This window comes from Chelonoidis abingdonii, chromosome 1 (assembly GCF_003597395.2).
Source record: "Chelonoidis abingdonii isolate Lonesome George chromosome 1, CheloAbing_2.0, whole genome shotgun sequence".
Classification (NCBI taxonomy): Eukaryota; Metazoa; Chordata; order Testudines; family Testudinidae; genus Chelonoidis; species Chelonoidis abingdonii.
In genome coordinates, this window is record NC_133769.1 from 2,415,816 (window position 1) to 2,486,974 (window position 71,159).

A 71,159-nucleotide genomic window follows, 5' to 3' on the forward strand; every position below is an offset into this window, starting at 1 on the left:
ATAAAAAGGGACAGGGTAGGCTTGTTGATCCTTTTTACAATTGTGAGTGTGGGAGTCATGAAGGTGTGGTGGGTGCGTATCCGTGGTTTAGCGAGCAACGGTGCCGTAAAAGAGCGTTTTGATCCTCGTGTGGTGTGAAAGCAGGTGGTTTTAATAAGTCTTTTAATCTTATCATCTTGATAATTTGAGAGAGGCGACTTTTGGATTATTATGCTCCTCCTTCATCACTTTGTGCTTGCCACCACTGTTGAAACAATTAACTCTGTGTATCATTTAGTTTAGTGTTGGCGGTTTTGTCCTTTAAGGATGTCCACTCACGTCTTGTTCAGACTTTTAACAGTAGGCAGCTGACGTTTTTGGAATCGTCCCTGGTAGTTAGACAGGTTTTTCCAGAAATTTACGGGAGTCAGTGGATTACAGGAGTAGCGACCATCCTAATAAGAAAATAGCCGGCATGGTGAGGCCTGGTATGTTCGTTTAGTGGAAATTTGTCCCACGTTAGACGTTGTACCCATACAGGAGACTTCACACACCAGTCACACAGAAGGGAATCCGGTCGTTCCGTCAGTAGCAGATGCCCAGTGCAACACGCAAAAGGAGCCTACAGGCTAATGCTCAATCGCCCCCTTGCTTTCACAAGGGTTTTACAAGTGTGGGCGGCTGCGATTGTGGCAGTATTTTCACATGACTCGGACGCGGGGACAGGAACCGTTGTTTGGCTCGTGTCCCCGACGGAGACGGCACAGGATTCGAAACTATTCAGAGGACGGATAGATACGAGGACAGGACAGTTCCGTTTCAGTGCGGACAAACACAGAAATATTGACTGACAGATTTCTGATGTAGTGATTGTGGATGCGCTACCAGACGAGTGTTGGGACCAAACGGTTGATGGCGTAGACGTTCACTGTGGTTGTGCACTTGCCGTTCTATGGTGGAGGACCGTCGGCAAATGCCAGGGGGTTCGCCGGTGCGCACTGTTCTACAAAATGGTCAGGAATACATCAGCCCAGCTGAGACTGTTGCATATCGGTGAGTGGACCTTCAAATTATCAAAGTAGGAAATGAGGACTCACAATTTGTCGACACTTGTTTTATTAGGTAGCGTCCGTCCAATAACAATGTCAGAATTGTGAGTAAGCCGAGCAAGGTGCACTAAACGCAGTTTTTTGTATACAGATAAAGATGTAGCGCGGAATTAGATATAAGTGGACAAAAGAAAGCCAACAGTGACTCACTGGGTGACAGAATGGTGTTATCCATTCCTTATGTTATTGATATAGCTAATCCTCCTTCCAATTGCCCTTAACGGGAGGTGATTGGTTCTATTTTTGTCCTGTATGTCGATCACGCTGGGCTCTGCATACGTCAAATTTTGCTTTAAAGGTTACAGACTACATCTGGCTTTAATCCTTTTCATTTCTCTACCTATATTTCATTTATTCTACTCGGCTTCTATAAAGAGCTCACCAGTGCCCTTTAAAGGTCCAAAACCAACATCACGTCATCCTTAGGCCGGCTTCAGCCTGTAAGTTGAACGGTCCTTGACTCCTGTCGAAGCTTCCATGTATACGTTTCATGAGCCAGGTGCCGATAACGTGGTCAGTGGCTTGTCTCCTAGGATCACAAGGGATTCAACGTCCCCTACTTATCTTCTCGATTCTCGGTGGTGAACAAGTACCGTGCCTTGCGCTTCCTGACAGCACTTGTCTGGAGAGATGTGTGCTATGACTTTCCAGGCCATGACTGTCTTCATCGTTCTAATGAACCTCACGCCCACAGTGATCTCAAGTTTTGTCCTGGCTTTGAAGACGAATTCAGAGAAGATTGGCGCCCTCATTATGTACCTCGGTGCTAGGTGCAGTGTGCAGTCAAATATCGCAATATTGAGTCCCTATTCGTCTCTTCCGCAGTTCATGGGAGCACATTTGTTTCTCAAAGCACCAAATGTCATGCGATCGTTCCAGAGTCATGGTTCATCTTGGCGGGATCAGGATGCGATTAATGGCCCTGCAAACTTGCATCAATACGATTCCAACGGTCGACTTTCCCACTCCAAACTGGTTCCTGACCGATCGGTAGCTGTCTGGAGTTGCCAGCTTCCAGATTGCAATAGCCACCCACTTCTCCACCGTCAGGGAAACTCTCAATCTCGTGTCCTTGCGCTGCAGGGTGGGGGCGAGCTCAGCACACAGTCCCATGAAAGTGGCTTTTCTCATCCGAAAGTTCTGCAGCCACTGCTTGTCATCCCAGACTTCCATGAGATGTGATCCCACCACTCAATGCTTGTTTCCCGAGCCCAAAAGCGGCATTCCATGGTGCTGAGCATTTCCGTGAATGCCAGAAGCACTTTAGTGTCATATGCGTCAGACGACTCGCTATCATCATCAGACTCCTCATCACTTTGAATCTTAAGGAATAGCTCAACTGCCAAATGTGATGTGCTGGTGAGACTCGTCAGCATACTCCTCAGCAGTTCGGGCTCCATTTCCCACAGAAATCGCGCTGCACAGAAACCATTGAGAGAGTCAAGATGGCACCAAACGTGGACGGAAAAACAGAGATTGCTCAGATGTGAAGCAATACATCACAGGGCGTTGGGACAGGAAGCAGAATGACCCGCATCCTCTGCCCCCTTCCCACAACCCACGGCGCCAAAATGGCACCAAAATGGAACGAGGTGCTCTGTGGGATAGCTTCCCATAATGCACCACTCCCAACACTGCTGCAAATGCTGCAAATGTGGCCACACTGCAGTGCTGGTAGCTGTCAGTGTGGCCACACTCCAGCGCTTTCCCTACACAGCTGTACAAAGACAGCTTTAACTCCCAGCGCTGCACACCTGCAAGTGTAGCCAAACCCTCAGTCTCTAAGGTGCCACAAGTACTCCTATTCCTGTCAGAGTGGTTAAGCACTGGAATAAATTGCCTAGGAAGGTTGTGGAATCTCTGTCATTGGAGGTTTTTAAGAACAGGTTGGAGAAACACCTATCAGGAATGGTTTAGTTATTATATAGTCCTGCCATGTGTGCAGGGGACTGGACTAGATGACCTCTTGGGATCCATTCCAGGCTTATGATTCTGTGATTTTTAAGACTCCACCACAGTTTAGCCAGTGAGTACAGACGAGCCTGAAGAAGGGGAAGACACCTCAGGTGAGAGTATTCGTGCATTTTTCCTTACAATGTTTAAATGTAAACTTGGTACCCAGCCCAGCCCCAAGTTAACAAGACACAGATATCGCCTTTCAGTTGTTTTACTCATATGAGAAGTAGCATTGGCACAACAAACAGCGGTAGAGTTGACATCTGCTGTACATTCTCCTGAGGGTCAGGCTGTGGGGCTGGGGGACATGCAGAGCAGCATGTTTATGTTACTCCTGAGGGCATTCTGTGCCCCCCACCCCAAAAATAAAAATTCTGAGCACAATATTTTAAAATTCTGCAAAATTCTGTGGATTTTACTTGTCAAATAAACGTGGAGGCTCCATGGCAGTGGGCAGCAGAGGCCACTGGCTGCACAGAGGTGGGAGATCACTATGCAGCTCTCCCCCCCCCACAGCCCCCGGACACGGACTCAGCAGTGTGGCTGCACCCAACCCTGACACAGTGCAAGGACTGGACCTGCCCCAGAAACACCCCAGGGCCCTGCCCCTGTGTGCCAGGTGCACCAGGTGTGGACAGGCAGGCTCAGCCAGCAGGATCCAGGTGCAGGGGAGCAGGGGAAAATCTGGATGCACAGGAGCTTGTTGTGGGGGGGGGGCGGTTCTGGGTGCAATGGTAATGGGATTCTGCAGGGGGATCCAGGTGAAAGTGGTTGGGGCTCAGTGTGTGTGGGGGTCTGGATGTGGAAGCGATAGAGCTCGGCAGGGGGGTATGGATGTGGGGGCTCAGCTGGAGGTCCAGATGCAGCTGGTTGGGGCATGGTGGGGTGGGGAGCTGAGTGCGAGTGTCTCATTGGGGTGGTCCAGCTGTAGGGCGACTGGGGCTCATCGGATGAAGAGGTTCTGAGTGTGTGTGGGGATGAGGCTCAATGTGAGGTCTGGGTATGAGGGGGTCTGGATGTCCAGAGCTTGGACAGATGGGGGAGAAGCTCCCTGTACAGGAGTTTGCGGAGCTTCATTCAGCCGGGGGAGAAATCTGGGGGTGGGTCTGATCTGACCCACCCCCAGATGAGAGAAGAGGAAGTCCCGTCCTCCCTAGATCAGCTGGGACTAGCAGCTGAGCCTGGCACAGGATAGGAGCCATCAGCTGGGTCTTCCTCAGTCCCACCTCCTGCCCCACAGTGATTTATTTCTCTGCCGGCTGCCCTGGGCCCCCTGAAACATACTGCTGGGGAGGGTCGCATGACCGCTCTTGTAGGTTGCCTTTGCTTCCCCATCAGAAGGTCATTTTTCTGCGGAGAAGCAAAGAAATCTGCTGGGGACACACATTCTGCACATGTGCAGTGGTGCAGAATTCCCCCAGGAGTAATATTATGTGCATAGGGATGTCTCTTATATCCTGAGAGATCTCAGTGAAACTTTCATGGTGATACTCTGCAATCCTCTCCTGAACGCTTCTAGGGATGGCTGCATTATTTCTTCCTCTGCAGAAGGACACATTCCCATGCCACTCCACGATGACTTTGGCTGGCACCATTGCAGTCAACAGGCTAGTGGCATATGGGCCTTTGCGGCTTCAGGACGCCAGCAGCAGCTATGCTCTCTGAGCCTTTGTTACCCTCATGAGTGAAATATCCTACAGTAACCCCCACCAGCCGAGAATTGTGCCAGTATTCTGTGACATAGCCCTATACTCACACTCCTGGAAATAGGGGCTGAAATCTTATTGTTTCATGCAGCTGAGAATCTTAATGTCTTCCTCTTTCTCCCCTCACTCACTCCTGGTGGGCCACATTCATCCTGGCTGGGACACAGTGGTGCTGTGCAGAGGCACTCCAAAGCTGAAGTGTTGATAAGCATGTCTTACTAAAACATTTTCGGGAATAGGGGAAGGGACTTATCTTTCCCTTTCCATCGTGGTGGCAAGGGACTTATCTTTCCCTTTCCATCGTGGTGGCAAATCCAATAATACATCTGCTTGTTTTATCTGTAGCTGCTGGCGTTGTGGCCTTGAGGGCCCCTACACAGCCCCAGAATGCCTGGCCCTGATAAGGAGGAGAAAGAAGAGAACCAGGGAGGATACGTTCACTGAGATCTTGCAAGTCAGTGTTGCCTCAGACCGTGAACAAAAGGCTGGTTAGCCAACATGGCAGAAATGGAGAAGGACAGAAGAGAACAGGAGAAAATGGAGAAAAACTCAGGAATCCCAGTAGGACAAAGAGAGGGAGTGAGAGATGCACCAGGACATAATGGGGCTCCTCAGGCAGCAAACGCAAATGCTGCAGACTCTGGTTGATCTATAGGTCCAACATTCAATGGCCTTGCTTCCCTATGTTGTCTCTGGAGAACTCCACTGTAGTAGCCAACATTCCACGTTGCATCACGGGTTGTGTCCCTTCCCTACCACTCCGTGTTGGGGGACAGCAAGGACAACCACAGCTTCACATACACTGACCCATGATTGCTACGGTCCGTGTATGTGCAGCCAAAATGGGCTGCATTTGTGCACTGAAATGGACAGAAATGTTTGCTGCCTTTCTAATTTTAAAGCTCTGTTAACTTATGTTAGAAGTTTGTACTGTACTGTCTTTTTCATTTGCACAGTTTCTTTGCATTGTTTTTGCCACTCAATAAAATTCTTTTTTTTTTTAAATAAATTCATCTTTATTAGTTTTCAACACATATTGCCGGATGCATATCAGTTACTCAAAGCACCAAGTACTGGTAAGTGTCCAGCACCACAAAACTCATGGGTTCAAGAAAACACTCAGGCATATGTGTACCCGTACAGCCAGCATTGCAGAATCCATAGGTTCAGTGCAACTCACAGCGTAACATTTATGAATGTACAATGAGCACGACACATATCTGAACACCCAAACACCTTCAGGGCCAGTGTGCAGTCAAACGCAGCGCAGTAATGTGACTGACCGTTAAAGAGCTTTGTCAAAGACTGCTGCAACTGCATAGCTCCACGATGAACTCTTGCTCCTATGCCTTGCTGCTCAAATGTAGCAGACAGCGGCTCCACCTCCACTCTGGCAGCAACTTTTCCCTCTTTGCCTCACAGATATTACAAAGCAAGCAGCTATAACCGTTGGGATATTTTTCTGACTTCAGTCTAGTCTTGTGAGTAACCATCACCAGCGACCCTTCAATCTACCAAAAGCACATTCAACTGTCATCCTGCACCTGCTGGGTTGGTTGCTGAATCTTTCCCTGGTGCTGTCGAGGTGGCCAGTGTATGGCTTCATGAGCTAGGAGTCCCATAATCACTATTGGCATTTCAAGGCCACCAGTGGTAATCCACCGGTCAGGACACAGTGTCTCTGCTTGCAGCGTTTGGAACAGTCCTGTGTTCTTAAAGACATGAGCATAATGCACTTTCCCTAACCAGCTCATGTTCATGTCAGTGAAGTGTTCCCAGTCATCCACCAATGCTTGTGTAACCCTAGAAAAGCAGCCCTTTCTGTTGATGTACTCTGCAGCAAGGTGTGCTGGTGTCACCCCACTGCATTCGGGAACCCCATTGCTGAAAATCCAGCCACTAAGTCCTGCACATTGCTAACAATCACAATTCGGCATAACAGGAGACAATTAAAGGCCCTGCGTACTTGCATGGCCCCCACTGTAGATTTTCCAACTTCAGAATGATTCCTATTGACTGGTAGCAATTTAGCGTTGCCAGCTTGCAGAGAGCAATCACCACTAGCTTCTCCACTGTCAATGCAGTTCTCATGCTGGTGTCCCTCCACTGGAGGGCTGAGCTCAGCACACAGATCCAGCAATGTCACCTTTTGCATCCAAAAGTTATATATCCACTGCTCATCATCCAAAACCTGCATCGCAATGTGATCTTACCAGTCAGCGCTTGTTTCTTCAGCCCACAAGTCTCTCATCACCATCTGCAGCTGCTCCATGAACGCCACCAATAACTGTGAATTGTTTTTCACAATGTCCCTCTTCATGAAGAAATCAACGTGTCCTCCATTGTTGTGGTACTTTCTGTGGGTCTGCAAATACCAGAAGATTGTGCGTGCTGAACTCTGTGAGCTCTAGGCTTCAGTCCGAGATGGCAGACAGCGAAACGTGTCTAGTGGGTTTGCACTGCATGAAAATTATGGGATATGGATGGGATAGAGAAAATTCAACAATGGGAACTTGACCCCCTCGCTCCTAGAGATCCTTGCATAACTCATTTCTACCTCACAACATATTGTGAACATTTCCCAAAAGGCATTGCGCCAGTTGGTGGCGCGTTGCACTTGTGGTACACCTCACTTTGCACTGATGCAAGCACTCCAAGTAAGTAAGCGCCATGCCAGTGCAAGCAGCTAAGGATACATGTGCACAAGTGATATAATCTTTGGCAGCTGTACGCTGACATAACTTGAGTGAACCAATGTTTGTAGTGTAGACGTGGCCAGAGATGGAAGAACCCTTCTGTCAGCGTAGGTTGTGCCTATGGTATCAGGTTATGTTGGCATACCTACGGTGACATTGCTATGCCAGCATAGTCCCCTAAAACAAAAAACAACAGATGATACAGGCAGATGGGCGAGCACAAATTTTGTACGTCTCCTCCCCCTTTTCCTCTGCACTGTATGAACATAAAGCTTTTGTGTTGTTTTTTTTTTAAAAGGTTCTGTCTGCTCTTTTTTTAAATTATAAATCCAGGTTCTGTCTCACCTGGGAGACTCTGTGAGTCTTCATACACTCCAGCTGGGAAGTGTGATTCCTAGCCCGGGTAGACAGATGATCTAGTTTGCATGCTAAAAATTGCAGGCTGGATGTTGTGGCCCAGGTGCTGACTCCATGAATGCTCTGGGGTTGGAGCACTCATGGAGAAAAATGATGGGTGCTGAGCATCCACCAGCAGCCCCCCTATCAACACCTCCCCCTACCATCTGTGCCTCCTGCCCACCAGCGGGCCCTGCCAATCAGCGTCTCCTCCTCCTTCCCCTGTACCTCCCACCCACTGGAATCAGCTGTTTTGCAGCATGCAGGAGGCTGGGGGAGGGAGTGAGGAAGCGGCGTGCACTTGTGGCCAGAAGGGGGTGGGAAGAGGCAGGGCAGGGGCATGGCCTTCAGGGAAGGGGTGGAGTGGGGGCAGGGCCTGGGGCAAAGCTGGGGCTCCAGCACCCTCCGGCACAATGGAAAGCTGGCGCCTGTGCGTTGTGGCTTGAGCCTGAGCCCACCTGACCCATGGGGTACCTGCTCAGGTGGCGAGCTGAGCTACCACAACCTCCACCCCCCTGGATTGAACAGCGCTAGTGTGACCCTGTCTACCCATGCTGGGGCCATGTCTGCTCCACAAAATTGTATTGACTTAGTTTACGTCGGCATGCAGACCCTGCAGTTATTAAATCGCTTGTCTGTGTGCACACTTGGATCCTCACGTCGGCGGTGCATATCTTTGCTGGGAGCACTTGTCTCGGTTGCATTGTCCATGTGGGGCATTGTGGGATGGCTTCTGAAATCCAGTAACTGTCGATGTAAGTAACACAGTGTCGACACTGACGCTGCGTCGACCCCGCCACGTCAACCATGACTCTGCGCCACTCAGGGAGATGGTGTTATTAAGTCAGCACAGAGAGGCACTTATGCCAGCAGGATTCAAATTTAAGTGAAGACACTTCCACAACTCGGTGGACGCAGCATAGACACACTCTCTGAGTATTCCAGGAGTGAAAGTGGAGCAATTTAGAGAGGAAGGAATTTTTAGTCAGCCTGTTTGAAACTTTGTCTTTTGTTTGTTTGACTCATATTTAGCTTTATTAAAGGGAGAAAGGAAGCCTTTGATAACCATTCATCTTCCTCCCTCCTTCAGTAAAGGTAAGAGAACGAACAAGGAGCAGCCTCTGAGTCATCCACAGATCCTTCTGCAATAGCCGGGACAACTAGTTCTTTCCAAGTTACAAGAACAAACAGAGGAAACCACACCTCTTTCAGGCCCTCTTTGCACAATCCTAATGAGGCAAGAAAGTACAGAGGTTCTCAAATGGTGGGTTGGGACCCTAAAGTGGGTTGTGACCAATGTTCTCTCTAATTTTTCCCATGCCTGTGCAGAATGAATTTTGCTATATGCACCAATATGGAGGTGATGTGTGGTGGGGGTGGGACCCAGAGGTTCGGAATGTGGAAGGGGGCTCAGGGCTGGGGCAGAGGGTTGGGGGGTGAGGGCTCCGGCTGGGGATGTGGGCTCTGGGGTGGGGCAGGGCTGGGGGAGAGGGTTGGGGGGTGAGCGCTCCCGGCTCCGGCTGGGGATGCGGACTCTGGGGTGGGGCCGGGGATGGGGATGAGGGGTTTGAGGTGTGAGCTCTGGGGTGGGGCCAGGGCTCGGGGAGAGGCGTCTCTCCCTATGACAGCAGCTGTGGGACTGGGGGAGTCCTCCTCTCTCCCCATGATAGCCCCGGAGCCGGGAAGGAGAGGTATCTCTCTCCGTCTCAGCCCCGGGGCTGGGAGAGTTAAGTCTATGGCCTTTGAAGTTTGATCATCTGCTTCCAGGCCCTCTCAGAGGTCCAGAGAGGCCTGGGCCACTTCCAGCTTTTGAGATCCCCTTGCCATAATTAAAATAAAAATGACAACACATAAAAACAAAATAAGGCATCAAAATAAGGCACTAAATTGTAACAATTCTCTACCTCGCAACACGCACTTGATCCAGCACCAGCCACTAGCAGTGGTTTGTTTATATAATCAGCTGATCTGAGAGGACACGTTCATCACAATCTAATTTTGTGCCATCAGAACCGATATATTTTTATTAACATTTATGAACATTTTTAATGCTTTAATATGACAAAAATCTGTGTTTTTTACCAAAGCACCTCTCTTATTTGCTTCAATTTGCAGCTCTGAGCTGAGAGAGTGTGTCAAACTTTGGTCTGATAGGGATGCACATAAAAACAAGTTGCGACACTTACCAAATGCCAGAAAATTAACAAGTGTCTAAATTTGAGGCTTCCTTTGAGCTTGAGGCCCAGGCCAAATGGACCTCCTGCTCCGCCCACTCCGGCCTTGTCTGCTTCCTAATCCATGTGGGGTGGTGGTGGGGAGGTCTTTAGAGGCTGCAGAGCCTCACAAAGAAGTGGGAGGATTGGAAAAGACTGAGAGGCAGCTGCAGGTAAGAGGCAGCGGCCGGGAGAGAAAGGTAGATAGGAGTTGTGACACCCTGTTATAGCTGGAAAGGAGCTGCAGGGAACCTATCACATTTTATTTCTCAAAGGGCTCCATGAAGCCTAGGGCCAGCCCTATCTAGAGTGTTTCTATAGCATCCATCACTGAAGCTTGTGAACTTTGCCCCGAAATACTTCTCAGGCAGGGAGGAGTCTTCCGTATTGACTTGACCTGTGCAGTTTGGTTCAGCACAGTGCTAGGTTTCGAGCAGAGATGGGAGTGACTCAATCAAATCCCCAAATCCGGCCTTCCAGCACCAGATCTAGGTTTCCAGGCTAAACCTCTCTCTATAATCTCAGATCCAAACACTGAATGAACCAAAACACCTTCTCAGGTGGGGAAGTTCAGATTTGCATTTATAAAGCCTCCTGGTCAGGCCTGTTTGGATCTGGGGTTTTAGTTCAGGCTCCATCTCTAATTTTTTTTTTTAAAGCAAAATAATATCGAGCTCATTTGCATTCCTCATTCAGTCACTGACCACTGGTCCTGTTCCCTCAGTGCTTCAGATGAGGTGTAGATTCCTGAGGTTCTTTATAGGTGTCACTCCGAGAACCAACCATTGGCGTGTGTGGAGCTTCTGGGCATCAGAGAAGGATTGGGAGCTTGTCGCTAACTCAGAACTGCCGGCTACAGTTGCTGGTGATCATTTTGTGGGTAGCGACCTACGGGCTGGGATGTTCTGGTTTAGTATAACAGACAGAACTGTATATGCAGAGGGACATTCCCACTCACCTCTGCATTATTGTTATGTGCATAGGGAAAGAAATAAGTCCTCTACCGAAGAAGTGGGGAAAGACACACAATGAAAAGCAGAGGGCTTAGTCTGTCTATCATATGCCCTTCCTCAAAGATCCACTATCTCTCTAGCTGACAGGAAGTACCAACCGGCCACTGCTACCTCTCCCCACTTTCTCCATCAAACCATCCAATTCGCCTGTATGATTCTGATCCTGCAGGCCTTAGAATTCACTTGGAATTTTGCCAGACTACAGTCTGCATTTGGCCCAAGTAAGACTTGTAGGTTTATTGGGGTGGGGTGGGGAGAGGCTGGGGAGGAGGAATTGTTTTGCTTTTACCCATGCAGAGCAAGCCCCTCTGAAATAAAGCTGGTAAATAAAACATTCAATAATCTTTTCCAGCAAGGGTTGTGAGCAGGCAGTTTCATTTAGAGCAGTGGCTCTCAAACTTTGGTATTGGTGACCCCTTTCACATAGCAAGCCTCTGCGTGCAACCCCTCGCTTATAAATTAAAAACACTTTTTAATATATTTAACACCGTGATAGATGCTGGAGGTAAGCGGGGTTTGGGGTGGAGGCTGACAGCTTGCGACCCCCCCCCCCCATGTTAATAACCTCGTGACCCCCTCAGGGGTCCCAACCTCCAGTTTGAGAACCGTGCTGCGTGTTAACCACCTGTTTTCTGAGCATCCAGATCATCTACAGATTTATTGCAAAGGTCGGAATCCAGATGAGTATTGCTTCTTGAGGAATAGTTTATTCCTTCCTCCCGCAAGCATCCTGCTTATCACAATGCTTGGTGTGTGCCTAGCTAACTAGGCACAACATATTTTAAATGCATAAGTACTTGTTTGTCAAGATTCCTTCTTGCCTCTGCTCCTTGAGAAAGGCCCTGAAGCCTGTTCCATTACATCTGCCTGGAACACACCTCACTTTGGGTTTGCTGTAAATAGTATTGTCCTTTGATTGCTGGTGTGCTATTTTCTCCACTCAAAGTGCCACATACATGTCCAATGCTATTTAACAGTTAAGACTTCCAGTTTTCAGTTTCTGGTTTTATTCATTTCTGGTGTCTATTTCTGGCTGCCTGGTCACTTCCTTGTCAAATCGGCTTTTTAATTTGTTGTGAAAACATAGATTTCAGCAGAAATGGTTTGTTTCAGCAGCAGAGAAATAAGTTCAGGCCCCATTTAAAAAAAAACAGAAAACTCCTAAGAGCTCTTTTGAAACAGTGTTCTTATGTGGGTTCTCATACTGCCAAAAATCACGCACCACTTCTTGTTGCCACCAAGAAGTGAGCCAAAGAGGACATGAGTATGAGGTGACACAGGTTGTCTTTTACAGTGGCCTGCATGTGAATTCTGCTTAAAGGCCCTTTGCCGTTTTCTGTGGGTTTTTTCAGTACTTATTGTTTAAAAGTAGATTCTTGAAAAGTTTCAGTCAGGGTTGGTTAACCCATTGTTTTCAGTTTGAAGCAAAACCCAGCATCTCTAACAACACAGTATGTAGTGTTTACTTAACACTTTCTAAACATTAGTAGCACTCCTTATTAGGTGTGAGGTCAGAATAAGGGCTTGCCTACACTTGCGAGTTACAGTGCATTAAAGCAGCCCCCTGCGCTCTAACTCACGACACGTCCACACTGGCAAGACATGTAGGGCGCTCTGACTCCGCGGCTAGAGCACTCCTGGTACTCCACCTCGGCGAGTGGAATAACGTTTGATGCACCCTCGCTGGAGCACCGTGGCGCCAGTGTGGATGCCCTGGTCTGTTAATGCGCACAGATCAGCCTCCAGAAGTGTCCCACAATGAGGGCCGATGCAACCACTAGGCAAACTAGGTGGTCGCCTAGGGTGCCAAGATTTGAGGGCACCAAAAATGTGGTGCCCCCTAATTTTTTTACAGCATTTCAGCCTGCTGCCCTGCACGCTTCCCCCGAGTGTCCCCTGGCCCCAGAAGTGTCCCTGCCTCTCTCCTGCAGCTCCAGGCATCAACTGCTGCCATAGGATCCTAGTGCCCCTCAACCACTAGTGGCCGGGCAGACTACCCTTCTCCTGCCCTTCCCCCTCAGACCCTTCCCTTTTCCAGCGGGACCCTCCACCAGCGCAGGGTCACCCCACCCCCACCTCCCCACAGTCACAGCTCTTGCCTCACACTGGGCAAGGGTCATCCCCAGTGAGGCTACAGTGAGGGGCAGCAGCAGGGGAGGAGGCGCACATGTGATGACTGCCCCCTCGGCACCCACCACCAGGGAGACAAGGGGGCTTCCTGTACCTGAGAGGGCCCCTAGGAGCACACGGTGCGGGTGAGTGTGCTACTGGGGTGGAGGGGGCATGGGGGCCTCTCCCCCCGAACTCACTGCTGCTGGCAGAGAGAGGGCTGGAGGGAGTCCTCCTCTCTAGGTCCCATCCCTGGATCAGCCTGCCTGCACCCCAAACTCATCCCCATCCCTGCCTCACCCGAGGGCCCACACCCCCTGCCAGAACCCTCACCCCCTCATACCCCAACCCTCTGCCCCAGCTCTGAGCCTCTCCCACACCCCAAACCCCCCCAGCCCAGCCAGAGCCCTCAGCCCCCTGCACCCTAACCCTCTGCCCAGCTAAGCCTCCTCCCACACCCCAAGCCCCTCATCCCCAACCCCATCCCACAGTCCTCACCCCTCCACCCCTGTCCCCTTCCCACACACTCTCTCTGTCCGGTGCTGCCCCCGTGACCTGCCGTTTCTACAAAGAGCTAGATGCTATACTTGGGGGCGACCCCCACCTCCACTCCGAGTACCATCATGGACATTTCAGAGCCCAGGTCAACAAGGCAGGAGGAGGAGGAGGAGCAAAGTGGGAGCGAGGGTGCTGAGGAGGAGGAAGACACCTGGAATCCCTAGATGCATGCAGCCAGGAGCTGTTCTCAAGCCAAGAGGAAGGTAGCCACTTGCAGCGGCTGGTGCTTGGGGAAGGACAAACACCAGAGGAAGTTCCTGGTAAGCAGGGGTGGCTCTAGGCATTTTGCTGCCCCAAGCATGGCAGGAAGGTCCGATGAAGCCACGGGACCAGCGGACCCTCCGCACGCAAGCCACCGAAGGCAGCCTGCCTACCGCCCTCGCAGCGACTGGCAAAGCGCCCCCAGTGGCTTGCCGCCCCAAGCACGCGCTTTGGCGTGTTGGTGCCTGGAGCTGCCCCTGCCAGTAAGTGGCTTTTATTTTGGGAAGGAAGTTCTTCAGTGCGGGCTCTTGGGCGACGCAGGTTAGGGCTGCATGCATGCCTAGATGCAGAATAGGGCGTTGATCTGGTCTCTCACATCGCGGTAATCGGCCTCGGTGATCTCTTCAAAGGTCTCAGCCAGAATTTGGGCAATGCGCTTGCCCAGGTTTCTTGGGAGACCCACTGTGGTCCTTGTCCCAGTCAGGCTAACATATCCACACCACTGCGCTGTGAGGGGCGGGGGGACCATTGCTGCACACAGGCAAGCTGCATATGGGCCAGGGCAGAAGCTGCATTGTAGTAGAAGACCCTCCCTTGCTTCCCAGGTCACCCTCAGCAGTGAAATATCTTCCAGAACGTGCTCCTGTGGAAAATGTGGGGACAATGCTCAGTATAGGGGCCCCCTGCAGCTGTTAGCTCTCCCTAAGGCACAGAAACCCAGAGGACAGTACAGCCCTGAAACAATCAGTCCCCCTTGACCCTGTGCTTACTCACCATTTTGGGGCTCCTGTGGGTTATGTGTGCTCGCTTTGGGACAGGCAAATTATGCTATTGTGTACACTGTGCTTGCCCTCCTTAAGTACGGGGGAATCATTGCTCTGTCTGGTGTGAACAATGCTGCCTCTGTTAAGTGTTGCATTTTGCCTTTACAGATGCAACCTTGAGATCTCAGCCGTTGATGTTATCACCGGCCGAAAGACTGCAAACAATCAGGAAGAAGCCACGTGCTGCATGAAGTAATGCAGCAGTCAGTCACTTAATGAGAATCTAAAAGTGCAGGAGTGGAGGGGGAGTGAAAGGAGGATCCAGCAGCAGAATGAGGAGTGTTGGCACAAAAGCGCAGAGCTTCAGCAGCAAAGCACGAATTGGCTGATAAGTATCATGGAGCGCCAAGTGGACTCGATCCAGGCACTTATAGCCATGCAGGCGGAGCGCTACCATGCCTGCCCTCCCCGCCCCCGCAGCTCTTGTTCCAAAACTCTTTCGCTTGTGCCCCCATGTCATCTCCAACCCACTTTCCCCAACATCCAGGTTCTTATTGCCACCAGCTGCCTCCAACACCTGTAGCTTCACCACCCAGCCCTGAAAACTGCAACCCTTACCCACTGCACTTAGCCCCCATCACCATGCAGTACAGCCATCCTAAAGTGCAGCACTCATTGCACAGCACTCCAGACAGGACATACCCAATCACAGATTGTACCGTTCCCCACTCCACCCCCCTGCCCTTTCTGGTTCCCAAGCAGTTGTGTTTCTTTTCAATAAATGGATTTTCTTTTCAATAAATGGACTTTTTGGCTTTGAAAACAGTCTTTATTATTGCAGAAAGTCAAAGATACCTTAGCCCAGGAAAGAAACAGGCACTGCAAGTCAGAGTAGCAAACAGAGATTCCTACTAATATTGGAACCACTGCACTTCACTCCCGTACAGGGCACCAGACATTACTGGTGGCTTTCAGCCTCAAATTGCTCCCTCAAGGCATCCCTAATCCTTGCAGCCCCACGCTGAGCCCCTCTAATAGCCCTGCTCTCTGGCTGTGCAAATTCAGCCTCCAGGTGTTGAACCTCCGAGTTCCATGCCTGAGTGAAGCTTTCACCCTTCCCTTCACAAATGTTATGGAGGATACAGCATGCGGATATAACCGCGGGGATGCTGTCATCATCGGCCAGGTCCAGCTTCCCATACAGAGAGCATTAGCAACCCTTTAAACGACCAAAAGCACACTCCACAGTCAGTCTGCACCGGCTCAGCCTGTTGTTGAACTGTTCCTTGCTGCTATCAAGGCTCCCTGTGTAGGGTTTCATGAGCCATGGCATTAATGGGTAAGCAGGATCTCCAAGGATCACAGTGAGCATTTCAACTTCACCTATGGTGATCTTCTGGTCTGGGAAAAAAGTCCTGGCTTGCAGCTTCCTGAACAGGCCAGTGTTCCGAAAGATGTGTGCGTCATGCACCTTTCTGGGCCAGCCTGCGTTAATGTCAATGAAAAGCCCAGGGTGATCCAGAAGTGCCTGGAGAACCATAGAGAAATACCTCGTCTGATTAATGTAGTCGGAAGCTAGGTGGGCTGGTGCCAGAATTGGAATATGCGTCCCATCTATCACCCCTCCGCAGTTAGGGAAATCCATTTGTGCAAAGCCATCCACAATGTCCTGCACATTACCCAGAGTCACAGTTCTTCTGAGCAGGATGCGATTAATGGCCCTTGCAGGGGACTGCAAAAGACTGTGTCACGGCCTAGCTAGGGTATTTCCGCATTCTCGGCGGCCTTGTGAAAAGCCCCTGGTTGCTAAGTGGCTGGTCATTGTAGGACACGGCATGCCAGTTATAACTTGCTTTTAACTGGTTGAAACCAGTTTGTATGGCCTTAGGCCAAAGGGCGGACATAGCCTGTGGGAAGTCTCTTCTTGCATATGTATAAGTTGCTTTGTATTGTGTATATATATAGCTGTACGCTCCCGGTCCCGCCTTTGGACTCCGTCCCAGGCCGAGCTCAGCTTCGGTGCTGGGTTCCCCGCCTCCGTGACAGCAACACCCGGAGTCCCCGTTGCGGGTGTGTCACGTTACCTTCTTTAAAGCCAATAACTCACGATGTGTGTGGGCCTCGTTCTTGCAGAGCACTCAGGGTAGGCCCGTAGCCTGCCACGAACGTTACAGCCCTGCAAACTTGTATCAACACAATTCCAACGGTCGACTTTCCCACCCCAAACTGGTTAGCGACTGATCAGTAGCTGTCTGGAGTTGCCAGCTTCCAGATTGCAATAGTCACCCGCTTCTCCACCAGCAGGGCAGCTCTCAATCTCAGCCCTTGCGCTGCACGGTGGGGGTGAGCTCATCACACAGTCCCATGAAAGTGGCTCTTCTCATCCAAAAGTTCTGCAGCCACTGCTTGTCATCCCAGACTTTCAAGACGATGTGATCCCAAAAGCGGCATTCCACGGTGGTGAGCATATCCGTGAATGCCACAAGCAATCTCGTGTCATATGCATTACTCAAGTAGATATCATCAGAGTCCTCACTGTCAGTTTGGATCCTAAGGAATAATTCAACTGCCAAATGAGACGTGCTGGTGAGACTTGTCAGCATATTCCTCAGCAGTTTGGGCTCCATTCCTGCAGACTGAAAGGGAAGACAGAGCGCGCAGCACAAAAAATGTTGAAAGATGGCACCACATGTGGATGGAAGCACAGGGAATGCTGGGATGTGAACCAATGCATCAAGGGGCATTGGGACAGGACCCAGAGCGCCCTACCCCCTTCCCACAAGCCACAGCGCCAGAATGGGCAGAGATGATTTGTGGGATAGCTGCCCATAATGCACCGCTCCCAATGCCGCTGCAAGTGCTGCAAATGTGGCCACGCCAGTGCGCAGGCAGCTGTCAGTGTGGACAGACTGCAGCGCTTTCCCTACTGCGCTCTCCGAAGGCTGGTTTAACTCAAAGCGCTTTACAACTGCAAGTGTAGCCAAGCCTTAAGAGGTGACTCAAATTCCTTCCATAACACAAGCCCCATCCACTGATGAGGCCACAATGAAATGCTGCCCACATAAGATTATTCAAATGTTAATAGGCTTGTCCCACTTCTTTCTTGTGTGCTTTGATCAGCAGTGAAAAGTTTGCAAAGTTAATATTTAAAGTGCCATCATTAAGCTTCAGTGTTAATATCAAATTGAGGTAAATGAGAGCAATTCACACTCCTCTCTGAGCTCATTCAGGCTGCCTGCAGACTCAGGCAGACAAAGCCACACCGGTGTCTATTATGAAAGGTTAGAGCAGTGGTTCTAAACCTATTTACCATTCTGGGCCACGAATGCATTATGTGAGCCACGTCCACACAATATATATACTATCTGTATGGCCCCGAGGATGTCACATGGGCCAAAACTGTGTGTTGATTTGATCACAGGTGGCCTGTGGGCCACAGGTTGAGAACCACTGAGCTAGAGATTTTTTTTTTTTAAATGAAAGTCTTGACTGTGGACCATAAGATGGAAGCCTCCAGCGAGAAATGCTTGTGCTTGAAGGACTCGATCCAAAGCTGCTCCACCCTTTGGAGGATCAAGTCCCCAGCTGCCATGAAGGAACCCAGCCCGTCCACTGATTTTCAAATACCTCCATGAGTCGGGTACCATAAGTATGTAATATCCTTATTTTACTGAGGAGACCACTACTGGGTCAGACTAATGATCCATCCAGCCCAGTACCCTGTCTGTGGACCACTGGTCTGGCCCATTTTGATGGATAATACTGATATTTATTTTTAAGTTTTTCTTTTTAAAAAGATTTTTATTGATTTAAATGTTCATAATTGTGGGAAATTATGGAAGGGCCAGAAAATGGAGGGGGTGGGGTTTTGACAATAACTATCAGAGGGGTAGCCGTGTGAGTCTGGATCTGTAAAAGCATCCGATGAAGTGGGTATTCACCCACGAAAGCTCATGCTCCAATATGTCTGTTAGTCTATAAGGTGCCACAGGACTCTTTGCTGCTTTTATTTAATGACAGTAGATGTTGATGTCCAAAAAGTTAAAGTTTTATAACTGTTAAACCAGGGGTGGGCAAACTTTCTGGCCCGAGGGCCACATCGAGTTTCCAAAATTGTATGGAGGACCAGTTGGGGAGGCTGTGCCTCCCCAAACAGCCAGGCATGGTCTGGCCAATGCCCCCTATCTTACTGCCCCTACTTCTCACCCCCTGACGGCCCCCCCCGGGACTCCTGCCCCATTCACCCCCTCTACTCTCTGTCCCCTGACTGCTTCTGGAACCCCTGCCCCTGACTGCCTCCCGCCACTCCATTTAACCCCACCTCTCCTTCCTGACTGCCCCCCTGGACCTCTGCTCCCATGTTCCCCTCCCCGATCCCTATCCCACCACCGCCTCCTGACCACCACACCGAACTCCCCTGCCCCCTATCCAACCCCCCCTACTCCATTCCCCCTTGCCACGCTGCCTGGAGCACTGATGGCTGGCGGCGCTACAGCCATGCTCCTCAGGGCACCAGGACAGGCAGCGGTTCTGCAGCTGCACTGCCTGGCTGCCCAGAACATTGTGCCAGCAGTGTAGTGAGCTGAGGCTGCAGGGCAGGGGGATCAGCAAGTGAGGGGCCGGGGGCGAGCCTCCTGGGCAAGAAGCTCAGGGGCTGGGCAGGAGGATCCCCCAGGCCGGATGTGGCCCACTGGTGGTAGTTTGCTCATCTCTGTTAAACCATAAACTGTGAATTTCACAGGTCAAAAATATACCAAGTAAATATGCTTAAATCAAACTCTTAAATTCTCAAGCATCATTCTTCTTACTTTGCCTGTTTGTAAATTTTGATTATTATGGACAGAAATATTTTTGTTGGTCAGTGTGTGTACGGTGAAATCAATGTTTACCGATATTTTCCAGTAAAAATCTAATCCTTCGAAGCCTACATATAGGTATACAAATTTTAAAGTCACTAAACATCTGCTTGTAACTGTTACTGACCTGATCAGACTCAGTCCGACAGTGTTCATCTCTCTGTGTTACTCTGACTTCCTAATTTCATTTTTTTTAAAACAGTTGTGTCAGCTATTTGCATTCTCCAAATATATATCTATTTTAAATAACACAGCGTTTCAGTGGGTAGCATCCTGCCATCAAATCCGTATCAGACAATCATACACATGGGCATAAAGCAAAAATCCCAAACATACTATGCAGCCCTACCCTACACAGATCCTTGAAGCACTGAAGCTATTAGAATCTATTCATTTTGAGCTGGCAAGAACGAACCAGGGGCATCAGAGAAATAAGTAGAGACGGTGTTGATGCTCTTTTCATATGCATGGTAAAATATGTGAGAGCTGCCACAGTCCATAGTAGAGCTGGTGGGGAATTTTCCATTAGAATGATTGCCCGACAGAAAAATTCACTTTCTGCAAAGTCAAAATTTTTTCACAGGATTGCCATTTTGGTGGAAAATTCAGATTTGTCCATTGGAAAATGGTTCCCAACTCTGCAGATCTCTCATCTCTTGGTGGCCTGCCAGCCAGGCTGCTGAGTGGTCAGGACTTCCAGGCCCACCTGGCAAGGTGCCAGACTGCTGGAGCTATCAGGCTCCCTGGCGCCTCTGTGGCAGCCTGCTCGGTGGGCAGCTGGGGAGTCAGCGACCCTGAGACGTATGTTTCATTTTGGAAACATTGCAATATTCCTGCTTCTGGGAATGTTTGGGGGTTTCCAAAACAAAAGATTGCAGGACTTCAATTCTGTGAAAAATGTTGAGGTTTTGGCTTCTCATCCTGACTCAGGATGAAAATCTTTCCAAAAACTCAGTATTTAGTCCTTTCTTTCCCAGCTAGCTCTACTCCACTGTCTGTCCACTCCGTGTTTGTATCCTGCCATCATCACCACAGGAAGCAGAGCATCTTGCAAACTGTGCAACACGCACACAGGATCCCTGTTTCTCTTTGTCCATTCCCCAAAGGGAGGGGGCGTTTTGTTTTGAGTGGTCATTGGGGGAAAGCTAGGATGAAGCAATAATAGGTTTTACATTTCTTTTCAAAAGGCTCCTCTTTTTTCTAGGGCCCTTGGGGGAAGTTTCATCTTTTACTGTGCTCTGGATAGAAGGGGGAAACGGGTGCACCTTGACTTTAAGAGCTTGCAGTCTGAATTCAGACATAACACACAAACCAAGGGAATAAACGCACAAAAGGTAAGGAGAGGTGAAGAGAGGAGGGGATGGGGGAAGAGCTAGGACAAATGTTCCGAAAATATGGTAGTGCAGCCATGTGGAAAAACCCTGCGCTAGTCCCTTTCCTCCAACAGAACAACTAACTTCAGAGACTGAATTACTTTAGTCAATTTCTTTCTTTGTGTCTTTAACTTGATGTTCTAACTCCCTTACTCCTGGCTTGAATTTTCCAGTGATTTGGGGGTGGGGTTCAGTCAGGGAAGAGAAAGAGTGTTATGGGGTGGGGATGGATTGTAATACAAGGGTGACACAAAAAAAAGCTGGTACTAGATGCTTTCTTTCCCTAGCTCAGACCCAGTCGCGGATCTGAATGAGAAAAGGTTAATTAAGAACATTGTCACATGGCAGGGATTAGTACCGCTAAGTCCAAGTGGCTGTTACATCTGAAAAGGAAGTTTGTTAAGGTGGCAGTGATCCGAGTGCATATTACCTAGTGAGAAAGTTAGAGATTCCAAGACTATTCTCCAAACATTTGCTACCCAGAAAAGGCAGAGTCCAGGTTGCACGTCTCAAACAGGGCACCAGACTGCCTTAACCATATCCCCATAGTGACACCAACCAACCATGGGCCTGATTTGCCACTGCCAGCCACGTAGTGTAGACATTCATGCCAGTGCAAATTGAATATCAAACAGGGAGATCTTAAAAGGTATTTAGGCACATAACTCCCACTGGTTTCAGTGGAAATTAGGCCCGGGGCTGTCTCTAACTCTGGGCCCGCAGCACCTTCCATGCTGGGACCCTGACTGCAGCTGGGGCTTCCAGCTGTCACCCTAATACTGATCGGGACAATAATTACAAAGAACCCAGGAGTCCTGGCTTCCGGCTCTGTGCTGCAGGCAGGGCTCGGGGAGTTCTGGACTGGTTCCCAGCAGGGATCTACGCCCTGCCGCCACTGCATGGTGCATTGCTCCGACAAAAGCCGCAGTGAGGTTGGCAGCTCGGCCCGGCGCCGGCGTGGCCCCCCGGCCTCAGCCATAGGAACACCGCATCCCGTGCAAAGCACCTGGCCGCAACCCGGCGGCTGAGGGCAGCAACATAAACTACAAGTCCCAGAGGCCTTTGCGGCGGCCCTTTGGCCCCTTCCTCGGCTCTGACGCAAGTAGGCTGGTTAGAGGGGTCAGCGAAGCCCCCCCAACGCAGGAGCCGCACGCGCGGTGGTCGGGGTTCGGGTCCGCGAGCGGGATGGGAGATCAGCCCCCTCCTCAGTGAGCAGGGGCTGCTGGGACTTGTAGTTCGGGGCAGGGCCAGCCGCGGGCCATGGAAGGGTGGCTGGTCAGCGGCTCCAGGCTGGGGGAGATCGGTGAGTGAGTCCTGCTCCCTGGGGTGGGGGGGGCTCTGCTCCCAGTGGAGGGGAAAGGGGTGATTTGGGGGCAGGGGGCTTGTTTCCCAGGAGAATGGGGGGAGCAATGTGTGGGGGGAGCGCCTGTTTCCAGTAGGGGTGGTCCCTGCTAGCCAGGAGTGGGGGGCCTGCTGCTGGGGAGGAAGGGGGGAGTGATTTGGGGAGGCCCTGCTCCCTGGGGAAGGAGAGAGAGGAGCCATTGAGGGCCAGGGGCCCTGCTCCCTAAAGAGGGCTGGGGTGCCTAGGGAGGAATGTGTAGAGCCCCACGTAGACATGTGGGGGTAGGGGAGAGAGCTCCTGCCCCCATGACACGACCTCCTGCAGGGCAGCACTATTCGGGGCAGAATAAAGGGCATATCCCACACTGCAGATGGTATGCACCTGCTCCGGGATGCGGTGGTGGGGGTGGTAGGATAGGTGCAGCAATCTGCAGGGACTCGGGTGTGTAGGCAGCAGGTCGGGTGCTGCTGGAGCCAGATGCTTAGAGCGGCTTGCACTGCATCATTCGGAGTGTCAACGCTGCCGTGTAGTATAGTGCACGTAAGGCTACAGTGTGCAGGATTGGTTTGCCAGGAGCTGAACGGTCTGATCTGTGCCACAAGAAGAATCGCCGTTAAACACAGGCAGCTTGCTTTTCTTCTTTGCCTCCCGAATGGCTCAGCTCCCCTCTTTCTCCTCTCCAGTCCTGCTGCTAACGTGGGAGGGCTGCTCATTAGCAAACAGCCTGCCCTTTTCTGGGCCAGATTCCCCTCTCACTTACAGTGATGCAAATCGGGATTAATGCCATTAAACACAAAATATCTTTGCTCCAAGTGGGGGGAGGAAATGGAGGTCCCAAAAGACTACAGCGTATAAGTGTGCTGTGAAAACACCAACCCTTAATAACAGAAAAGAAGAACCAAGGATTGCGGCAAGAATGCACACAAGGTGCAAATGCATCATGTTGCTGCTTTTTGCTGCAATGTTCATGACTCTGCAGCTTTGTATTTAGCAGTGGCGCTTCAATCCAGTAGCAGCTACAGCTGGACATTTTTACAGGGGGCTCCAGCCTTTTCCGTTATGTGGGCATCTCCATGGGCAACATGCAGACCAGACAACATCTGTGCGGCACAACCTCACGTGTACGGGCTGTGTAAGGTCAGGCTGTGCGGTGGGTGCCGTTTTGTGGCCTGCAGAGGTGCCGTGCAACTGCATTTGCGGCCCATGTCCCTGAAAAGGTTGGAGCAACCTGATACACACTCATTAGAACCCTCTGCGAGGCAGGCTTGCCACTTACCTCGCCTTAAATCTCTTCCACCTGCTTGTCCACCCCTAGCACTATGGAGTGGTTGCTTCTCAGGGGCTGTGTGGAAGGGCATTCCAGCATGGGGCCAATAGAATGGCCTGTCTGTTGTTGTTCTTGGTGCCCTGGTAGTGCCCTTTATGCACACAGCTCCATGCAGGTTATTTCTGCCCTTAGCAGCAGTAATCTGTGGAGGGGCCATATGTGACGATGCTTGGAAGTGAGCAAGACTTGAATGAAAACACAGCAGCAGCTGATGGAAGACAAAATTCAAATGAATGCTACTGGCTTGTTTTGCAAGGATTCGAGGGGTGTCGTCCCTGTTTGCATGGAGGCAGAACGCGTCCTGTTAAAAGGCATCACATCTAGATTGAAAGAGCCCAGGGCTGTTCTGCGTTCGTCACTAACTCTGTAAGCAAAATATGCTTACATAGAGACAGTGCTGCCTTTGTTTCATACAGCCACCGTTTAAATAACAGTAATACTGTGTAGACAGCACTTTCACACAAGGATTGCAACATATTTGACAAATAGTAATGAAACTCCGTGCACTGAAACCCCCCAGTATTCCAGCTTTTATACATGGGGTCCCAGTAGCACACAGAAGTGGAAGTGACTTATCCAGGGCTGCACACTGAGTCATTAGCAGAGGCCAGACTAGAACCCCAAACTCTTAGTTTCTTATTCAAGCCACAAGCCCAGGCTCATTTCTCTCCCAGTAAAGTGAGCTGTCTGTGGCCCACAGGCTATCATTCACATTCTCTCCTTTCTCCCCAGGCTTCTGGGCTGATAGGACACCTGTTCATGAAGCGGCCAGGAGGGGAGAGATTCTGCAGCTGCAGCAGCTGATAGCGAATGGTGCCTGCGTAAACCTGGTCACCTACGACTCTATCACCCCCTTGCATGAGGCGAGCCTGCGAGGTCAGACGCAGTGTGTGAAACTCTTGCTTGCGGCAGGGGCCCAGGTTTGTATAAATTCGAGTGTCCCCTCCCCCCACCCTCTTGCTCTTGATTACCCTTCTAATGGGGAAGTAGATATTGTTACAAATCCAATTAAATAAGTGACATTATGTCCCCTGAAGGGGAAAAACTTTAGCTGTGCTATCCTTGCTATGGGCCAAGCCTTCACTGAAATCGGTGGGACGTGAAACACGTAGAGTCACAGGAGAGTCTTGTCTTTCAGGGTCAGTTCGCTTCAGCCGTGCTATCCAAAGTGATCACTGAGCAGCTTAGGGAGCATCAGGGAAAGCAACTGGAGTAGATTATCTGGCAGGTTTTGTATTTTATTGCTACGTTCCCTTTAATACTTCCCTTAGCTCTGTTCTGGGAACAAAAGACCTGGTTAACCTTAGAGTGACAGGACCATACTCAGGCTAGGTTGGTGACAATATCCGGGGGCTGCTTCCTGCCTTCTGCAGGGTTCGGGAGTGTGTGTTAAAGACCTAGGTAAGAGAGCACTGGCATACAGCTGCCCCCGAGTCAATACTATCTTTCTGCCTTCTAGGTGGATGCCAGGAACATAGATGGCAGCACTCCGCTCTGTGATGCTTGTGCTTCAGGCAGTATTGAATGTGTGAAAGTGCTCCTGTCCCATGGAGCAAAGGTGAATCCTCCACTCTACACGGCATCCCCTCTCCATGAAGCCTGCATGAATGGTGAGTTCTCGAGATCCTATGGGTATATTCATCGTGCACTCACGCCCATGGCAGCTGCAAAGGGCCTGAAATGACCGTAAGATTCTGTTGTTCATCAGACTGTAACAGCTGGAAAGTATCTCCTGTCATCTCTTTTTGTTAAGATTAGTTGTGTGGTGTTAGGGCCCATTGTGTCAGCAGAGATCCCGCTGAAGTCAGAATGAAAAACTCTGCAGGACTGGGCAAATACAGAAATTGTAGGTGTAAGGCAGTTGGACTCTGTGTGATGGACACAATAGAAAATCCTGGCTAGGTAGGACAACAACTTCCATTATTTGTTAATGTAGCCCAGGAGGAGTCCCTATGTTGGGCTTGCCGCATGGCCTCTCCGTTTCTTACACTCCCATCAAAATCGGATTTGAGTCGAGGGAAGGTTGATCTTCTGGTGAAGGTGCTGGACTGGAACTCAAGACCACTTCCCAGATCTGGCATAGACTCCCCATGTGACCTTGGCCAAGTCTCTTTATCTCCTTTGTGCCTCACTTCCCTCCTCTGTACGTTGGGTGTGATAACCCTTCCTTCACCCATCCTTTGCCTGCCCTATTAGATTGTCTGATGTTAGAGGCAGGGGTTGTCTCCCACTGTGAGGTCAGTGGGAGCTGTCAGGGGCTTAGCACTTTTGAAAGCCTGGCAGGTGCTTAAATAGATGATGTTAGGCTCCTAATTTTTGAAATCCTTGGCATGAGCACTCTTATGAAGGTTCAGCCTGGTCACATGACTCATTCCATCCCCCTTGGAGCATATTCTGCCAAAGTTTAGTCCAGTCTAGCTTCAAAGGACTCAAGCAATGGGGCTTCCACCTCTTCCTATGTACTGCTCAGTGGACTATGGACTTCCGCTTCCACTGCCCATCAGCCCAGGTGGTACAAGCTTGGTGTAGACCCTGGGCACATGCTTGGGTCACAGTCCAGCTCTGATGCCTACACTGGGGTGTCTTCAGTGCTGTTGTTACTGTGCTAGCTGGATTCAAGGTAGCTTCTGCAGCATACACGGACTCTTAGGCCAAGCTGATACAAAGCACGGGGAGGTTCCCCTCAAAGCCAGGCTGTTTCTCACTGCTCGGTTCTCTTTTCAAAGGGAGTCCGGAGTGCGTGCGGCTCCTGATCGACGTCGGTGCGAACCTGGAGGCCCACGATTGCCACTTCGGAACCCCTCTGCACGTAGCCTGTGCCCGGGAGCATCTGGATTGTGTGAAATTACTGCTCAATGCCGGTACAGCATCCAGAGGTGTTGGTGTCAGTGTACGCTGTACCTAGTGGCGGTGTTTGTGCAATGCTCACCTCTTGCATCTGTTCTTGGGCTCAAAAAAGAAGTTTTTAGATGCTTATTGGGGGGAAGGGATAGCTCACATTGGCCTGCTAAACCCAGGGTTGTGAGTTCAATCCTTGAGGGGGCCACTTAGGGAGTTGGGGCAAAAATCAGTACTTGGTCCTGCTAGTAAAAGCAGGGAGCTGGACTTAATGACCTTCCAGTTCTAGGAGATAGGTATATCTCCAATTATCATTTATTTATTTATTAATTCACAGAGCCATTGAAATGGACATAATTATGGATATATCTGTCCTCAGAGTGTCTGCCAGAAAAGAATAAATATATACACAAGAGCTTTTTTTCTGGGCAAAGCAATGCACCTAGTTAGCCATTTTCGGAAGGCTTGCAGCATAGGCAAATTAATATCCGTATCCTAAGCTCTTCTGTTTAGTTCAGTGGCAGTTAGTTGTTCCTATTTTGTTAATAACCAAACCATTACAGCCTCCTAGAATAATGTTTCAACGCACTCTTAATAATGATGTTGGATCAACATTGGTAGATTTTTTTTTTTTTTTGATAAGGTTGGAGATAGAGGAGAGCTGGAAAGAGAGACATTGGAGTTTGACATTAGGTCCCTGGTGTGATTTGACTGTAGTTACACCAGAGATGGATTCAGCCAGGGGATATTCAAGTAACATTGTATGCTCCAAGTTTCACATCCAGGTTCCCTGGCTGTAGGAACCCAGAGCTAGTTCTGAGCCAAATCACCAGAGCCAAACACCTCCGAACTTTGTTGGTATTGGGATATGGATTCGGACTTTGTGTCTTGGGTCCATCCTTGTCAGGAAGTCATGTGACTCGCAGTATCCACCTATCTGTTCAATGGAAAGGGTAATAGGAAGAGGTGGGGGAGTGAGGACACCCTCTGGTTTGAGTTTATCTAGTCACACTTTCTTAGCAGAAATGAGAATGGACAAGATTTGGTAAATGCTTGATGGATGCTGAAGGCATCTTGATCTCAAAATCCCAGCATAACGAGATGTTTCTGTTAAAATGAGCAGCACTTAAATAGCTAACAACGTTGACATCAGTAAGTTTCAGAGTGAACAACCCATTGAGAAGAACTGGGCAGTTCCTAGCTTGTTTCAGACTGTGTAGATTCAGTAAAGCAGCACTGCATAGGTTACATTCAGAAGCTTATTTTCATAGCTGTGTCAGCTAAAAATCTCTCCGTAAGGAAAACATAGACCTGCAAAAATACATGAGGTGCTAGCTCTAACTACTGGCTCAAGCCCATTCTATGCTTAAAACATAGGTCAAAATAGCTACAGTGCCCAGGGGTGTGAAAAATCCATGTCCCTGAGTCCCTTAGCTATCTGACCTAACCCCCAGCGTAGACCCAGCGAGGTTGACAGACCTACCATCACTTGGGGAGATGGAATTCCTATAGCGATGGAAAAATCCCTTCTGTTGTCATAGGGGTGCGTCTACACTGCAGGGTTATGCCAATGTAGCTTCAGCGCTACAGTGTAGACAGTCCCTCGGTCTTTCAGCTGATTGGTGGAACTTCATTTAGAAGCTTTCCAGCAACTGAGTGGTAATTTTCTTAGGTAAGAGACGACTTAACCAGAGTAAAGGCGGCTATATCGGGGCCCTCATAAACTCATTTTGTTTATGCTCCCAGGGGCAAATGTGAATGCAGCTAAACTTCACGAGACAGCCCTTCACCATGCAGCCAAGGTGAAAAATGCAGATCTGGTAGAGATGCTGGTTGAATTTGGAGGAAACATTTATGCCCGGGACAACCGAGGGAAGAAACCATCCGACTACACGTGTAAGAGCAGCCAGACTGCTAAGTGCTTGGAGTACTATGAAAGTAAGTGGGGCTTGGTCCCATCTCCCACAGCCATGCTAGAACTCATTTCCTCTTCAGCAGGCTGGGTCATCATCATGGTCCTTTCCGGTCTGAAAATCTGTGCATCTTGTGGCTGCCATTTTCTCCCCATCTCATAATCTGCTTGTTCCTCCTGGAACTGGAAAAGGTTCAGAAAAGGGCAACAAAAATGATTGGGGTTATGAAATAGTTTCCATATGAGGAGGGATTAATAAGACTGGGACTTTTCAGCTTGGAAAAGAGACGACTAAGGGGGGATATGACTGAGGTCTATAAAAACATGACTTGTGTGGAGAAAGTAAATAAGGAAGTATTATTTACTCCTTCTCATAACACAAAAATTAGTGGTCATCAAATGAAATTAATAGGCAGGAGGCTTAAAACAAGCAAAAGGAAGTATTTCTTCACACAGCACACAATCAACCTGTGGAACTCTTTGCCAGAGGATGTTGTGAAGGCCAAGACTATAACAGGGTTAAAAAAAGAACTAGATAAGTTCATGGAGGATAGGTCCATCAATGGCTATTAGTCAGGATGGGCAGGGATGGTGCCCCTTGCCTCTGTGTGTCAGAAGCTGGGAATAGGGGAAAGGGAATGGATCACTTGATCATCACCTGTTCTAGTAATTCCCTCTGGGGCCCTGGCACTGGCCACTGTCAGAGGACAGGATACTGAACTAGATGGACCTGTGCTCTGACCCAGTATGGCTATTCTTATGTTGTTGTTTTTTTTGCTCTCCTGTGTAACAGTCTTTCCTCTAGTTGGGAGACAAGGTGGGCGAGGTGATCTCTTTTATTGGACCAACTTCTGTTGATGGAAGGGAGAAGCTTTTGAGCTTTGCTTAGCTGTTCCTCTGGCCTGTGAACCTAATGGTTCCTTTGGGGCGCAACTCACACTGAGCGGGGCAGCTCACACCTCTTCATTGCTGTGGCCGTCACGTGTCGATCCCGTGACCCCTCTGGACCAGGAGTCGGGTGACCCATCTCAAACACTGAGTCTCTGCATGGGAACCCGGTGCTGTCTCACACCGAGCTTCCTAGGAGAATAGGTTAAAGAGTGTAAGAGTGTGCAACACGAAGGGCGGAAGAAGAGGAAGCATGTGTGTTTGTTTCAGTCTGAAACGCACCTAGATTGGGGCCTGGGAGGCACCTCCTCTAACATAAAAAAGAAGAAAAGACCTAGATGGAAACATTGTGATTTATTTAAAATCCAACATCTGATTCTTTGTTTGAATTCTCTCTCCAAGTGTAACTCTCCCATGCCCACCTTTAAAGGGAACAGATTACCCTTTCTCTCATTGATATTATTCTGTCTCTCGCTTGTGACTCTAAGCAAGAGGGAATCGGCATTTCGCCCATCCCTAACCATCCCACAAGATTACAAAGAAGTGACATGGCCTGCTAGGGAGAGAGCACCTCGAGGTTCTTTCCTTGGAATCCAGTCTCAAAGAACAGGGTAAAGGTTCCTCCCACTTCTCCCAGCTGAACTGTGCCTCTGAGAGCCAGCCCCATGCACTGCTGTCATGCAGTCAACAAAGAGAAGAGCCACTGGTCCAGTACCCGCATGTTGAATGATCCTGGAAGGGAGCAGTAGGGAATGATGTTGCATTGTTTGTGGGTGTGGTGAACAGGAACTGCTGGCTGGGAGTGTGGGCGTAGTGGTGAGTGAGATTTGAAATCGAGCCGTTACCACCGCTTTTCCTTGCCATGCAATGCCCGCCTGGACTCCTGTGAACTTTGCGGATCCTGTCACGGCCTGGCGTAAGCGGAAACAGCCTCGTGACTTTGATGGGTGCTGTGCTGGCTAACCCCTGGACTGAGTTGGGCCTCCATCCATAGGCAACAACTTTCACTTTTCCGTGCAGGTGCTGTGCCCTGAGGCCCCGCCCTCACTCTGCCCCTTCTCCAGGCCCCACCCTCACTCCTCCCCCTCACCCAAGGCTCCACCCTCACTCCACCTCTTCCCACCCCTTTCCTCCCAGGCTCCCTCCTACCCGCTGCTCACTGGTCTCCACTCTCCCCTACACCCCACCCTGAGCTGCCCCTGTCAGCTGATCGGCAGCACTACCGAACAGCTGTGGCTGGTGGGTGCTGAGCACCTACTATTTTCTTTTCTGTGGGTGCTCAGCCCCAGAGAACCCACAGAATCGGCGCCTATGCCTCCGTCGGTCTGCGAAGAATTCTGCACTTTGCAGAATTAAGAGCCTTCTGCCGAGCTGGCACAGTGATGCTGATGATCTTTTCTTTTTTTTTTTCATTTCAGAAACGCCCCTGAGCTTGTCACAGCTCTGCAGAGTTAGCCTGCGGAAAGCTACCGGCCAGCAAGGGCTGGCAAAGATTGCCAAGTTAAATATTCCTCTGCCATTAATGAAATACCTCTCGTACAACTGACCGAAAGAAGGTGACATTGCAGGACGATCTCGTTAGACCCCACAAGATGAAGTATCTTGTCTCTTTTTTTCTCTCTCTCTCCTTCCCCCTCCATAAGAAGTCCCTTTAATTTAAGTTAATTGATGTAAATACCATTTCTGCGGCAGCACATCCCCATCCCCATCCCATCGTGTGACTGAGAGTTTTGACAAAGACAATAATTTAGATCTTGTGTAGATCCAGGCTTTTAGCTAGTAATTAGGGCTGTCAAGCGATTAATTACAAAAATTAATTGCAATTAATCACAATTTTTTTTAATCGTGCTGTTAAACAGTAATAGAATACTATTTATTTAAATATTTTGGATGCTTTCTACCTTTTCAAATATATTGATTTCAATTACAACACGGAGTACAAAGTGTACGGTGCTCACCTAATATTTATTTTTGATTACAAATATTTGCACTGTAAAAACAAAAGAAATAGTATTTTTCAATTCATGTCATACAGGTACTGTAGTGCAATCTCTTTATCATGGAAGTTGAACTTATAAATGTAGAATTATATACAAAAAATAACTGCATTAAAAAATAAAACGTCAAACTTTAGCGCCTACAAGTCCATTCAGTCCTACTTCAGCCTATCGCTCAGACAAACAAATTTGGTTACAGTTTGCAGGATGTAATGCTGCCCTCTTCTTATTTACAATATCACCTGAAAGTGAGAACAGGTGTTCGCATGGCACTGTTAGAGCTGGCGTTGCAAGATATTTATGTGCCAGATACGCTAAAGATTCATGTGTCCCTTCATGCTTCAACCACCATTCCAGTCCATGCTGATGATGGGTTCTGCTCGATAACAATCCAAAGCAGAGCAGGCCGACCCATGTTCATTTTCATTATCTGAGTCAAATGCCACCAGCAGAAGGTTGATTTTGTTTTTTGGTGGTTCGGGTTTTGTAGTTTCTGCATCGGAGTGTTGCTCTTTTAAGACTTCTGAAAGCATGCTCCGCACCTCGTCCTGCTCAGATTTTGGACAGTACTTCAGATTCTTAAACCTTAGGTCCAGTGCTATAGCTATTTTTAGAAATCTCACATTGGTACCTTCTTTGCATTTTGTCAAATCTACTGGGAAAGTGTTCTTAAAACAAACGTGTTGGGTCATCATCCGAGACTGCTATAACTTGAAATATATGGCAGATTGCAGGTAAAACAGAGCAGGAGATACACAATTCTCCCCCAAGGAGTTCAGTCACAAATTTAATTAATGCATTATTTTTTTTAACAAGTATCATCAGCATGGAAGTATGTCCTCTGGAATGGTGGCTGAAGCATGAAGGGGCATACGAATGTTTAGCATATCTAGCACCTAAATACCTTGCAATGCTGGCTACAAAAGTGCCACGCAAATGCCTGTTCTCACTTTCTGGTGACACTGTAAATAAGAAGAGGGAAGCCTTATCTCCCGTAAATGTAAACAAACTTGTTTATCTTAGCAATTGGCTGAACAAGAAGTAGGACTGAGTGGACTTGTAGGCTCTAAAGTTTTACATTGTTTTGTTTTTGAGAGCAGTTATGTAACAAAAAAAATTCTACATTTGTAAATTACATTTTCATGATAGAGATTGCACTACAGTACTTGTATGAGGTGAATTGAAAAATACAATTTCTTTTTTATAGTGCAAATATTTGTAATAAAAAATAAATATAAAGTAAGCACTGTACATTTTGTATTCTGTGTTGTAATAGAAATCAATGTATTTAAAAATGTAGAAAAACATCTAAAATATTTAATAAATTTCAATCGATATGCTATTGTTTAACAGTGCGATTAATCACAATTAATTTTTTAAATTGCGATTAATTTTTTGAGTTAATCGTATGAGTTAACTGTGGTTAATGGACAGCCCTACGAGTAATCTTTATACACTAGAGATCCTGCCAGACCGCTACCCCCATTGGCATCTACTCTACAATGCCTTGTGTTCCTGAAGGGGTAATGGTTAATCACAAAGGTAGAAAGGAATAATTATCTGGGTGCCCTAATTAGATACAAATTACACTTTTAGGCCAGAGGCTGTCAGCAGGCCCCCCCAGGTCATGCAATTCAACCTCTGCAGGCCTCATCCAAAGCCCATCAAAATCCCTGGGTGTCTTTCCAGTGACTTCACTGGATCAGCCCTCATGATTTTGGAGGTGCGGCCTACTGAGAGAACAACCAATCTCAGCATGCAGTGTTCCATCTTGATCTGAGCAATCAGTCTGGTGGCAGCTGCAGCCATCTCAATTTGATGTAAAAGCAGTTGCAGTCCACTGATTCTGGCAGGTGACCAGTGCAGCAGCATTGCTGGGCAATATTTGGGCACCCCGTCTACAGGCCAGATTTTATCCTCTGAGGAGCACTTTGCATGACCACTGTACAGTCTGATAACAAATCCATTCGTGCACCAGTGACTAGAGGCGCCAACTTTGAGAGGTCCTGGGGGGTGCTTGACTCCCGCCCCCACTCCAGCCCTTCCCCCAAGTCGCCACCCCCACTCTGCCTCTTCCCAACCTGTTCCCCCCTTCTCCACCTCTGCTCCCCTCCCTAATGCCTCCTGCATGCTGCCAAAGAGCTGATCACCAGCTGGCAGGAGGTGCAGGGGACAGGGGGAGGAGTTGATCAGTGTGGGCAGGAGCTGCTGGGGGGAAAGGAGGAGGAGCTGGCTGCCAGTGGGTTATGAACACCCACTATTTTTTTCCCGGGGTGCTCCAGCCCCGGAGCACTCACAGAGTTGGCGCCTATGCAGAGACACGGATGCACTGATGAGCTCTGAATAGGGTTTTCAGATTTTTTCACTCTGAGGTTGCCTCTTGTTTCAGCTGCTCCTTTAGATGCTTGCAGTGGCACAGCCACAGGGTCTGGTCCCCTGCCATATAGCTGAATATTGTCAATGTTGAATTCCTTTGTCCTTGAAAAACTGTCACAGTGTCCTTTTGATATTGAGTCCTTCTGGGTGAGATTAGATTAGAAGCAGAGCAAAAGTCTTAGTCTCTCTTAACATGTGAGATTTCATTGACCTGAAGGCACTTTAGTGGATACTGGGGCTCTGGTCTCCTTGATGCGTAAGTCGTAAGTCTTAGCACATTGAGATGAGACTAAAACCTGTCCTCTTAATGGTACTGGGCTTGTGGAACCCTCTAAGGGTGTCTAACGTGGCCTAAACCTAGATCAGTGGTTCTCAAATGCCGTCACATGGTGGACTGCCACTTAAAATCATATAGCTCCCCCCCCCGCCCCCCGCGGGCCATCAACTTTAATCTTATACTTTCTCTGTTTCCACTGTAGTGCTATGCTACATGAGGGGAAATAGCATTAGAGCAGTGTTAAGGGGATGAGATGAAAATATTTTCAATTTAAAGGTGACCTGCAAATGATTTTTTTAAGCTTTGGGTTCATGCCCCCACTTATTTTTTTCTGCTGCATGGCATATTGAGAGAGCCTGAAGGGGTTTTCTGGTATACATAATTCTGCTTGGATTTTTACATTGGAAATATCAAGTTTGCCAGGTTTTGCTGGAGAAACTTTGAGAGGTCTTAGAGATGTTATGGTGGGCTCTTTTGCCTTCACTGGAGGGACAAGGGCGTTGAATCTTTAACAAAAGCCTCCTGTATCCAAAATATGAATTAGTCATTGGAGTTCGACAGGTGTCCAGAACACTAAACGAAAACCAAACTGTTTTCATCTGTGTGGCTCAAAATCCCTCCGCATCTTAGCAACTCAATTTTCACTCTCTTGTCCCATTTCACTAGTTCTCCAGTCACCAGAGCATCTTCCAGCTCCAACAGGACCAGAATTTCCAATATAAAAAAATCAAGCCGAAACAAACAAATCCCTTTCATGTCATCTTTGTTTTCCCCTTTGCAGGTCACCTTCAGTGTGGGTGCCACTGCTTGGTTATGTCTCTCTTCTATTTTATCTGCCCTGTTCATTTCCTCTCTCTGCCCTTCTCAGAACTTGTCCTCGGCCTGTCTCATCCTATTTGATCCTGGTAGAGTGTCTGCCAAAAAAGGACCCAAGAAAGACTTATCAATAGACCCAAGCTCCTTTGCAGAAACCCAGGTGGGCACAGGTCTCCAAAGGAGATCTGGCAGGGATACCCAGGCATGCACAAAACACGCTTCTGAGGGGAAGGTGGGACTGCTGCTTGCTCCAGCCGTGCATGCTGCACCACTGTGACTCAAAGCAGCTCCCTGGACCGCCTGGAAGTGCTTTGAGAACCAGTAAACTAGGAGATAATGTGTAGTTGTTGACCTGTTTGTAATGGTGCTGAGTCAGGCACTCTTGGAGATGGGCTCAGGGTGATAACCACTGATGACCTAGCTGTTTGAAATAGCATTGATCTGAAGAGGAAGGGGCTTGTACTCAGGAATCGCTGGGCGAGATTTTCTGGCCTGGGTTATGCAGAGGTCAGGCTAGAGATGATCATAACAATGGTTCCTTCTGGCCTTGGAATCTATGAATCTACCTCCAGTTAGCAAGTGGCAGCAGGGCAAACTAATTGAACCAATCCCAGGTAAACAAGAAGCTGCAGAAGATGTCTGTCTATTCCCCCAGCTCAGGATGGCCCCAAAAGAAGGGGAAGTGAGGTGGACTCAGAACTCCATCGTCAGTCACAGTCCGGTCCCTTCGCTAAATATCCGCTAGCGAGAGCGTCCTTGTCAGCTGCCCAAGCAACGGCAGCACCAGGCATAAAGAACAAGACAGAGACTGCCTGGCAGGTGTCTGAACTGGTCACCCTGAGCTTGGAAGCTCTCGCTCATTGCCTGATACCTGGCCTGTCTGGCTGTACGTTCATGGCAGCCTGCAATAAGAGTATCTAGCTCTTTATACAGGACTTTTCAGCTGTAGATCTCAAAGCGCTTTAGCATTATCCCCATTGTACAGATGGGAGAACTGAGGCACAGAAGGCTGAAGGGACTTGCCCGAAATCACCCAGCAGCCTAGTGGCAGAGCCGGGAACAAAACCCAAATCTTCTGCCATTTCAACAATGGGTGAAGTGACTCCTGATCTGTAAAGAGCTTTGGGGCAAAAGATGCAAGCAAAATGTCCACTATTAAGTCTTTTCCAAGTCTCCTTGGCTGGGTCTGTTTAAGTTACACCCGTAGCTTTAAAAACAACACGGAGTCCGGTGGCACCTTAAAGACCAATGGATTTATTTGGGCATAAGTTTTCGTAGATAAAACACCTTCAGATCTGAAGAAGTGGGTTTGGGTTTTTTACCCATGGAAGCTTATGCCCAAATAAATCTCCTAGTCTTTGAGGTGCCACCGGACTCCTTGTTGTTTTTGTGGATACAGACTAACATGGCTACCCCCTGATACTTGACCCATAGCTTTGTTTTCATGCAGGGTTTGATCATTTAACTTCCTTTGCTTTTGTTCATGATTAGGAATGTGCAATCAAAGCGCACCTCCAGTGCAAATAAAATCAACTCCTCAAAAGCAGCTCTTGCTCTCTACGTCCCTTTCAACCCGTGCCAGGGAAGGAAGAGATGAATCTGCAAATGCGGCTCAGCTTTCCGCTCCTCCTCCCCACTTCCGTGCCCCACTCCCTGCTCCACCCCACACTGCCTTGCAGAGCCGCCTTTGCAGGGAGAGGCCTGAAGAAAACCCTTCCAATCCAAACACTGCTTGTGCCTTGGGAAAGTCCAGCTCCAGATGTGGCTCAGCTCTGTCTCTCTGTTACACTTAGTACCTCTCGAGAATCCTCCCGATTGTGTTGCTGGCTGCTGCTAGCAGAATATGTTAGCATTGGCTTGCAGTGGAGGCATTTGATCACAGCAGCTTCACTCTAACTATGTCAAGTTGGTCCAATGAAAACAAGGTGTTGCCTGGATTTTGTGCCTGTAAAAACTTTGCAGGACTGAGGAATTAACTGTTTGTAGCACAGTCCTGTTATTTTTCCAGTCTTGGGGCTTGCACAGGAAGGAGACTCGATACCTGAATCTTATTGCTAGTTGTATTAAGACATTGAAAGCTCGGGTGGGAGAGGAGGTGTCAAATGCAAAGAATAATTGACACCTTAGAATTCAGGTAAATGTGTACAAGCAGCCTCAACCTGCAAGTCCCCTTGCAGACTTTGGGTGGTCATTGGATCCTAAAATCTGCCCTTGTCTAGCAGTGCAAGACAAAGATGGAGGAACCTTTCTGAGGGAGGGGCGATTGCTTGTGGGAGCATGATGGGGGATGGTGTGTGTGTGGGGGAACCGAGGGAAGAGACTCATGACCAGGGAAGTGTGGTTTGCACGTTCCTTCTCTGTTGATAAGAGTCAAGGCGTGTGTGGGGTGCTTCTCGGCCTTTTGGCTAAGAGAGGTGAAAACATTATCTTCTATTGAACCAACTTCTGTGGGTGAGAGAGAGATGCATTCGAGCTACATACAGCTGTTCTTCAGGTCTCTGCTGTAGTGAATAGGACCAGCCCCTTAAATAAGTCAAGGATGAATTTCTGCCCTGAAAGGACACCGCAGTGCTAGCCGCTGCAGGACTGGGTGGCTGCTGGAGGACAGGGAGAATGTGATCGGAGTGTACTTTGCTCTTAGAGACACAGGAAGCACGAGGGCTTGACCTGTTGCACCAAACCGAGCAACTCGCCGTGCTGCAGAGGAGTATGATTCCCTGCTGGAACACAGCTAGGTTGGGGGTGTGTACTGACAGAGACAAGCCACGGCCCAATCAAAGGTGGGTGAAGTTGATGGGAGCGTTGCTGGTGCTTGCAGCGGGCTTTGGAAAAGCACATGACACGTACAGCGGGGGGCTCTGAGTGCAGAATGGAACCTTCCCCTCTCGCGGGCTGCCCCGGTAGCCCTCAGCATCTCAAAGTCTCTTCCCTCGGTTCCCCCCACCCATCATGCTTCCACGAGCAACTGCCCCTCCCTCAGAAAGGTTCCTCTATCTTTGTCTTGCACTTCTAGACAAGGGCAGATTTTAAGATCCAATGACCACCCAAAGCCTGCAAGGGGACTTGCAGGTTGAGGCTGCTTGTACACATTTACCTGAATTCTAAGGTGTCAATTATTCTTTGCATTTGACACCTCCTCTCCCACCCGAGCTTTCAATGTCTTAATACAACTAGCAATGAGATTCAGGGGTCGAGTCTCCTTCCTTTCAGGGGAGAGGGATAGCTCAGTGGTTTGAGCATTGGCCTGCTAAACCCAGGGTTGTGAGCTCAATCCTTGAGGGGGTCACTTAGGGATCTGGGGCAAAATCAGTACTTGGTCCTACTAGTGAAGACAGGAGGCTGGACTCAATGACCATACAGGGTCCCTTCCAGCTCTATGAGATAGGTATATCTCCATTAAAAGATAAAAAGCATGAATGGATTCAGTCCTTGCAACCCCCCACCACAGAAGTGTTCTCTCCATTTTCACTGGGGAGTTGAAGCACAATGAGATTAAGGCTCCTCAAAGGCATTTACAGCTCCTCCCTCAGTGTCAGTGGGAGACAGGTGCCTGGGTACCTTTGAGGCACAGGGCCCATGTGACTTGCCCAAAGTCACAGAGTGGCTGAGGCAGGAATCAAACCCAAGCCCCACTCTAGTGACCTACCCACTAGGCTGCCCTTCCTGCTTCCCATCCCTCTAGGATGCTGAGCCTCTCAGGGGCTCAGTTTTCTGGGGATCGGGGGTGCTTGTCATATTGCAGAATTGAGCTCGCAGCCTCTTATGTGAGGGTTTCACTATAGCCTGAATTGTCTTGAAACAAGGTGGGACACCTCCCCCATCCCCACCCCTATTGGTGGAGTTTGTGTCTCTGCCAACAGGCTGGGATGTAGGCTCAGCTCTCTGATCGGGATTTGTGGCAAATGCTCCCAGGGGAAACACATGACCTGTCCTGTCTGTCAGGTGCCTCTTCAATGGCCAGTTCTGGTGCCTCTTCAATGGCCGGTTCTGGAGCTTACACCCAACGTCCCCATCAGACCAGGCTCCAAAGCAATAACAAGTCTGCCCCACACGCAGAGCTACTGGGTGAAGATGATTTCCAGCCAGTGCCAGGTTTGGATCAGACGTGCTGAGGCATGACCAGACATGTGCATGCCCTTATGTTCTTAACCCTCTGCAGGAACCAAGGCAGCATAATGCTCCCACTGCAACACCGCCTTTCCTCTGGCAGAGCTTGCTCGGCTCTGCAGCGCTGCTTTCTTTCCCTGGCCTCTCCTTTCCTCCATCGCCTTTCACTTCCTCGCCCCCGGCCCCTCCAGATGGTCTGAAAGCTCCTATGCTGTACAGTGCAGGAGTGCTGCCGACTCCCCTTGCTGCCCCTCCTCCCGCCAGCCTGTCCTAAACATTCCCACTCCCCTTCCCAAATTTCTTGTGCCCCTGCTCTGGGCCCCATGTAGGCCCCTGCCAGGCACAGAAGCAATGAGTGTTTGCTGGGTCTGTGGCAGCACCTCCTCGGTGGGATTTGGGACAGGGGGTTTTAAATTCCAGCCCAGCAGTTTGCCGATGGCCGTGGTCTCTCTGGCAGGGGGTCTCTGTGTAGCCCCCAGCCTGGGTTCAGTAAATCGTGTGTGGCATATCTCAGGCTCTGCGATATTACTTTGTTGCCTTGGTCCATGGGGAATCTCCCGTCCTCACTGCCCCATGTCACCAAGTGATAATCAAACAGAATCAGCCCACATTAAGCAAAACTGGCTCTCCGGACCAACTCAGCAGCCATTTCCAAAGCCTCGGCTAATTGGTTCCAGGGCTCCCTCTGTCCTGTGGATTGTCCCCTTGGGCTCAAGAAGCTTTTATTTTTCTGGTGCTCACCGTTAACTCAATCCAGCTGGCAAAGCTTTTCTTTCTGAGTGTGTCCTGACATTTGCTGCTTTATCCCGTAAGCCAGTCTTCCAGTAAAAGAGATGTAGCTGGAACCTGACGGGGCTGGGTTATACGCCTGATACGAGCTGCCGGGACCTGCTTTATAGCGGTTATGCATGCTCCTGAAATGTCCTGGCTGTTCACAGGAGAGCAATTTGTGCAGTATCCCATAGCATTCTTCCAACTTGTCCAAAGTTTCCCTTCTGTTTGGGGTGCTCATTAATAGCATGATGTACATAGAGTGGCCATTGCGTCTGAAACATGTTGCTACAACTCTGGCACTGTATCCTGTAGGAGAGGAAATCTTCACCTTTGCCACTGGCTTGCTGGGCGAGCTCGGGCTGGTTATTTCACTGTGCCATGCCTCAGTTTCCCCAGATGAGGAAGGATGTTATGATGCTTTGTTACTGCAGTGGCACTGACTTACTTTGTAAAGTGCTTTGAGATCTATGGAGAAAAGCACTGTCTAAGAGCTAAGTATTATCATGCAAAGTCACGAAAGCTGGAGAATGGAGACTGATGGTATCTAGCCAACATGAGGGTGAGGGGCCTGGGCAGTGATGAGCTGCCAAAATATTAACAACAGGTTCCCTTCTCGCCCCACGAAGGGGTCGTGGCCGCCCCCCTCCCCAGGACTCCTGCCCCATCCAACCCCCATGTTCTTTGATGCCCCCTGGGGACCCCTGCCCCATCCACCCCCCTTCCCTGACCCCTGACTACCCCCTGCTGCCCCATCCAACCCCTCCTCTCATTCCTGATTGCCCCTGGGGACCCCTGCCCCATCCAACCACCCCTTCTCCCTGTCCTCTAACCGCTCCTGGAATCCCTGCACCTGACTGCCCTCCGCCACCCCATCCAACCCCTGCTCCTTCCTGACTGCCCCTCCAGAGCCCTTGCCCCCATTCAATCCCCCTGTTCCCTGCCCTCTGACCGCCCCACCCTTATCCACTCCCCCACGACCCCCCTAACTCCCCTGCCCTCTTGCAACACCCCCTCTCTGCTCCCTGCCCTCTTACCACGCTGCCTGGAGCTGCTCGGCTGGGACCATCACCAGCCTCGGTGCCACGGGGGCCAGGCCGGAGCCGCGGGGTCGAAGCTGGGGGCGCTCAGCCAGGACCAGGAGCTGGGCCGGAGGGAGCCATGGGGCTGGAGCCAGGGGCACTCAGCTGGGGCCGGGACCGGGCTGGGGCTGGGGATGCTCGTCCCGGGGATGCCAGGTTGGAGGGACCAGGAGCTGTGCTGGGGGGAGCCGCTGAGCCAGCCGCACCACCCCACCCCTCTGCGCCCCAGCTCACCTGCCTGCCTGCTACTTGTTCAGGCTTCCTGCGAACATCTGATTCGCGGGAAGCGGGGGAGGAGAAGGGGGCGGAGCATTCAGGAGAGGAGGGGGAAGTGAGCTTGGGCTGGAGCTTTTGTTAAATAAAACCCGTATAGAACCGGTTGTCCTGGAACAACTGGTTCTAAAAGGCCTGCTGAATTTAACAACCGGTTCCTGCGAACCGGTGCGAACCGGCTCAAGCTCACCACTGTCCCTCGGTGGTTTAAAATCAGTAACACTTCCATGGATGCTTTTAACTGTTTGCGTTTTGCACCTGATTTGTTTCAATCAAATAAATAAAATGAAGAAAAAGGCCACTTGGACAAACTTGCTAGCTCCAGAACGAGCAATCTCTGCTGAAGGAAACCTTTCACGTTTTCCAGATATGCATGTAATAAAACATCCTCTGATGTCAGTGCCGAAGAAGAAAGTGTGGTGTGTTTTTCAGTAGAAAAGCAAGAGGTGAATTCATGATCTGCATGCTCAGGCAATGCCTGCGTGGAGAGACATACGTTCGTCTGGGCAAGCTGCCGGAGAAAAATATATAGCAAAGCTACTCCCAGCTGGCTAGACGTGTAGCTTTAAATGTACCTTGCTGTGATAGAGTGGGATCTAAACTAAACTTCTGGATCCAAACGCTCCCAAGAACTTCGGGGAAGTTTGGACACAGTTCTCTAGGAGCAACCTCTGCTCACAGTGAGTAGGGCTTCCTACACGTGAGGCCCGTGGAGGTCGATGCATGAGAGTCGTTTTTCTCAGTATGAGGCAGGATGGTTGAATAGGATCCTGAGGTTGGACCTTGTTGTATTAAATAAACATCTGGAAAGATGGTTTTTAAGAGCTGCTCCCAGGCCTTGTAGACATCAGAGTGGAAAAAACGTGTGGTTCTCCAAGGCCCCGGTGTCCTGTTTCGGAGGCCCTGGCGGGTACTTTATTATAAGAACAAAGAGACAGTCTGCAGCCTGTGGTGCGAGGTTATGATGGGCGAGAGCTGGAACGGTTCCTGGCCCGCTCTCCTAAGTGCTGCCGCGTTGTACAGCTGCCTGCCCGCTTAGTGCCAAGCCCACTCCTCTAGCAACACTGAGACAGACCCAGTCATGGCTACTGAAACACTAGATTGGGGGGGCTTGGGCTCGACAGTTTTAACTCTTTGCAGAAAAGCCTGTGCATGTGTGTGCACGTGTATGTGTGTACATGCATTTGTGCAGCACATGTGTGTGCATGTATATGCATGTGTGCATGAGCGTACATGTGTATGTATGAGTGTGTGCATGTGTGTGCATGTAAGTGTGTGCATGGGTACGAGTGTGTGCATGCTCGTGTGTGTGCATGTATATGCATGTGTGCATGAGTGTACATGTGTATGTATGAATGTGTGCATGTGTGTGCACGTGTGTGCATGAGTATGAGTGTGTGCATGCACGTGTGTGTGCATGTATATGAGTGTGTGCATGGGTGTGTGTATATGAGTGAGTGAATGCATGTGCATGTGAGTGTGTGCATGACTGAATGTGTATGTGTGTAAAGTGTGTGCATGCATATGCGTGTGCGTCTGTGAGTGTGTCTGCATGCATAGGCATGTGTGCTGAGGGATCAGGAGGAAAATTCAGCCTGGGCTGGCTGGTCCCTTTCGCCAGCCGTCTACAGCTCTTTCTCCTCTCTCTCTCCCCTCAGGACTCTCCGTCTTCTAGTTCCTAAGTCATCCTCCACTTACGGGCAGGCTCTGGCCCCTACCCTACAATCCTGCCCCCACTCACTCCTGCCCCACACCCTTCCGGAACAGCCTCCATTCCACCCCCATTCCCCCCCCTTATGGAGCTATGGAGCTCTCCCCATTGCACCATACAGGCAGATGAGGCTGCTGCTGCCTTGCTCTAGGGAGCACCTGGCCCTAGAGGGGCTCTGCCCCGTTCAGTTGAGCATTGCGCTGCCTGTACAGTGAATGAGCCAGCGGTTGCTTGGGGGCTGCATGTAAACTGCCAGCAGCTCTGCCCAAATCCTTGCCCGACATGCAGCTTTTGTGCCTGTTCCCTCCAAATCACAGCTGCCAGGGTACCACCCCAGAGCTGGCTGCATTTGACTCATGGGTGAGTGAGCTCTGTGTACAGTCTGAGGAGCACTTGGGGATCCTCTTGGCCAAAAAGCCCTCTCTAAATTGAGCATCACATGTTTGCTAAAAGAGGGGCATCCTGGCTTCTATATCCTGCTCCCATCAAGAGCCATTTCTTTGCACACACTGTCTGCTTTTCATGGAAATTTTCAATTTTTTCATCCGAAAAGACGACTGCCTGAAAAATGAAGTATGTCAATTTGGTTAGTCTGCCATGGTGCCTTATGGGAGCTCTTGATTGGATGCCTCATGTCACCATTCTCCTCTATGGGCCAGGCACCCCAGCTGGACTGCATCTCCCATGATGCACCATGGCTGAGGACTCTAGTGATGCAACCACCTCCCCTCAACAAGTGGGCAGACAGGTGCATCATCAGAAAAGCAGTCCAGCCAACCACCTTAGTTTTAAGGAAAAGCTTTATACATTTATGAGTGGGATTGCATGACAGCCTTGCCTATGGTGGTTAAAGAACATAAGAATGTAAGAATGGCCATAGTGGGTCAGACCAAAGGTCCATCTAGCCCAGTATCCTGTATTTCAACAGTGGCCAGTGCCAGGTGCACCAGAGGGAATGAACAGAACAGGTAATCATCAAGAGATTCGTCCACTGTCACCCATTCCCAGCTTCTGGCAAACAGAGGCTAGGGACACCATCCCTGCCCATCCTGGCTAATAGCCATTGATGGACCTATCCTCCATGAATTTATCTAGTTCTTTTTTTGAACACTGTTATAGTCTTGTTCTTCACAACATCCTCTGGCAAGGAGTTCCACAGGTTGACTGTGTGTGTTGTGTGAAAAAAATACTTCCTTTTGTTTGTTTTAAACCTGCTGCATATTAATTTCATTGGGTGACTTCTAGTTCTTGTGTTATGGTTCAGAGCTCAGCAGTCGTGGGGTGGCTTCTGACTCAGAATCATAGTAATGTCAGGCTGGAAGGGACCTTGAGAAGTCATCAAGTACAGCCCCCTGCACTGCAGCAGATCCAAATAAACCTAGCCACCCCTGACAGGTGCTTGTCCAGCCTGTTATTAAAATCCCCCAAAAATGATGGGGATTCCACAACCTCCCTTGGAAACCTGTTCCAGGGCATAACTACCTTATAGTTAGGAAATTATTCCTAATATCTAACCTAAATTGGTCTTGCTGCAGATTAAGCCCATTACAGCTTGCCCTTATGTCTTATGTTTCTAAAATTTCATGCTTCAGGGCTTCAGCTAGACACCTGTAGAGGTCAGGAAGAGAACTTTCTCCTCACAATGTGGTCTGGCTTTTATGAAGAGAACATTTTCTCCTCATAGTGTATTCAGGCTTTTATTGTTCTTCTGAACCAACAGAAATGGCCATGGCTGGAGAGGAGACACTGGACATGGTGGGCCGGTGCTCTGGGTAGTACCAAGCATTCTCTTTCTCAGATGTCTGGCTGATGGGTCCTGCTCATGTGCTCCTGGTCTAACTGATCATCGTATTCAGGGTCAGGAAGGAATTATCCCGAGTCAGATTGGCTGGGACCTTGCGGGGTATGGGGGGGTCACCTTCCTCTGCAGCATGGGCTGCGGGTCACTTGTGTATCTCATTTAATCAACTCCCTGCCATTGCAGGGCCCTCTGGCATTGGTGCACCTTGGTGCTGCCTGTTCTCTGCCTGTGGCACAGAATAGCTCTGTCCTTTGAGGCAGGGGTAGAAGAATTGCAGGGGTGGGGCAGCGGTCCATATTGACACCCAAACACCCCAACACCAGGCTGAGATACGGAGCCTGTATGCCTCTGGAGACCCAGCTTTCTACTCATGACACATTCTGCACCAAACAGCGCATTCCTCAGACCTGAGCCCCCGGTCATTGCTGCCACACTGAGGGTGACGGACTGTGCGGGTGAAGCCATGATCAGTGCAGCCTTGTGAACTTGTGAAGGGCTGGGGTGTGGCGGGACTGAAAGAGCAACATTTGCTGCTTCTGGTTTACTAAAAATCATGTGAGACAGCAAAGAAGCAGCTGTTTCCTCTTCTTGTCTCTGCATGGGGTGCAGGGGGTGTCAGGCCAGCGAGGGGTGGAGGTGTCAGGGATAGGAAGGGGAGGGGTGGATGCTCTGTATGAGGAGTAGGGGGAGATCGGAGTGTCAGGGATAGGAGACAGAGGGGGTGGGTGCTTTGCTTGGGGAGTGAGGGAGTTGGGGTGGCAGGGATGTGGGGGGTAGGGTAGGTGCACTGCCTGGGGAGCCTGGGGCACTACAGACACTTGGCTGGGGCAGATGGGCAGCTGGCTCCAGGCTGGGAACGGAGGTCTCGGTGGCTCATGTCTCTGTCGCTGAGGGTAGCTGCTCCTGGCCCCAGCCTGATCCCCTGCTCCCCTCCCACCCCAGTTCCTGCCTGCTCCTGGGTCAAGAGTGGCCATTCTAGCCCCAGCATGTCCTGTTGTCACCCAAGAACAAAGCATTGGAGTGAAAACATGGATCAGTTCCTACACTATTTCCCTTATGGGGAGGCCAAGCTCCATCCCCTGTCCCGGTCCTGCGACCGCTGCTCTGTCAGGCTTGTCAGAGCTCTGCATTAGTCCCATTTCAAACAGTCCTACATTAAGGTGAATGAGGACCTTTCAGTGTGCACCAGCATGGTCCATGTGGGCCAGTGAGCATGTGACGCATCCTGCATGCTAGAAATGACACTCTCTAGTGCAGCCTAATGCACAGTGAAGACGAGCCCTAATTCTGGTTGTTGGAGTGGGCGAGCAGGTGCTGCATAGTGGTGGTGGCCTGTGAAATACAGAAGGTCAGATTAGCTGATCTAATGGTCCCTTCTGGCCTGTGCCCAGCCTGTGTAGGAGAATGAGCCCATGAGGTGTCCGCTCTACAGCTCCCATGTGGTACCACCGCAGCATTTCTGAATCAAAATATTTCAGGGTTTGAATTTTGGGGGGGGATGAAAAGTCAAAAATTTCTATTGGAAAAAATGATGGCCCACATTCCAACTAACTTCAACCTCCAGAAGCCCTGAGGAGGCCAAATGCAGCTGCCCCCAAATTTTTAACAAAAGAAACATAAGCGCAGCATTCATGTCCCTCACAGATTTTTTTTCTCCCTGCAGAATAATAGATTCTGCTGGGAAGGCCCTGCAATTACACCTTTTGCCCACCAGGGGCTTATGTGGTGCCAGAAGAATGGGCAGCAGGCTCACCACTGGAGCAGCCAGCTTTGGCCTTGTCCCCACCCCCGCTTCTACAATGGTTCTAGGGACCTTGATCTGAGGGCCGATGTCCTTGATAATGGAGGATGTTATAAGGGAGGCAAGTTCTGCAGTGTAGCTTTCTCTTCCTACCAGCAACACCTCTGCCTTGCCTGGGTTCCCCTTAAGCGCCTTCTCTTCAGCCACGTCCTGATCTCCGCTGAGCACTGGGCAACCAGGGAAACTAAATTTTGTACAGGGTTTTCTTGGGTTGTAAAAATTCTTCGTGCTGTTTTTGAACTGTATCTGCTCCAGGGTGACACACTGCATACTTCAAAATAAAGCAAGAGCCACCATAAAGAGATGGAGACTGGCCCAGGAATTTTACACAGCTTGTTTATTTCCTAAGTGGATAATTTAACATACCTAAGATGCTGTGTTTCTTCCACTCCATAAAAAAAACAAAAGGCATGCACAGTGCGGGGTCATTGAGTCAACTTTTATAGCCAATGTTAGCCAGAATTCACAGGGTGGTTTTGATGATCATAAGTTAAATAAATGCACCCCAAAAATCTTTAGCTAACAGTTGCTGCAATGGCTAGTAGATAGAACCACTATACACATCACCTCTGGTATTAACAGACAACATCAATTTACAACAGTTGAAGGTCTGGCCCAATATATACGAGAAGAACAATTTAAAAAACCTCTAAGCATGACAAAGACGAGGACTGCCTGTGTTAGAGAGCTTGTGTAATTGTTTCTGGCCCATTATATCTTCCAGTAATGACAATAACAATGTGCAAATTTACCTTACAAACTGCAACGAAGATGCAGGTTGGCAAGGAGGGTAATTAACCAGTGGAACAATTTACCAAGGGCTCTGGTGGATTCACATCTCTTAAAGATTTTAACTCAAGTCTTTCTAATAGATGCACACTAATTCAACCACCAGTGGTAGACCTTGATGCATAAATCACTGAGTAAAAATCTGCGCCTGTTACACAGGAGGTCAGACTAGATGACCACAACAGTCCCTTCTGGGCTCAAACTCTGTGAATCTTACATGTTCTGACAGAAACCCAGACGTGTGACGTACTACGACTGGAACGCTGATCATAACCTTCTCTTGAACACTGTTTGGGCCACCATCACAAAAGAGTTAAGCCTGGATGCAACTTTCCTTAGAAATTCCAGCACAGAGAACTCAAAGCCGACAGGTTAGCCAGGGACCAAATGAGCTCCGACATGGTGGCGGCATGAACAGCAGGTATAATAGGCAAGGGAAGGCATTGCCTCCTCTACCACAGCCGTCCCTGCCCCCCGACACCTGGGCTGTGGTGCCCCTCACCCCGCCTCTTCCCGTCCCTGCTCTGACCCTTCCCTGAGGCTCCCACAGGTTACTGCTGCTGCCTGGAGTCTTCCTCCTCTCATCTCCTCCCTCCCAACTAGGGAATAACTGGCAGAGCCCACACCCCATCCCAGTTAGTTCACAAAAGATATGGGGTATCTAACTAGAGGTAGAGGCAAGGCAGAGAATTACCAGCTGATGGTAGAAAGCAGCCAGATCCCCTCCAGATTGATTGGCCCTGCTTTGAGCAGGGGGTTGGACTAGATGACTTCCTGAGGTCCCTTCCAACCTTATATTCTATGATTCTATGATCCTCTTCCCTCCTCAGAGGTCCCTGCAGCTGCTGGCCCTGTCTCTCCTCAACCTCTCCCCATGGAGCGTGGGGCGGTGTGTATATGAGAATGCGAGCGGGGAGTCAGTGGCAGATGGGGGAGTAAGGAGGCGAGCGAAGGGGATCCCTGAGTAACTTTACACAGTGACAAGTATCAGAGGGGTAGCCGTGTTAGTCTGGATCTGTAAAAGCAGCAGAGTCCTGTGGCACCTTATAGACTAACAGACGTATTGGAGCATGAGCTTTCGTGGGTGAATACCCACTTCGTCGGATGCATGTATTCACCCACAAAAGCTCATGCTCCAATACGTCTGTTAGTCTATAAGGTACCACAGGACTCTTTGCTGCTTTTACACAGTGAAAAAGCCTTCCAGAGACCTAGTAGCAAAGAGCACTGACACTGGTGAAGACCCATTAAAGTGGTAATGAAGCCATGTAACAAGCATTTGCCAATCCCCAAGAAGCCTTTGGCCAAATTCATCTTGCTTTTATATTGTAAGAAAATGTGTTACTGGGGTTAAAAACAGTTTCCAAATGACCCATCAGTTATTCTCTGTACCCAGCAGAAGTAACTGCTGGCCTGGCTCAAGGAGGAGCTGACATAGCCAGTGAGTTTATTTCTTGATCTAGTCATTTTATTCAAACCCAGTTTAAGTAAACGAGCCTGGCAGCAAATTCTGGGTAAGGAACGTGATCAAACTACAGCCCAAACGCAGGCTGTCACTGACCAGCACTTTTTCAAAAGGAGAGATCTGGCCTCAGGTTGGCGTGGGTAGCCTGGCTTTTTGTCTCTCTCTGTATAGTGTACCCCAAACTCTATGCACAGGAGAATTTATCTGGCAACTGAGCGACGCTTGTTGCCTGTTCAGTTCCCTTGGAGAATGTTATTAGTGCTTCACGGTGAAAGGGGAGAGGTGTCACGGGGGGAGGAAGGGGGCAGTAGCAGGGTGAGGAGGCGAGCGGCAAGCCAGCTGCATTGCAGGTGCTGGTGGGGGTCTTGTGGCGGGCAGGGAAAGGGCCTGGCAGGGCAGGGTGAAGAGGCAAGCAGCAGGTGAGCAAGTGGCAGGCGGACAAGGGAGGATGTGATCGGAAGGGGGGATCTCAGGGGAGGGTGAAGGGGTGAGTGGTGAGTCAGTGGTGCGTGGGAGCAGAGCAGGGGTGGAGTGTGGGCAGGGCTGTGAGTGGAAGAGGCAGGACAAAGAACTCGCTGCCCCCAGGGGAAGTTTCACCCACCGCCCAGGGGTGGTGGCCATTTTGTTTTTTCCCACAGTTCCATTAGCAAGCGCCAAAGGCCTCTGTTGGACTCCTAGTGAAGGCAGATGGGAAATGACAGCCGACAAAAAGGAAAACACAGATTTTAGCAGGCCGCTCACGCTGGCCTGGCTGGTGAGAACAGGCTGGGCGCTAGGTGCCTCAGACGCACCCCTTCCCAGCCCAACTCTTTGTCTGTTAGGGAGCGAGGGAGCATTCTTCAGACTTACATACTGCTTTCCATGCAGGGGACAACACCTAGCACTAAGCTTACCAGCACCCACAGGCAGCCTCTCCTCACACGTGTGCTGGAGCTCAGCACCCTTGCCAGGTCCAGGGAGATAGAGTAACTATAGTGTGAGCAGGACTGCTCTTGCTGGAGTAGGGGATGGCTCACTTGATAATTACCTGTTCTGTTCATTCCCTCTGGGGCACCTGGCATTGGCCACTGTCTGAAGACAGGATACTGGGCTGCATGGACTTTGTTCTGACCCAGTAGGGCCCTTCTTACATTCTTAGGATTTAAGGATAGCCGGTGTGCCACCTCTAAGAGTCTGGGATGGGATTGTACTTGGGGCAGCGAGCCCCTCCCGCTGCTTCCGCTGCTGAGGCTACACTCCAGCTGGAAATTACACCTTCTAGCTCCAGTGTAGACATCCCCTAAGCACCACAGGCTGTGTCTCCTCAGCCTGGGAGATAGAGAGCAGGGAGAACCAGAAGGTCCATCCATGTCCAGCAGTAAAGAATCGTCTTTATGGTCATCATACCAGAATCCGTCTCTGCTGATAGACACACAGCAATATTTAGTAGACTTCAAAGGAGAAGTTAATCGCGCAGCTGAAGTTTGCTGCTTCTTGCTTACAAGGAACTAACAGGTTAGGCTGGCTCTGTGGTGATATGCCATTTATTGCATGACATTAGTCTTCTTGGTCCTGAGCCAACGGGTGGGGTGTGTGTGTGTCTTCATGGCAGAGTTAGCCCAGGCTTTTCCTGGGTGTTCCTACAGCCCTCCACCTTCCATCCCCAAACACAACCCACTCACCAGGGTTTGGTGGTGCTGTCAAGCTGGCCCAGTGGGGATAGAGGCTGGAGCTCAGATGCTGCTTGCACTTGGACTGGTAATCCACCTCTTTGGATGCAGGCTAAATCACTGTAATGCTGGTAGGCCTGCAATGCCTTCCCACAATTCCCCTGGGTGCCCAGAAGGACACACAAGTTCTCCCACTGGGAAAGAATCACAGAGCAGCTCGTCTAGCTGCAGCACAAAGGACTATGGGATTGTCAAGGTTTTTTCCCCCACTTTGAACTTCAGGGTCCAAAAACTGGGGACCTGCATGATTACTTTTAAGCTTAATTACCATCTTAAATTTGGTACGCTGCCACCAGCCAGAAGTTTGTGTCTGGCACACTTCTGTTCCCCCAAAACCTTCCCTGGGGAACCCAAGACCCAAACCCCTTGGGTCTTAAAACAAGGAGAAATTAACCATCCCCCTCTTTCCCCCCTACTAGACTCTCCACTCCCTGGGTTGCCCTGAGAGGCTACACAGATCCAAACTCCTTGGACCTTAAAACAAAGAGGAATTAACCCTCCCCCTTCCTTTTCCCCCACCAATCCCTGGTGAGTTTAGACTCAAGCCCTTGGATTCTAAAACAAGGAAAAAAATCAATCAGGTTCTTAAAAAGAAAGCTTTTAATTAAAGAAATAAAAGGTAAAAATTATCTCTGTAAAATCAGGATGGAAAATGCTTTACAGGTACTCAGATTTATATAGACTAGAGGGACCCACCCCGCCCAGTCTGAGATTCAAAGTTACAGCAAACAGAGGTAAAAATCCTTCCAGCAAAAGACACATTTACAAGTTAAGAAAACAAACATAAGACTAATCTGCCTTGCCTGGCTATGCTTACAATTTTGAAACATGAGAAACTGATTCAGAAAGATTGGGAACACCTGGGTGTACGTCTGGTCCCTCTTAGCCCCAAGAGCGAACAATGAACAAAACAAACAACACAAACAAAGACTTCCCTCCACCAAGATTTGAAAGTATCTTGTCCCCCCATTGGTCCTCTGGTCAGGTGTCAGCCAGGTTCACTGAGCTTCTTAACCCTTTACAGGTAAAAGAGACATTAACCCTTAACCATCTGTTTATGACAGGGATATGCTCCCAGAAGCCCTAGCAACACACACAGGTGAGTGCAGCTCTAGAGGGGATCCAGGAACCCAGTAGGGCTTTGCAGTGTGGCTGCTGCTCTCCAGAATAGGCTAACCTGCATGCTGATCACTGGGGCTGTTTTCAGTGAAGACATACCCATGGAGGAAGACACAGGTGCTGCCTGGAGGGAGATGCCAGACAGTACAGCTCAGATGCAGATCCCTTCTCTTCCCAAAGCATTGAAATGGTGCCTCAGAGCTGGCCTAAGGTAATGTAACATGACTAGGGTCAGAACCCAGCACCTTTAGCTCCGCAGTGCATACTCTACCACTTGAGCTAAAAGAGTAACTTCATTAGCAAGCAGCAGCAGTAGTCTGTTGCACTCTAGCGGACCTGCTTCTAGTAGGGAGACAAGACACATACAGTGAATTATCTAAACAATGAAAAGCAGGGGACAGCTTTTGCTTTTAAGTATAAATGACATCTTTGACAATTCCTTAGAGAAGGGTCCTTAAAAATGATTCTCCTTCATCAAATAGGTGCTGTCACATTCAAGTCGATCTACAGATGCTTTTCAGTAGAGAGACCTTAGAATGAGCCATATGCTTATGTACCTACATGGGGAACTTGAATCTAGCAGATAATGATATAACCAGACCTAGTGGTTGGAAGCTGAAGCTAGAAAGAGTCAGACCAGAAATAAGACTAGAAATAAGTGATGATAGTTAACCATTGGAACCATTTACCAAGGGTCATGATGGATTCTCATCACTGGCCAGTTTAAAATCAAGACTGGATTTTTAGAAAAACGGTATGCCCTAATTCAGAAGGGATTATTCTGGTGCAGTTCTCTGGCCTGTGCTATACAAGAGGTCAGACTAGATGATCACAGTGGTCCCTCCTGGCTGCAGAATTTATGAATCTATGAATAAAAGGCTCCTTTCCAAAACTACTGTTAACAGGGAAGCCATTAAAAAGGGATTTAAGGATTTTGGCCACGAGGGGGCAGAGGTGCACCAAGCTGGAGACTCAAGCTCTGGCGGGTCTGACTCAGGTCTGAGCTGGCCGGGCAGATTAGCTCAGGCAGGTTTGTTTCCAGCAGCTGGGCCTCACTCCCCTAGCCCTATCCCAGGCCTTGCTCACACTGAGCTGGTTATTGGGATATTCCTTGGCAACCGCAGAATTTAAGCCTGTGGAGGTGTGGAGCTTTGCAGACTGGATGGGCCGGATGTCCTCCGTAGCGTGGAATTTATACCTTGATTCATTGATTTCTGAGAGTTCCTTTCCACCCTGTAACTGACTCTATGCAGAGACTTTCCCAGCTCATTCACTTGGATGACAAATTCCCAGGAGGAAATCACTGTCCAGAAAACAGTTTGCATTGTGTAGCCCCAGGCACCCGCCTGGTCTGCCTCTCCTGTGACTTCATCTGTGCATGCGCCTCTTGCTTGTGAGTGGTCGCTGATTCGCGACCTGCCTCAGGTCGCCGACGCTGCTCAGGGTAGCCAGTGGGGAGCAGCAGATCCCCCAGAGGTGTTACCGAGTTAACATCAACCGGTCTGTTGTAATAACCGATTTTCGGGATCCACCCTGGTTTTCAGTTTCTGGCCCTGGGCTGTTTGTTCCAAGCAGGGGGAGGGCAGGAAGGCACAAACCCAGAGCAGACTGATTGTAAACTGCTGTTTATTCCAAACCACGCAGAACGAGGGATACGATTCTCCACTCACCCATCCCAGGTTACACTGGCAAAACGCCACTGACTTCAACGAGATTACGCCTGATTTAGTCATAATGTTTGTAATAATCATACTTACAAAAGCTGCCTGCCCCAATGATCCTGGGCTTTATTTAGCTAAATTCCTCCAGCTTTCTTTGCCTCGCATCCCCATTAAGAACGGCCCTNTTAGCTCTTAACCATTAACAGCAAAAAGGGAAAAATAAAATCATGGGTTGAAATACAATAGATTTTCTATTAATGTATTAACATCTTATTAAAAAAAGAAGTACATAACATAAGAACATACAAACAGCCGTACTGGATAAGACCAAAAGTCCATCCAGCCCAGTATCCTGTCTACCGACAGTGGCCAATTCCAGGTGCCCCAGAGGGAGTGAAGCTAACAGGTAATGATCAAGTGATCTCTCTCCTGCCATCCATCTCCATCCTCTGACAAACAGAGATTAGGGACACCATTCCTTACCCATCCTGGCTAACAGCCATTAAGGAACTTAACCTCCATGAATTTATCCAGTTCTCTTTTAAATTCTGTTATAGTCCTAGCCTTCACATCTCCTCAGGCAAGGAGTTCCACAAGTTGACTGTGCGCTGTGTGAAAAAACTTCCTTTTATTTGTTTTAAACCTGCTGTCCATTAATTTCATTTGGTGGCTCCTAGTTCTTGTATTATGGGAATAAGTAAATAACTTTTCCTTATCCACTTTCTCCACATCACTCATGATTTTATATACCTCTATCATATCCCCCCTTAGTCTACTCTTTTCCAGGCTGAAAAGTCGTAGCTTCTTTAATCTCTCCTCACATGGGACCTGTTCCAGCCCCCTAATCATTAAGTTGCCCTTCATTTCCAATGAAACAATGAATGCCATTGGGAGCAGTGGGCTCCGGCCAGGGCACAAATGGCACAGCATGGTGGTGCTTCATACAGTTGACATGCATTAGGCCAGTGGGTTGGGTGCTCAGGACATACGGGCTCTGCCCCAGACTCTGTGTGTGACTTTGGGCCAGTCACTACAGCTTTTTGTGCCTCGATTCCCCATCTGATCCGTGGGGATAGCGCTTCCTTGCACCCACCCTTTGTCTTGGTGATATAGACTAGGAGCTCTTAAAGGCAAGTGCAGTCTCTCACTATGCATTTGTACAGCACCGGGCACTATGGGGTTTCGGTCTCAGCTGGGCTCTCTGGGAGCTACTGTCACAAACAATGATGAGGAAGAAGAAGATGGCACCAGAGAGAGGCGCAGGCTCTTGGACTCACAGAGGTGACATTGTGGGGCAGGACAGAGGGAAGTCAGGTGGCAGAGGAATGAGAAGAGGGGGAGAGAGGGCAGTAGAAAGGCCAGATTCTGATCTCCCTTACACTAGTCCAACTCCATTAACAAGAAGGAAGTCACTCCTGGCTGCCTCTGCCTCCAGGAGGTCTGACACGGGCTCAACACCTATGAGATGATTAGGATGTGTTTGTTAAGTGATGTGTGCTCGGTGCTGTACAAAACACAAGTAGAGCCCAGTCCTTCCATGAGCTCTGCACAGGCGGATCCCAGCGCCTGCATGGAGCCCCGCTGATGTCGGCTGGGCTTCCTGCAGGGCTCATTGCGCTATATGGCCCAGCATGGAGATAAAGGGCAAATTTTTAATAGCAAAGGTGATTAACCATTGAACAGCTTGCTGAGGAATTCTCTATCATGTGGAGTCTTTTAGCAGGAGGTCTCCACTCTTGATTTAAAGAGACTGTAGCTCAATTAGAAGTGATGGACTCAGTGCAGGGACAACATAGGGAAATTCTCTGGCCTGGGGTGTGCCAGTCAGACTAGATGATCACAGTGGTCCCTTTTGGCCTTAAAAATCTGTGAGTGTGGTCGACTCAGCCTCTACAGCACCCTCTTGTGGCCCGCCATGGCACTGTTTGCCCTGCCTCAGTTTCCCTCCATGTCTTCAGTACTCTGCAGGCACCAATATGGTGTGGTGCTGTAGCCCTCTGCCAGGGTATTAAGGTTCCAAAACAAATATCCCAAATTCAAAGAAGGCGGGGGCGGCATCCATCCATCCCAACCCTGGATTGGGCCCAGGCCTTCCACCCAAGCACTTCCTTGGGCTCCCTCTCCTCCCTCCAGCTCCACGAGGCCCTGACTGGCAGCAGTTCTGTGCCATGCCACCAAGCAAGGCCCTGGCACAGAACTTCCTGGGGGGAGGCTCTATCACTCCCTGGAGCTCCCCAGTCTTCTCTCACTGAGGGAGTGCCAGGGGTCTGCTTCCCCGTCAGCCTCCATGTGGGCTGGGTCCGCTCCTGCCTCCAGGCCTGAAGCCTATGACCGGTATAGCAGGATGGGGCTGTTTGGGCCCACAGGCTCCCGCTATCCCCTTCCTAGCTAGTGTGGGGTTTGTACACCTATCCCACCATGCTCTGTGAAACATCGCCGAGTTGGTCATTAGCCGCCGTGGTTCCCATTCATATAGCAGCGTTCCATTCAAGGCTAGAGTGACCAGACAGCAAATGTGAAAAATCGGGACAGGAGGTGGGGGGTATTAGGAGCCTATATAAGAAAAAAAGACCCCAAAACTGGGACTGTCCCTATAAAATTGGGGACATCTGGTCACCCTATTTGAGGCACTGCGCTCCACCTCTTGGCACTGGCACCATGGTTACTGCAGTTACCCTGTTGATTCAGGGGGTGTCAGTTCTTTCCACTGGCCCCCAGGCCAGTAACATCTGGCAACGTATGGGCCATGGAGCTCTGCCTGTCTATGTTAGCTCATGCTGGTGCTATATCAGCCAGGCCTTGTTTCTGCATCCGATTGCCAGGGATGCTGCGCTAATTAACTCGGGCCGGGATCCCCAAAGCTATTTCGGTGCCAATTGATTTCAGTGGGAGTTAGGTGTCTAAATACCCTTCAGGATCGGGGCTGTGGTGCTCCCAGTGCCCAATGGGGAAAGGCTGCTGTGTAGGCCCCACAAGGAACATGCCTGAGTATCTATTAAGGGCGAAGTGGATCAGCCATTTACAGTGATGGCCAAGCTTCATCTGCTTTTCCTTTCTCTTGTCCCATCCTGGCTCGCTGCCTGGCACTTGACCCCAGCTTTTCTCACACAGCTGCATGGGAACACTTTGAAACATTGCCAGATTTCCATTGATTTGCCCTCTGGTCTTTTAATACACTTCAGTTTCTTCCCAAGACGACCAGATGAATGTCTGCGTAGCATATGAGCCTTGTGTACCTGCCAGTGACTGAAAACCAGGGGGGAAACTTTCATTTAAAGCCCTGTTGTGAGCTATGAAATGGCTTGAAAGCTTTGAAGCGTCCTTGTTCTGGAGGGCTGGAGGGTGGTGGATGGCTGATGTTTGGCCGATAAGCTGCCATAGGGATGGATGAAACTGGCATCGATGGTAGAGCAGAAGTGGGGATGGCGACACAGTATTAGGCTACAGTGGACAAGTAAGGATGGGAAGGCCTTGATGGGGAAGAAAAGATGTGTGAGCTTGAGGGGGGTGAAATGGTGGTAGCCAGTGGGAAGTGTGAAAAAGGAGGGGTGGTGTGGCTAGAGCGATGGATGTTGGCAGCTGGGTTCTGTGTGGAGCAGAGGGGAATGATGTGGCAGCTAGGGAATGAAAGAGGAGGAGGTTACAGTCTTGTCCAAATTCCACTGCCTACCTGCATGCCCTCTGCTATTGCAGTTCAATACATTAACCCTGTCAGATAGTATATTGTTAAACAGCTATCGCCTGCCTCCCCAGAACTGGCAGCATTTCTGTGCTGGGTGAAGAGATTCCTGTGCGCAGTCTATAGCACACTCTTGGATCCTTCTGGGTGAGAGGTGCTACATACAGTAACTAAGTCACTGTTGCCATTCTCCTCTCTCTGTGTTCTTTGTACTCAGCTATGGGAGATGGAATCACAGTCTGTCTTGAACAGGAGGCATTTATAAAAGAAAACAACTGCAGTAGGGCCACAAAAAGAGGCTTCTACACAGCTCCAGCTCCAGCTTTATCTCCTGTGTTTACCAGTGACCTCCCGCTGCCTGGAACTTTGCACAACTCACAGAACCATCTAGTGTCTATATCATGTAATTGCAAGAATATGTGTCAAGTGAGATCTGCTCCGTTCCCCCAAGCAATGACATACCCGCAGGCCTTTATCCTGCGGTGACAACAGAACTAACATGGATCACAATGAATAACTGTGGCTCTCAGACTTTTACTAGGGAAATCTTTTAATGATGTGTCAAAGCCTGCCCCTTAGAGGTGGTAACTAATGCCCACAATGAATGCCGGGGCTCAGATCGAAGGTGAAGTGAGAGTGTACTGAGCACTTCTTATTCGTGTATATATCACAGTAAATGTACACAGCATTGTACAAAGGGACTGCAGTGCCAGAGAAGGTGCTTAAATGCAACAGCAGGATGCATATCAGCTGCGGAAGGGCGAAGAAACCTTTGCTAGGCCAGAATGTCATTGAAATATGAACCAGACAATCTTGTTTGGAAGGCCGGAGACATGAATGCTTAACAGAGCTGCATGCTGGGCAGGCACTTTGGGGCTCTGTTTCCAGTCCCCACTGCAGCAATTATTCCTCCTTCTGCTCTTCATATACTGCTCATCTGATCCGTTTCATGGTGGCTTCCTTCCAGACATGTTAATGCTCCTCTGAGCGGAGTGCTGCCAATGTCGAAGCTCTTGAAGGAGCAGGAGTGCTGGTTTATTTTAATAGTTGGCAGCTGACAGCTGGGAGGTATGCATGCTCTGCAACAGCTCTGCCCCTTTGTAACCCCATCCCCACACAGAGCCTGTTTATAGTGAGAATAAGCACCTCATTTGTCACTGGTCTCCTTATGCCTTGTCTTGTGAGTTGCTCTCCCCAAAAGGTGGGGGTAGTCTGGTGATAGTACAGGAGCTTGGAGGCGGGGTCTGCGGGTTCTGCTCCTGGCTTGACTTCTGATTTGTTGTTTCTCTGTGCCTCAGTTTCCCCATATGTAAAATGGGGGTAACAATATTCACTTTGTAAAGCTTTGGGATGAAAGGCAGTCTAAATGAGAGCACTGGGGCAGACCCAGTGCACCTGGAATGAGCTACGTCAGGGAGCTACAGCTAAAAGAATGGGGCTTACCAGGGAAAAAATTTTCTGCAGGTTTTTGTTTCATTTCTTTTTTTCTTTATTAGGTGATCTCTGGAGAGCAACGGCCCTGTCTGTTCAACTGGGGCCTTTTCCTCACTAGGGGATTCAGCCATGGATGCGGCTGCCCCAGAGCAAACCCCTAGTGTAGATGGGTTAAACTGCTATAAGCTGCAATTGGCACTGGTGCAGTTTAGCGCTGCTTGAATCAGCCTGTGGAACTCACTGCTACTGGAAGTCATTAAGGCCAAGAATTTAGCGAGCTTCAGAGAGGGACTGGACATTTATATGGCTAGCAAGAATATCCAGAATTGACATAATAAGGAGAAAAATGTTGGTAGAGATATTAAACCTCATGCTTTGGCGTTTAAGTCAAACTCTGATTATTAGAGACCAGGATGAGATTTAATGTGGCAGATTATTCCATATGCTATAAGGTTCTTATACCTTCCTCTGGAGTGTCTGTCGGAGACAGCAGATTAGCCAGTCTGGCAATACCTGTGGTGACACCGGGGTAACTTGTAGCTTGTCCTGTTTACCCAGGAACTATTCACTAGTGGCTGTCACCATTGCAAATTCCCAGAGTCCACAAGGTCTGGGCCTGTCATGGAAACCCACATCCGGCTAGCAGGCTCCTCCGATGAGGCGGTGAAAGGGTGCCAGGAAATCCAGTTTGGGGGGCGAGACCCCCCCTCAGCATATTGACAACAATGACCATAGAAAAATGAAATGATGTCAGCCAGCCAGGCAGTGCCAGAGCGCTGATGATGCGGGTGACACAGTTTGCTTGCTGGTGGTGGATTTGCTTGCCTCAGTGTATCTAATGTCTAAGCCTGGCTCCCTGGGCAACGCCTCCTGGTCTGGTGCCATCCCCACCGGGTGCTGGAAGCTCCCTCTGAGGATATCTGGGTTTGCCTGGGGGAGTGATTGTCCCCCTCTTCTGCATCCATCCTATGTCGCTTGGATTGGAAGCTCCTTGGGGCAGGGACTGGGTCTTTGTTCGGGGCAGGACAAAGGCATTTCAGGGCCGGCCTGGGAGTGGAAAAGGGCAGACTGGAGCAGGGAAGGAGCCTAGCTGGGACGTTCTCTGCTCAGGCTGCTTGGACCAGGGGCGAGAGTCAGTGCGTTAATCTACACCTAGAACCAAACTAGTCTCCATTCTCCTGGCCTTTTTAAATAGCTCCCTCCTGCATTGGGCTCAGCACCGGCACAGGGCTGAACTGGGGGCTCTGCGTCTTGGTTTCACTGTCTCTAAAATGGGACAGTGATTCTGACTCTTTTTTTGCCATGAGCAAAAGCCAAAAATTAACTTATTTAACATGCTGCATTCTTACTTCCTGGCCTTTTCTGTGCCGTTCCAGTGTGCTGGTAAAACTGTCGCCGCGTTTCACCCCAGGACCAGCTGCATTTCAGTGGCAGATCCCTGTGTACGTTTGGCTGTTTGACACGTGCCGTGGGCTCCTTCGAGCTGGACAGCGTTACAGAAATGGAAGAGGAGAACGATTGCTTGGTGACAGCCTGAAAGTACGTTTCTACTCTGATGACATGGGGCTAAATCCACAAGGTGTAAAGCAGCCTAGCTCCATTGACACGAATGGGCCTGATCCCCACATGGTGTAAATCAGTTTAGCTCCATTGACACAAATGGGCCTGATCCCCACATGGTGTAAAACAGCCTAGCTCCATTGACACCAATGGGCCTGATCCCCACATGGTGTAAATCAGTTTAGCTCCATTGACACCAATGGACGATATCCCTACATGGTGTAAATCAGCTTAGCTCCATTGACACCAATGGGCCTGATCCCCACATAGTGTAAATCAGTTTAGCTCCATTGACACCAATGGGCCAGATCTTCACATGGTGTAAATCAGCATAACTCCATTGACACCAAAGGGCCTGATCCCCCCATGGTGTAAATCAGTCTAGCTCCATTGACTCCAATGGGCCTGATCCCCCCATGGTGTAAATCAGCCTAGCTCCATTGACACCAATGGGCCAGATCCCCACATGGTGTAAATCAGTTTAGCTCCATTGACACCAATGGACCATATCCCCACATGGTGTAAATCAGCCTAGCTCCATTGACTCCAATGGGCCTGATCCCCACATGGTGTAAATCAGCCTAGCTCCATTGACATCAATGGGCCTGATCCCCACATGGTGTAAATCAGCTTAGCTCCATTGACACCAATAGGCCATATCCCCACATGGTGTAAATCAGCCTAACTCCAGTGAAACCAATGGGCCAGACCCTCACATGGTGTAAACCAGCCTAGCTCCATTGAAACCAATGGGCCTGATCCCCACATGGTGTAAATCAGCTGTCACTCGAAGTAATTGGACCGATCTCAGATGGTGTAAATCAGCATAGTTCCATTGAAGTCAGATCCCCAGCTGGTATAAGTCACTGTACTGCCATTGAGGTCTTAGGGCCAGATCTGCAGCTGGTATAAATCAATACAGACCCAGTGTAGGCCTGGGGCCAGATCCCCGGGTGGGATACACTTGCATAGTTCAATTGATGCCAACAAAGCTACCCCAGCTGACTGTCTGGCCCCGGTTGTTTCACAAGGCCCAGAGTAGCTATAAACCCTTGCAGTGCAGAAGGTGTTGACAGGAGGCACATCTGGTATGTGCTTTTTGTAGCTCCATATCCTGATGCATTTGGCAGGAACCCCTCAGTTTCAGACAGCCGTGGCTGGACAGAGGAGTTCTCATGAATTTGTGACTCCCCCTAGAACCGTATGTTCCATTCGAACACTCGCCTCTTTTTCCTCATTCAGGTTATAAATCCTGCTCAGATTAAGCATGATTCTCTGGAAAAAATGCTCCTAGGCAATAAAACCTTCTGGTAGCTGCTTTTACCCACAGCAGCGATCGGTTTCATGGAGTTGAAAAATAAAAATTGCCCAGATGCTGTTTGTTATTTGGCTTCCTTGTGTAAAGGCATAAAAGCTACGCAAATGTCAGGTTATAAAGGAGATCGTTATGGGAGTGACATACATAACCTTTCCTCTCTCCCTTCAGCCTTAATATTTACCTGGCTTTGTTGAACCCGTCTCTCTGGGGAAATGGGGCTTTCAGTGGAATGGTAGCAGCAATGCATTGGGACATCCCGGAGGGGAAAACAGTATTTAGCGCTATCAGTACAGGGTGGGTTGGATATCCTGAGGGTCAGGGTTGTTACAAACTCTCCAGCCTGCTCCGCAGACCCACATGCAGGAGTTTCCTCTCCTCTGCCTGAAAAACCGCCCCCCTGCTCCCAAGCTAGGAAATGTTTCAGCGCCTCAAAGATAGTGATGCTCCTCCCAACAAACTGGGTTTCCAGACGAGCGACCGGTGCTCTCGAAGCTGACACGTGAGCTCATTGGAAAGAACAGCCTCAGCCTGTATGGGGTGGGATCTGATTGTTCTGGAGGAGGATTGATTGTATGGGATGTAAACAGCACGCCGGGCTGGTGTGTCTCTGTAAAGCCACTGGTCATAGGAGGTGGTATGAATGCAATAGGGGGAGACTCTGAGGCGTTCTGGCTGACGGGCCCAGAATTCCCCAAAGGACCACTGGAACAGGAGCTCAGCACCCTTTTACACGGTGCAGCCTATTCTCTGGTGGCTGGCGCAGAGGGAAGTGGACTCATAATCTCACCCTGGCCCCAGCCCCACTGAAGAATCTCATGCTAGCACTAGGTTAGAACAGTCCCTTGTCCTCCCTGATGGGACAGTGGCCAGACCCTGCTTAGGGTGTAAGGGGAAGAAAGGTGTTTGGCACCCATTGCTGACACAGATCAGCATGTGCCATTGCAGGACCCATGCGTTCGAAAGGGATTGCAGCAAATGTGTAGAATTCTGTAATGACCTGGATAGTGCATACCGCTGCCTTCTGCTGGAGGGAATCAACTGCACAACTGTGCTTGCCACAGGCTCTATACTGTTAGCAGCTAAGAAGTGATTCTTTATTAGCTCAAGAGGTAGGGACCTCTGCTTTCAAAGTATGCGCATCTGTGGTCTAGCCCTGCTGTTGCTCTGAGGAGCTGTAGTGCATCCAGAGAAGTTTCTAGGCAGAGATGGGCTTCTCAAAATGCTCTACGGTCAAGCCCAGACTGCTTTGCAAAATTTGGCGCGCGCCTGCTCTTTAGTGGTATTAAAAGAACCGTTACAAGAAACAAAGCCCAGTTGTTGTAACCTTTTCAAACAGACTGTTGTTTGTGGCCCTGAGCTCTGGTAAATTTACTGCCGCAGCAGAAAGAAAAATGGAACTGATGTTTGCTTTCATATCAGGGTGATACAGCTGGAGAGCTTTTCCAGACCTGGGAAATTAAAAATGATTACAAATGAAATGCTTTCATCAGTCCAGCAGCCTGCACTGTGCAGTCTCAAAATGCTGTAATGCCTTTGGAGGTGTAATATATGCAGTGCTAATCCTGAGCTGGCTATTCATAGAAACTGGAGGGTCTAGGCATTCCTGGTTTTTAAACCAAGTTAAAAAATGTATTGAATGAATTCTGCTTTAAAACTGGCTCCGGCTCGACTGATTTCTTGCAGAATCTGGTGCAGTCAAAGACCCAAATGTTCATTACAACTGACCAAAATTTTCAAAAGTGGCCAATGACATGGGCAATGGGTATGATGGGCCAGGGGAGGCTAAACCTCCCACACATGCTCTGCCCCGAGACCCACTCCTGCTTCTCGCTCTTCCCCCATGGCCCCAGCCCAGGCTGCTCCTCTTCCCTGAAGCGAGGTGGGACGGGGGAGCAGTTGCCGGTGCTCTAGGGCTGGGGCACAGGGGCTGCCCACTGCCTGGCACTCTGGGGCTGGGGGCATGGGGCTGGTGGCTGGGGCTGGCCGGCAGCCTGGGACTCGAGGCGGCTGGGGCGGGGCTTGTCATAAACAGATAGCTAAGGGTTAATGTTTCTTTTACCTGTAAAGGGTTAACAAAGGGAACCACACACCTGACCAGAGGATCAATCAGGAAACCGGATTTTTCAAAGCTCAGGGAGGGAATTTTTGGGTGTGGATCTTTGTCTGTCTCTGCGGCTAGAGAAGGGATCTCCTATCTCAAGTCTAATCTCATAGTTTCCAAGTTGTGAAGTACAAAGGTAAACAAACAATAGGCTTATTGTTTTTTTTTGTATTTACATGTGGTAGTTTGCTGAATGTTAAATGATATCTTTGATCAAGCTGTTTTATTCATTTTCTTTTAAAAATTGACCTTAAATTGTATACTGATACAGAGACACTTTTTAGCCTTTTTCTTTCTCTTTTACTTATAAGCTACTTTCTTTTAAAACCTCTTGATTTTCTTTTCCAAGTGAGGCTCTAGGGGATAGAAATCCCTCGCCAGATTACGATCTTCTCTCAGGAAAGACTGGGAGGGGAAAAAGAAGGAGAGGGGAAGGTAAATGCCCCTCTTTTGTAATTCAAGAGTTTAAGTACAGTAAATCTTCCAGGATAACACACGGAGGAAGCCTGGTGAGGTGAAGTAAAAGAGAAGAACAAGGGGAGGGGTTATTCCCTTTGTGGTAAAGCTCAGGCATGGCTGAGTTTTGGGGCGTCCCCCAGGAGTTTGTGGGAAGACCAGAGTGACCAAACACGAAATTTTGGCTGTGGCACGCGATCAGATTCCAAGCTGGTAATTAAGCTGGCGGTTATGCTAGGCACCCAGATTTTGCCACGCTAAGGTTCAGGAATTGGATTTATCGCTTATGATAGGGCTTCTCTGGCCGTGGTGGGGGGCTTGGGACTCTGAAAGGGGTCAGGGGGTGGAAAGAGGGTGCAAGCGGGGAGGGGCAGGGCCTCGGGCAGAAGGGGCTGGGCTGGGGAATAGCCTCCCCGGGTGGTTCACATGCTGCCCATGGCCAGTGACTTTGTCTGCCTCGACTCTAGACACTGGAAAGGGGCTTGATTTGCCAGGTGGGATGCTCAACACATTCCAGAAAGTGGGTCCTGTTAAAGCCTCGTAGGTCAGGTGTCCAAAAATCACTAGTCAAAGTCTTTGCCTGCACTGCACAAAAAGGTGCATCTTCCTGAGAAAGCCTAGACACAGGTAGCTTTTAACCTTGATGTAGCTAGTCAAAGTCAACCCTATCCCCCCCCACAGGGGCTTTATCTGACTAGCTGCATTAACTAAAAACCATTGTGGTTTGTCTCCGCGGAGAGCTTGTGCTGAGGTCACTGTCTCACTGTGCCACAGGTAGCCAAGATGTGGGCCCTGTTGCAATGGAGCTGCGTGCTGCAGAAAACGGACGTGCTTGGGGAAGTGAAAGTAGGGCCCTGGGCTGTCTGCTCCAAAACTGCAGACCAGGCTCACTTGCTGTAAGGAGATTACTGCTGCCTGGTATAGCAGTGTGCGCTGGGCAGGGGTGGACAGAAGCTCTCTGCAAATGGGGATAGGAGTGGGGCAGTGAAGGGATGTAACTGACACTCAGGGCCAGCTGGCTCCAGGCTGGGAAGGAAGGTTCTGAGGCTTCCTACCTACTCCCCAGCTCAATCCTGAGCCCTGCAGCAGCCCTTCCAGATCCCCCTCTCACCTCTGCCTCCCTGGGTATATGTGAGCCCCCATAATATTTCCATTGTGGAGTGCTAGCCATCCCCATGGTTCTACCGTCCCTGTACTCCGAAAGCCACATCCACTCTGATGGCAATGTGACACAAAGACAGCACGTTGTGTCGTTTGCTCTGAACCCATTCTTGTGGCAGGGGTGCAGTCGCATGGTGGCAGCTCTTTCTCCCGACACAACTAATCAGGTGACAGTCTTGCAGTGCATTTTGGGTGGAGCTAGGTTTTTAACCATGATCCTGAGCTGTGCTAAAGTCCAGCATTGCTGCGTGGTTTGAGAAGAGGGTCATGGCCGGGCGTGATCCGTTCTTGCCTCTTTCCAAACAAACAAACTGTTCGGAGACCTTCTCCAGGAAAATTCCCAGTGGTTTCTTTACAAAGTTCATGCCCACCAGATTGTGCAGCTGCTTTAACAGACTCAGCAGGGGAGAGACCTCCTTTGGCCTGGGCTCTACCAGCCAACAGTTCTTTCCCGTTCTCTTCCCCCTTTCACACTCCCTTTCTGTGCCTTTGTACCTTCTAAGTTAATGAGGCAGTTAGCTTTGATCTCTCTCCAGGCTATCCTCAATCTCTCAATTTGGCACAGTTCCCATATTCAGGCATGTAGGGACCAACTAACTGAAGTTTCAGTGATCGGAGTGCTGGATCAGCTGCTGTTGTGCAGATCTCTGTCCATGCTGATTTGGCCTCAACTGGAGTATTGTGTCCAGTCTGGGTGTCGCATTTCAGGAAAGATGTGGACAAATTGGAGAAAGTCCAGAGAAGAGCAACAAAAATGATTAAAGGTCTAGAAACCACGATCTATGGGGGAAGATTGAAAAATTTGGATTTGTTTAGTCTGGAGAAGAGAAAACTGAGAAGGGACATGATAACAGTTTTCAAGTACATAAAAGGTTGTTACAAGGAGGAGGGAGAAAAATGGTTCTTGTTAATCTCTGCAGATAGAACAAGAAGCAATGAACTTAAATTGCAGCAAGAGCGGTTTATGTTGTACATCAGGAAAAGCTTCCTAACTGTCAGGGTGGTTAAGCACTGGGATAAATTGCCTAGGGAGGCTGTGGAATCTCCATCATTGGAGATTTTTAAGAGCAGGTTAGAGAAACACCTGTCAGGAATGGCCTAGATAATACTTAGTCCTGCCATGAGTGCAGGGGACTGGAGTAGCTGACCTCTTGAGGTCCCTTCCAGGCTTCTGATTCTCTGATTTAGGGCATTGGAACAAGTTTACAAACTGTTGCCAAGTAAATATCAGAGACAAAACCCATAATCATTCCAGCAGTGAGCTTTTGTTTGGAGAAATGTTATACTATAATGTCATCAGCGCTTTCTGTTTAGCAGTGTTACCATATTGCAGAAAAAGCCTCCTCACGCTGCCCAGGACATGTCGTTTCTGGTGATTTTATTGAATGGAATGAAACTGCTGGAGACAGAGTTAAGTCCGGTCTCTTAACTCAGCTTGACGCCCCGTGCAGTTGGGGCCTAGCGCCTGAGATGCTCGAGCAATGAACAGAAGAGGAGTTCGCTTTTCATTCCTAGCCAAATCTCTCTGTGCAAAGGGCACATGACCATGTGTTTATAATCACCTCCGTTGTTCCTGTGCAAAGCCTCAAAGCCAGTGGCGCTTAGCCCGGAGGCCACTGGAGGAATCTGTGGAGGTAGCATGAGCGATAGCAATGCTCCTCTGAGCCTCACCTACAGGAGCTGAAACTCTATCAGGGCTAGCAGAGAACAACTGGCATCCAGCAAGATTTGGAGACGAGTGCCCTCACGTCTACTCTGGGGGTGGGGGGCTGACACCTGACACCCACTGAAGTCAGTGCAGGGATCAGGGAAAGATTATGGGTCGGGGGTGGAGCTCCCCTTTGGGGAGGCTAGCCCCCTGGTCTCACCCCATCCGCCTGAGGCCCTGCCTCTTCCGCAACCAGAGCCCTGAACCTCCACACACCTAGAGGAACCATAAATCGCCCCCCCTCCTGCGGCTGAAGGAGCTCAGGGCAAACCAGAGCCCTAAGCACCCCCGCACAGCCGGGGGAACCCTGGGCCAGCCGGAGCCACCCCAGCTGCCTTGCGCAGCCCCTCCTGAGACCCCAAGCCACCTGGAGGGAAAAGCTCTTGTTTCTGCCCAAAGAACCTGAGCTTTTTATATGCATCATTCAGGTTCTGGGGCGGCTGAAGAGGCAGTACATGTTATTCAGCTTCCTGGGTTCATCAGTAATCTCCCTGGAGTCCATGTAGCACATATGGCCTCCTCAGCTGCCCCGGAACCTGCATGAGGCATAATAATAATCAAAAACTTCCCCCGCGCAAACCACCAAAACCCGCAACTAGGTGTCCGCTGGCGGCAGCTGCACCGAGGGGGCTTCGTCTCCCCTGGCCTATTATACCCTCTGCCTATAGCTTGGAGGAAGAGTGGGGCGGCTCTCCTTGCACTCTATTATACCTCCAGGTAATATTAAGCATACCCTTTGGAGCAGCCATGCTGCCAGCTGTGGAGCAGTTAGCTGCCTGCATGTGTTTTGTGAGCCATGTACTTTTGTTCTTCTGTATTTGCAACACTTGCTGCTGCAAACCACCCTGCATATTGTACCTTCTCATCCTTCATTTCTGGGACACTCCGAGAAGGCTCCTTTCTCTTTCCTCTGCTCGCAGAAAGTCTGTCTACATTCCAATTAGACACTCGTGCCAGCTGACTCAGGCTTGCATGGCTCAGGCTAAGGGGCTTTTCAACTGCGGAGTAGACATAACTTGCAGGCTTCTATGGCCTGGGATCCGAATGTCTACCCCCAAGCCCCACGAGCCTGAGATGAATTCTTTAACCAGGTGCTAGCCTGTGCAATACAGTCAGCTGAAGAACATACCATGCAGCTCAAGGAACACAGCAGTATATTTGGGATGTTGTATGATATTCCAAAACTCTTCACAATACCTGAAGAAGACCTACACCAACAATGCACTAGAGATGGTGCTGACACATGATGACACACACGATATTGATGCGAGTGATGTAGGTGATGAACTGAAAGCCCTTTCAAGATACATTTCAGCAGGATCAACTCCAAAGGCTGTTCTGGAATATATGTGCACAAATAAGATGACCACCCTCTTTCCAAATGCTTTTATGGCTCCTGCACATTACTTCTAACACTTCCTGTAACAGTGCCAGTGCAGAACGTACCTTCTCAAGCTGAAGAATATAAAAACACAATCTATGTCCACAATGCACAGGAGGAGCGGCGGCCTTGCAATCCATCTCGCATAGGCAATGAGCTGCCCAGTCTGTCGACCTTCAAGGAGCAGTTTCAAATCCTTGCAACCAAGAAGGTGGCAGAAAACCAACTTTGGATTATTCAAACAGATTGAAAAATGCCATGTTTTACTTATGGCACCCAAGAAAGTTACATTTGCTGTTCAGGCATTGAAAGTTAAGTAGTTAAGTTAAATTTTTGAACAAAGGCATTTTAAGTTTTAGTTGTCCTTTATTGCGTAGGTAGCAGAGCAGTACCATGAGAGGAGTAGAACAGAAGAAGGCAGAATTGAGAACATTTCAAAGTTTTGGCCCAGTGAGAGGGGACATAGGCGTCATTTGAGCTCCCTGCCTCAGGTGTCAAAATGTTGTGGACGGCCCTGCCATCTCTCTAATTAGCTACAAGTTTAAAGCCTCAGCATCCCTGATGTGTTAGTGCCTGAGCAGGCCGGAGAGATCGACACATCTGCCTGACTTCAGAAGATATTGAAAGGTTGACGGGCGAGTGCGCAGCAGTCTCTTCATGATGTTTCTGCAGAGGAGCTATGCCTTTGTTCCACCTTTCTGTGCACTCCTGCTTGCGAGAACGTAACCTGTACAGGCAGACAGCCGCAAGTCATGGAAAACGACATCATTCAAGGCTGCAGGAACGCATCACTCAGCGCTGGTTAAAACAACGTTAAAGCTTGATGTGTCTATCAGTTGGCCACGAGACTCTGCTCAGCGCCAAGAATCACGTCAACCTTGACCGAGACTTTGCGTCACAGCTCGGGACTGAACACCCTGCGCCTCGGGGGAGGGTTGGATCACATCCTCTCGGATTCTAATCAAACCTCTGTACATCGATCTGCATCATATCATTGCATGACCTACCTGATGCACTTTTAAAAGCAACAAGCCCATGTCAGACACAATCGTGCTCAGATGTTGAACCACACAAGAGTTTCCAGTCAAAACAGACAAAGCTGTGAAGAGAGATGTATTCAATAGCCCCATCTGCCAAGAAGAAGAGCTGAGGCACAGATGAGATCTACACTACAGAACCTATATTTGTGGAATATATTTTGCTCCAGTGTGAATAATCCACACTCCTGAGCAACAGTTACCTAACCCCCTCTGTAGACAGTTCTATGTATCTCAAAAAACATGAATATTGGAATTGAACGTACAGAAAAATGGCAACAAAAATGATTAGGGGTATGAACAGCTTGCCATCGGGAGCAGAGAGAATAAGACTGAATTTCAGCTTAGAAAAAAGATGACAAGGGGTGATATGAGGGTCTATAAAATATGCATGTGTGAGAATGTAAATAAGAAAGTTATTGCTCTCATAACACAAAACTAAGTGTCATCCATGAATTAACAGGCAGTCAGTTAAAACAAACAAGAGGCAGCATTTCTTCAAACAATGCCACCGCTCAACCCTCTGGAATTCTTTCCAGGGGATGTTGTGAAGGGCCAGACTATAATTAGGTTTCGAAAAAAAACTAGATAAGTTCATGGAGGACAAGTCTCATCAATGCTATTAGCCAGGATGAACAGTGGTGCCGCTAAACCTCTGTGGCCAGAAGCTGGAAATGAGCGACAGGGATTGATACTTGATGCATCACCTGTTCTGTTCATGCCTTCTGGGCACCTGGCACTGGCCACGTCTCGGAAGACAGGAACTTGGTCAGATCCATAGGCACCAACTTTTCCCCTGGCCCGGTGGTGCTCGCACCCTGGCCTTGCCCCATGATCCTGCCCTGACTCCACCCCTTGCCTTACCCCTGCCCGCCCCCATTCCAACCCCTTCCCCAAAGTCCCCGCCCCAACTCCACCCCCTCCCTGCCCCATTGGACCTCTTCCGCAAATCCCCGCCCTGGCCCCGCCTCTTCCCTGAGCGTACCACGTTCCTCCTGCTCCCCCCTCTCTCCCAGCTGTGCAAAACAGCTGTTTCATGGTGCAAGTGCTGGGAGCTAGGGGGGAAAAGTGGGCACACGGCGCGCTCAGGGGAGGAGGTGGAGGCGGAGGCGGAGGTGAGCTGGGTGTAAGGGCAGGGAGCTGCTAGTGGGTGTGGAACTGCTAGTGGGCGCTGAGCATCCACCAGTTTTTTCCCATGGTGCTCCAGCCCCGGACCACCCACGGGGTCAGCGCCTATGGCTAGATGGACCTTTGTCCTGACCCAGTATGGCTGTTCTTATGTTCTTATGCTGATGGGAGAGCTTCTCCCGTTGACAGTGCTACCATCTCTCGGGGAGGTGGATTAACTTTGCTGACGGGAGAAGCTCTCCCATTGAGACAAAGGGGTGCTGTGACACAGCATGAGCTCCGTTTGGCCTATTGCAGGATAATTCATCCACCCTCGTACCAGAGTAGCTCATGTCAGTTCAGTGGGAAAACGGAGCAAGTGTTTGGTTACGTGGAACTGTAGCATTCTGAGATAGAGAGAGCTCTTGGAAATAGAGCCCTGGCTTGATATTAGCGTGACTATCAGCGTTGTTGATGGTGACTGCACTGCATGGGTGTTGGTATTATCACAAGCGCTTCCAAAGTCCCGTTGCATCGGGGCTCCAACTTGGGATGGGTCTGGTGGGATTTAGGTCTTGCAGGACAGGATGTGGCCCATGGCTGTGGATGCATCTGGGGGCTGCGGTTGCCTCTCATCCCCCAAGTTGGTGATCAAATCCCACAAACTGCCCTCTGCTGGTACGGTTACTGTTAGTTTAGTGCCGTCATGTCATTCCCTGCACTCCGCCCCAATGTGGTGTCGCCTCCAGGAATCCTCGGGCTAGATGAGTCCAAATGGTGCCACTTCTCTGGCTTTCTTAGAGAGAGCCATCCCTCACTGCGAACAGCCATCAAAAACCCAGGGGGAAATCCTGGCCCCATTAAAGTCAATGGCCAGCTTCCACTGACATCAGCATCTCACCCAACCCCCAAGAACTCTTTCCCCTCAGGAACACAGGACTAGATCAGACTAGGAGACCACCTGGCAATAATCCCTAGCCTTTACATAGTGCTCTCCACCAGTAGATCTCAAAGAGCTCTACAGAGGTGGTCAGTATCATTATTCCCATTTTTCAGATGGGGAAAGTGAGGCACAAACTGGGGATGTGTCAGAAATCAGGGCCTGCAGCAGAGCCAGTTTCTGGGAAAAACTAACAAGCACAGCTGGCCTGTAACAGGGTGCCTGATTGGCTGGAAGAGTGACCAGGCCAGCTCTTAAGCCCAGCAGCAGCAGTTCAGCCCCTGCT

At 49.5% G+C, this 71,159-nt stretch overlaps 1 protein-coding gene across 5 annotated transcripts; it reads left to right on the top strand.

The window, feature by feature from the left end:
- The first annotated feature begins 21,980 nt into the window (after positions 1 to 21,980).
- Positions 21,981 to 44,982, top strand: ASB13 (ankyrin repeat and SOCS box containing 13). 5 transcript variants are annotated; one of them, XM_032797486.2, is made up of 7 exons: positions 21,981 to 22,232; positions 24,331 to 24,518; positions 25,058 to 25,208; positions 26,325 to 26,459; positions 28,183 to 28,374; positions 30,655 to 30,792; positions 44,367 to 44,982. In XM_032797486.2, exons 1-6 carry the CDS (start codon positions 22,190 to 22,192, stop codon positions 30,780 to 30,782), a joined length of 837 nt encoding a protein of 278 aa, XP_032653377.1. In that variant the 5' UTR covers positions 21,981 to 22,189; the 3' UTR covers positions 30,783 to 30,792; positions 44,367 to 44,982. The 5 variants fall into 5 exon arrangements, 3 of the variants coding, with proteins under 3 accessions (XP_032653377.1, XP_032653378.1, XP_032653376.1); XM_032797487.2 differs by lacking the exon at positions 44,367 to 44,982 and adding an exon at positions 34,668 to 36,247; XR_012655483.1 differs by having other exon boundaries at positions 21,982 to 22,232; positions 30,655 to 30,833; positions 44,367 to 44,981.
- Positions 44,983 to 71,159: the final 26,177 nt, after the last annotated feature.

Coding starts and splice junctions, on each gene's coding strand:
- ASB13 (XM_032797486.2), top strand. CDS start 22,190: ATGGAAGGGTGGCTGGTCAGCGGCTCCAGGCTGGGGGAGATCG. Junction 24,519..25,057: donor TGCTTGCGGCAGGGGCCCAG/GTTTGTATAAAT, acceptor TCTGCCTTCTAG/GTGGATGCCAGGAACATAGA. Junction 28,375..30,654: donor GTGCTTGGAGTACTATGAAA/GTAAGTGGGGCT, acceptor TTTTCATTTCAG/AAACGCCCCTGAGCTTGTCA.